Below are 71,293 nucleotides of genomic sequence, written 5' to 3' on the forward strand. Positions count from 1 at the left end.
AGTACTATAGTTTTGCTGTTTCACACGATCCATCGATACAAACCCGATTAAACAGGAAAGGGCGGGATTTTTCCCGCGCGGTAGATGATACTGGCCATACATTTCAAAGGCAATTTTAATGTATGCAAACTGAATAATTATAAGTAACAATATGATATCTAGTAAAACTAAAAACACATATGATTTATTGTGTTAGAGTGTAGTAGTAGTGCTGTATTGCATAGTTGTTAGATGTAACATGCGAGAACGTGTAGAGATGTAGTTTTGGAGGGCCTACAGAGAGAAAAGCGTAATACGGTCACCGAACTTCAGAATAAGCTGATTACGGTCACTATATACGTTTTGCGGTGATTATACGGTCACTTGCTCACAGTTCAGCATCGGATTGCACTCTGTTGACCGGCCAAATAGTCTGCGTGGAGCCATGTTGACTAGTTAAATTGACCACGTTCCTTGTGGGTCCCACCTGTCAGTTCGCATAGGCAAAAGGTCAGATAAACACAAATTTACGCAGGCGCGACAAGGCTCCAACCCGTGCGCGGGAATCACCTGGTTGTGTATGTGTCTATCAGGGCCTGATGTGTGCGCATGCACGTGTAGGTTGAGCACTTGAGCGTGAGAGTGTGTGTTGGTCGTGTGGTGTACTGGTGTGTGCATGCATGCGTGCGTGTGTGCGTGTGAGTGTTGGATGCGTGCGTGTGAGTGTTGCGTGCGTGCGTGGCTGCGTGTGTATGTGTGAGTGTTGCGTGCGTGCGTGGGTGCATGTGTTTGTGTGAGTGTTGCATGGATGTAGTTCGTGTGCATGCGTGCGTGTGTGTATAATCACCACACCAGCTCCTGTGTGTTAAAACAGACGGCTCAGCATACCAATACAAGGCCACCTTGTCCGCTGTGCCCGCGGTCATGACTTCGAACCACCGTCCAAATATTTTTTTGTCGTTTGTTTTCATTCTTACTAGCAAGATGCCCGTGCGTTGCACGTAACATCAAGATGCATTTGTATGACTTGTTTATCTTGTGAGAGAAAAGGATGAACGAGGGAAGGCCTTATTTGCAAATGTGGAGAGGTGTGTGGGTACCTTTTTGCAAAATTGCCATAGTTTCTTTCCTATCCGTCAGATATAAATCGGACGGCCTATATTGCAGGATGGCAGGCACACCATCATCACCAACTCTGTTTTTTATAAGAGTGTATTTTATGTATTTTATAAGAGTGTAGATGTAGAGTAGATACAAGTCGACAGGTGGGCACGATGGTAGTGAGATAATGTGATGCAACACTAGAGGTACCACGTGGAGCGTTTAACTGGTCAACTAGTCATGTCATGCGCAAATACAGAGTTGTACGGTGAGCCCGTGACTGTATAATAACCACTAAACGTAAATGGTGACCGTAATGAGTGGATTCTGAAGTCCAATGTATGTATCGTGCTTTCGCTTCAAATACAATGATCATCATTGCATATATCGCGAGAGAAAGATGAAACATGCGTGAATTTTCTGGGGGCTTACTTTTAGAGGACCTGGAGATAGTTTTGTGTGCATACGTGAAAGGGGCGTACAGGGGGGTATGCGATGGAGAGAGAGATGCTCTTCGTTTCTCTTTATTATGACTAACTTTGTATATAGTATAAAAATATACAAATTCACAGTGCGGAATAAATATCATTGTGGGCACCATGCAATGCAAAATAGCGTTCGTACTCCTCCATATAACTTTGTAACGTTGTATATATGTAGAAACTCTAAAATAATTTTTTGGCCACACTTTATTCAAAAGGAATGTTGTATGCGAAATAAACGTGAAGAGAGGGCTTTTTAGATCAATGGGGTGCGTGATGTAACATGTGTGAATGTGTAGTTGATGCATTTGGCGGGGCCTAGAGAGGTATGTGTGTGTATTACGTATTCGAGAGAGGCATGGATAGAGGGGCCGACGGGGGGGCGTGGGAGAGATAGCACGAGAAATGAGAGTGGTCTAGAGAGAGAGAGAGAGAGACGAATATGACGTCACGACAAGAGATTCCATTCCCTTGAGTGTGTATATGCAAGGGGGGAGGGAATAGAGGCACCAGGAGAAATTTTCTGTGTGTGTGGTGTTTGTGTTGGTATGTGTGGGTGTGAGAAGATAATGAGACGTGGGGGCAGAGGGTGTGTCACCGCGTGAGGTCCGGTGGGTCGAGGTGAGGCCCTTCGTTCGGTTCCAACCTGCGCCACATTGGTCGGCCCGTGACGCATTTAGGAAGACCCATGGATGACTAGTCGTACAAGACAAAGATAGCAGAATTGTGAAGGACTCTATGTCCACTGACAAAGCCGGCTAGGATTTGTAACCCTAGGTTCTCGGACTAAGGTAACCCCTTTATCTCTGATATTACTATTCATCCAACCTAACTTTAAGGGGCATCCTACAGAATGCTCTGCTAGAATCATACTCGTCGATTAGGAAGAGAGGTGTGAGACAATGCGTGAGAGATAGGCGTAAAGATAATGTGCGTACATGAGACACGTAGGCAGGTCCATGTATATAGAAAGGGTCGATGAGGATTGTGCGTGTGTATGTTTGCGAGAGGAAGAGTGCTTGTGATAAAGGTTAGTGAAAACAGTTGTAAATGGTTACGAGAGGGAGGGAGGGTTATATCTAGAGCATGTGTGCGAGAAAGACACCTCGGGAGAGAGTGTGTGAGCATGTGTGAGAGACCACCGATGGAGAGTGAAACTACACGTAAAAGACTGCTCTACACATTGATTAAAGATATAAATTGTATCCAAATATTAGGATGGGATCATGATATTTGCAATTCGCGTAAGGAGCGGTCATTGATCCATCAGACATCTAGATTCTATCGAATTTGAGCATGTCTATGTTATTATTCGACACAATTGATCCACATAGTTAGTATTTTGACCTCCAGACAATGCATCGCTTTAGCAATCGAATATAAACGTGAGTATAGTTCATGTTGTGTGTGTAAAGCACATTATACATACGAAAGTTACACAATGGACATTATAAATAGCTACCTATGAACTAGCATACATTTGAATTCAACTTAAGGTGGTTTAAAAAAATCGAATTCAACATGAAGTCCATTCAATTATTTGAATTTGATATCGGCATTTGTAAACCATACCTAAATTATGGGGGCACCAATCTTTGCTCTGATTTTGTACATAATAGCATATGTAGTCGTGTACAAAATAGATTCAAATTTAGCTCCTCCATTCCAAAATAATCATAGTTATAGGATTTTTAAGTGTCAAAATTTCAAAAAGAAGCGGATAATTTAATGAGGTTTGCAAACATACAAGGTCAAATATAACGTTGTCTATATAGGTCAATCCTCATAGTTCAAGAGTACTCTAAACGTGAATGCTTGTGTTTCAAAATTTTGAACGAAGCGCCAAAAGAGCCTCTACTCGCCCGAAACCGCGTGAGACCAATGTTTGGTAGTACAAGGAAATTACTTTTCTAATAACTCCGACCCGTGAAACCTACCGGCCCGACGTCCAAAGGTCTAAACCTGGGTAGGTTTGTAGCTTCATCTAGACGCCACGCAACCGCATCCGAAAAACATTCATACACAATGGCCGCCTAAGCACACATGCGCGCGGCCGAAATCGCTCCCGCACACTATTTGGGACACCTGGGATTACCATCCTACCCCCGACCCGCAGTAGGTCCGAAATTTAAGAGGGGGGCTAAGTTTGTACTTTCCCCAAATTTTAAACAAGCACGTCCCATCTTCTGTTCAAAAAAGCCAAAAACAAGCGCGTCCCAGACCGAAACATGGTCCCCCCCCCACCCGTCCGATTCCCCATTCGTACTCCGTGGGTGCCAAAACTACCTCTCCACTAGCCGCGAAACCCCGGCGTCCTCCGTCCGCCACCCCATCCCACCCATCAACCGCCGCCCTCCTCCATCACGCCGGAGCCGATACCCCGACGTCGTCGTCCACCGCAACCTCAACCGCAACGCCCTCCACGGCTAGTAGTTGAAGCCGAGGCCGAGCCGTCCTTACCCAAGCCAGTTCAACCACGCCGTCCTGCGCCTCACCGCTGCCGCTCCAACTTCGCCACCCTCCACCGCACCGGAGTTGTTCCTGCTACGCCGTCCTTCGCCGCCTCGGATCTGCTTCCCCTCCGCCGACATACTGCCACGGCAACACAGTCAACAATTTGGCCATGGGTTCGTCCAAGCCTGCACCCTCCAGAACATCGGTTTCCCCGGTAAAAATAAGAAGATCAGCACGACATGTGGAGGTGACCACACCGGCAAGCGAAAAAGGTACTCCCCTTCCCTTATTCGTGCAAATCTTACGTCTCTGCTTGCACGGTATTCATCCCACAAAAGACACTAGTTGACCGCTTCTTCTTGATACTAGATGTTCCTAGTAACTCGCGATGCACAAGGTTTCTCCTCATATACTATTTCACCTTAGCTAGAGGTCCGTCGCCCCCCTGAATTTCAATTTCTGGCCAGTTGATTCCCAATTAACGGAAGCATTCCCCAGCGTAACAGGCGCTAGTACGCCTATTACGCCGGGGAAGCAGCGCCTTGGTGTTTATCTTAGGGGCGTGTGCGGCCTAGAGCTACTGGCGCCCGATCTGGAGGTCGGCCGGGATTAAAGGGATGGCCTGGGGGCGCTGCCAAGCACGGGGGTGGTGTGAGGTCGATGGGAGGGCGGGGCGGCGGAGGCAGGGGTCTGGGCCAGTGGTCACTGGCGGTTCGAGAAAGATCGTCAACAGTGACTAGCGGGAGGTAGACGAAGGCCATCTGCCCGTTCCTTATAGATCGGACGGTTCATTAAAAAAATCGACTGACCTATTTATTTTCAGTCGACTGTTATCTTAGATATGACCACATGTGGTGGTGTGCTGGAGGAGTACCTGCATTTCCTGTGCTCATATATTACAAAATCATACGGAGTAGAATCTAATTTTGTTTGCCATGCAATGTTGTAGAGCTATCATATGTCTCCTGTCATTTATTTTTCAGCCACCTGCTATCTGCTACTTTTACAGTGCACTAGTTCTGCACACACTTCACCCTTACTCTCACTATTGTGTTTTTATGCAAGGGTATTTCAGACTCTGCTGCCATGAGAGAAGCCAAAAAGAAAAGAGAGAAGTCGCTCCAGCTTTGTGTGCGGTTAGGCAAGACACGTTACAGCGCTATAAAGGGTGCAGTGTCAGCAGATGGAGACGGTAAACGTAGCTCTGGAGTTGATGACCTCGCTCGCAATGAACCACCATCCCATGTGCTTGCTTTAACTTTGTGATGTCATATGTGGTTGCATGTTCCATATGGTGTCTAGCTTGTATTCGAAAGGCCGAAGTCGGTAAGGTAAGGAAAGATATACTTTTTACATGAACCACCATCCCGTGAGCACCAGAAGACAAATAGCTAGTCAGGGCACTGGCCGAGCCAGTGACAAGCCCAGCAAAGATAGGCATCACCTGGAAGCCAACTAAAAAGCTGCGATGGTGGCGAAGCAGCCCGCCTCCCACCAGGCTCTCAGGTCCTAGATGATCATGCTCACCACTCCAGCCGGATGTCTAGCTTGTATTGCTTCCAATTTGGTTAAATTGCATCTGCTTAGCTTACACATTATACCTTTGAATATGACATGCCTTTCTGTTTTTGGTACATACTAGTACATCTGTGTATTAACCATGTTCTTACATCAAACTAATGTCCTTGTGTATCCCTCATCAATCACTTATGACGAGGCAGGCAGGCAAGGGGACTACTCCTCATTTAAAGAATGCAGCGTCAGCCTCCCGACATGATTCTCAAGAAACAGAAATGCTAGATGAAGATAGTGAACGTAGCTCTGTAGTTGATTACAGCATTTCCCCTACACTAGCATCGCAGGTGCTTGCTCTAACTTGGCAGCGTGATATGTGGTTGCATGTTGCATATGGTGTCTCGATTGTAATTCTTCCAATCTGGTTAAACTGCATGTGCTAGTCTGCTTAGCTTATACATTATACCTGTTAATGTGACATGCCTTCCTGTATTTAGTACATAGTACATCTGTCTATTAAGCATGTCCTTACATAAACTATTGTTTTTTTGTATCCCACATCAATCAACATGACGAGACACCTTTAGTATATGCAGTGTGATATTAGTTGCATCTTTCATATGATTTATAGCATCCACTGCCTCTAATTTGTTGAAATTCCATTTATGATGGGACGCTTTTAACTTGGCGGAGTCATATTGGTTGCATCTTTCATGTGGTGTCTAGCTTGCATTGCTTCTTATTTGCTGGAATGGTTTCTGCTTAGTTTACACAAACAGTTGTGAACATGCCATGTCGTCCTATTTTTCGTACATATTCCATCCTGGTATCATGTGTTTGCCTTACATCAAAGTAGTGATTGTCAGTATCATGCATGAATGAGTTCTGAAGAGAGAATTTTATTGCTTTTTCTTGTCGGTTTTACTTGACAATTCAAAATCAATAAAGCGGAAGGAAGTTAGCAAGGCAGCGGATAAAGGTGCTCCTTCCGAACGGAGGGCCTCTACAGTTTCTACTCCTCCACACCCCCAAGATGATTTCCAAGACAACACATGCATAGACACTCAACAAAGTTGTGTTTATGATGAGCACGTCTCCCCTAGTGCAGCATCACCGGTGCTCCCTCTAACTTGGCACTGTTATATGTGGTTGCATGTTATGTGTGATGTCTAGCTTGTATTGCTTCTAATTTTGTTGAATTCCATCTGCTTACTTTACACATTATACTTGAATAAGACACGTGTTCCTGTTTCTAGAACATACAATATATGTCTATCACACCATGTTCTTACATTAAATTACTACTGTTGTGTAACCTGCAACAATCACTTATCATAAGACACGTTTGACTTCGTAGTGTGATATAGGTTACATCTCACATTCTTTTCTAGCTTGTACTACTAATTTGTTGAAATGGAACTTATGACGAGACAGTTTTAACTTGGTAGAGTGATATTCGTTGCATCTTTCATATGGTGTCTAGCTTTCATTGCTTCTAATTTGTTGAAATGCCTTCTCCTTAGTTTACACATCATAAGCTGTGAATATGCAATGCTGTGAATATGCAATGGCACTAATGACGAGAGACCTCTAACATGGTAGTGTGATGTTGTTTGCATCTTGCATATGATTTATTTCTTGTACTGCTTCACATTTGTTTAAACGCCATTTATGATGAGACACTGTTAACTTGGCAGAGCGATATTTGTAGCATCTTTCATATGGTGTCTACCTTCCATTGCATTGCTTCTAATTTGGTGAAATGTCTTCTTCTTAGTTTACACATCATAGTTTTGGTTATCTCTTCCGTCCTGTTTTTCATACATATTACATCCTCCTATCATGTGGTTGTCTAACATCAAAGTTCAGTTCGTCTGCATCACGCATCAATTTGTTCTGAAGAACTAAATTGTTATTCGTTTTTCTTGTCGGCTTGACTTAACATGGCACGGAGAAAGAGGAAGAAACACAGAATGGCAGGGAATGAGAAGCGGATGAATCCTGCAGATTCTGTTGGTACTGATGGTGCAATAGAAGGTCAAAGTCCAGTGGAAAATTCTACAAACACGGCATCCCATGCTACACGAGTTGCAAAAAAAGCCAAACAGAAACAAATAGCTGCCACCAAACAAGCAGAGACAGCCCTAGTTCTTGCAACACCTACCACAGTACTACCAGCTGCACGACTTACTCGTGCGTCAACTGAGCTAGCAGCACGTTCCCAAGCTCCCTTGCCACCTGACACTACTTCCCAAGAACTCTTGACACAAGACGAGTTGGCAATATCAGATGAACCTTGTGAGCTTCAACAGCAAGAAGGTAGTTGCTGGAGTCAAGTTACAGTTGCATGCTTCTTTATATGTAGTCTCACAGTTTGATGTACACTAACACTTCCTATGTTCGTTGTTGGACTAGCACCTAGGCGCAAGAGGAAACAAACATCAGGGATAATGCTCGATAGGTTAACTAAATCTAGAGGAAGAATGGAGATCCGTTTTGAGGCAGGTTTAAAAAGGCCACCTAATGCTACAGAGTCAGCCAAGTTAGTATCAGAGGCAGCGGTTGCTGTTAGGTGTCATGTACGTATCCTCCAAACATGGATTCAGTACAGGAATGACAAAGATGAAACCCAGTTCAACACCTTCCTCGACCATTTATCTGTAAGTATGGTTATGTATGGAAACTAGTAATATCGTCTTGCTCTGTCCCATACTTTCTAGGTTGCTGATAATGAGACTCCCATAATTTTCAACAGATGAGGTTCAAGTTGGATAGCCAAGATGATGCAACCAGACGAGCTTGCACCCATGTTTTCAAGTCTGCTCTACGACAGTATCGGTATAACTTGAGGAAAACTCACTTTGAAGGCAAGGCTAACAGTGAACTTTCCCAAACATCTCCAGTGGAAAATATATCGGATGAAGACTGGAGGGGCCTTGTTAAACACTGGTTTGATCCGAAGTATCAGGTACATTATATATATGTGTGATCAAATCACATGTTGAAGTCCTATTTACCCATGTGCCACACAAATCTATCTTCTTGTAGGTGAACTGTTCAAAGAACAAGGCCAACCGTACGAAAGTGAAATTCCAACAGACGACAGGATCTCGTAGCTATATTGCACACTGCGAGGCTCTTGTAATTAGCTGTTGTTTCACTCTTTTCGCTGTACCATATTATCAGATCTATATTGACTTGTTCAAAATGCAGAGGAAAGCCCGCAAGGACCAAAAAGTACCTGAACCAAATGTTGTGGAAATCTTCAAGGACTGTCACACCAGCAAGAAGAAGGGCATGACTACACCAGTCAAAGCCGCTGTTGTAAGTCCTTAATCCTCATGCCTTTTAACTACTACTTACTCTGACTTGTGCCTTGAACTGCATGGTTTGCAGCCAATGTCTATTACTCTTTTCAATTTTATACAAAATTGTCTTAGCGTATCATTGCACCTTACAAGGTTTAAAAGAGAGGAGTGATGTTCCTTTGATCTTGACCCGTAATCTAGTTCCGTGATGGACTTGCCCACACAACGTTACAATTGCCTGTTTGTCTGTTCTCAGTTGTTTTGTGATATGAATGATGTCATACTATGCTTACCGTATTATAAACTTCGTCTCTTTATCCTTAGCCCTCAATACAATGTGAAGAAATAGACAATAGACAATACATTAGCGATGGTACATGGTCATATGTTTGGAACCTGGTTTTATTATGTACTTTGTAATAAAATACAACTAATATTTTACATGGGTTCACCAGAATAAGTTCTGTATATAGACCAAAGCTATTTTGTTTGGTTTTGCTGCCTCCTTAATATCTTCTGTTCTGGTACTACTAATGTAAAACCTCAACTTTTCAGCAAGCTATGGAAAAAATGGTGGAACCGCCACCTTCTGAAGGTGGCGAGGCAACTATAACCGCAATGTCAGCTCTTGCTGCAGTGGGTCAGTACCTGTCCACTAACAGTGCCAAAAGCGCGTTCCTGCGTAATACTGGGTTGGTTATTAAGGCAATATCGTCCAAACTGCCTCATGATCAAGATATGCAAGCTCAAAGCAATGTTGTATCTACGCTCCAGACACAAGTCCATTCCCTAACAGAGACCCTTTGTGAAACAAGGAGAAACATTGCTCAATGTCGTCAAGATATGCATGGTTTTGAAACCAGACTATCAGACATTTGCTATGTTGTTCAGGAGCCTAGGGGAAATGAAGGCGAGGGTTATGGTGCTCCATCGGACAATACAGCATGAAAACGTAACAGTCAGGTCAAATGAACTGAGCTTCTGAACTTCTGGTGGTGCATTTATCTGCTAGACTGTTAAGTTTTATGCCAACCTTCCTTTTGTTATATAGTTGTAATTTGTTTTGGTGCGATACAAAATTTATTCTTAACGTGCAGCCACCGGCTGAAGAAAACAACAAGCCATTTTGTATAGTGTAGGGTGTTCCCTATATTTGCACTGGTGGCGATCTTTGATGCCGAGTGGATGTAATCTGTGCAATCGCCTTAATAGCCTAGCGTTAGTTTTGGCCTTATTTATTTCCTAGTCTTCTTTTTCCCTGGTTTGCTAGTGGCCGCAACTACCATGGGCCATATACGGGTCGTAGGATCCATGGGTCTCCTATGGGCCGTCGATAAATGGGCCTGTAATCGGTGGGCCTCGGGCCGTCGGATAAATGGGTCTACATGGGCCGTAATCGGGCGTAATTGGTATCGGCCCAGCACGGTAACAGGTCGTTAGCAGGCCGTAGGACAGCAAAGGCTTAATTCTGTCACAGGCATAACGGGTCATTAATGGGCCAGAATATAGGACGGGCTGGAAACGGCGAACGGGTTAATAGGCCAGAAACGGGCTGACTCTTGCCATGGGCCGAATTTGGCCCATTAGGGTAACAGGCCAGTAACGGGCCGACTCTTGCCATGGGCCGAATTTGGCCCATTAGGGGAACAGGCCAGTAACGGGCCGACTCTTGCCATGGGCCGAATTTGGCCCATTAGGGGAACAGGCCAGTAACGGGCCGGAAGTAATCGAGGGTCGTAAAGGAGCCCAAGAACGTATGGGCCGTCAATAGGCCGAAAGCTAACATGGGCTGGAAACGGCCCATGTGAATCACGGGCCGTTAACGGGTATAAAGAAAATTACTGTTCATTATGGGCTAGAGTCACCGTGGGCCTGTAAAGGGCCGAAAGATACGAAGGCCTCATATGGGCCGAAAGACGTCGTGGGCCATACATGGGCCGAAAGTGAAATGGGCTGGTGTTATATTCGACGGCCCACATGACGTTGTTGGGCCGATTTCCTTTAGGGCCTAACGGGCCGTGAGTTAACGGGCCGTAAAATGGGCTATTTGCGAAGATACCGTTAATAGGCTTTTCATGGGCCAGCCCGTTAACTTTTGACCAAGTCAAACGGGCCGGCTTTGTAAGCTAAATGGACTAGTGGTGGGCCGTGGCACGTGTCGACATATCATAGGCGCCTATCTGACCCACTGACGAGCTGACACGTGTTTCGTCCGGCCAATAAGAATTTTACACGTGGAAATTTCCCATTGGTCGGGGCTGTTAACGGGTTATCGGATCCAAAACCCGACCCGATAGCTTAACGGCGTTCCGTTACGGTGGATGCCACGTGTCGGTCACCCTTGAAGAAAGCACTTTTGTGACGCGCGATTTATCATCATGGAAGTGGACACTTCCGTGATGATAATTTTGGTAATGTCATGGAACACTTCTACGACAGCACGGGTATGACTATCTTGATTCTATCATAAAATCGTCATGGATGTACATGCATGACAAAAAACGCGACCGACTGTGACAAACACGTATCATCACGAAAGTGTGTTTTTTTGTAGTGATGACAGGTGGGCCAGGAGGTGGCTTAGTCAATAGGTCACTTGTTGATTGTTGACTGGTCAAACAAGGGTCAAGGGACCCACCTGCCATTGGCTGGGTCATCCCAGTCAGCAGGTTGACCAGTCAACTGGGTCCAGTGGGACCCAGCAGTCATTGACACAAATAAATAACCAATGTTTAATTAAACCATTTAGTTAAATAGTGGGGGTGGGGCCTACTGTAAGTGGCTAGACTAATTAATAGTGTTTAATCTAACTGGGGGGTTATTTAGGGGATGTGCCCCATGTGTTAGTGGCTACTTGGATTAGTTTATCTGGTTTGTTAATTATGCCTGCGATTAATTAGGTGTGGGTCCCATTTGTCGGTGACTCGGAGCATAATTAGGAGCTGGGTTAAAGGCGCCATGACAGCACCACCGGAGAAATCCATCGGCGACCAAAACAGAGGCGGAGGGGCTCGGGACCTCGTCGGAAATCCGCCACAGGCGTCGGCTTGACACGCAGCTAGGTGTATTCGGACGCCCGCGACAGCATGCGTCGAACGATGGTCGTGGCAGCAGCGGGGGTGGCCGAAGATGGCCGGAAAAGCAACGGCAGCGGCAGCCGGAGTAAGGCAACGACAGCGATGCGGTAAGGCTCAAATCTGAGGGCGAACATGAGGGGTTTGTCGTAGTAGCTCACCGCGAGCTTGCTGCGGGGGTCGAAGTAGTTGAAGGGCGTCGATGGCGAGCGGCTCGACGGGGATCGGAGAGACGGCCAAGGTTGAAGAAGAGACGACGGCGACGACTTGGTGAAGTTCCTGCTCGCTGGCGTTGGCGTGAAGGTCGAGGAGGTCGAGGGCAGCCCCTCGAAGCATCGGCCTGCTTAGGGAGGCCGGTGGCCATGGGGTTCACGGTGACGCGGCGTCGAGCGCGGTCGGGCGGTTGCGGGGAGAGGGAGCGGCGCGAGGTAGGAGAGAAGGAGGAGGCTAGGGCGGCCTCGGCTCGCAGCAGAGCAGTGGGGAGGCGAGGCCATGGGGATCGGGCGCTGGCCTGCCTGCCCTGGCGCTGGGGGTGTTGGGTGTGTGGCGGCGCTGGGAGGGAGACGAGGGAGACGTGGGGGGAAGTGGGGATAGTGGGATGGGGTTAGGTCACGGTGGGGGTTTGTAGGAGGGGAGATGGGCCGGCCTGGTGGGAGGCCAGCTGGGCTGATAGGCCCAATGAGGGGGGGTGGCATTTGTCTTTTTTTTAATTATTATTCTTATCTTTTTTTTATTTATTTTACTTATTTAACAGTTTATAGTTTTACAAAAAGTAAAACCCATTCCTAAATTAGAGTTGTAAATTCAACTGTTGTCACAAAAAGTTTGGGACAAAAATAAAGTGCCTTGTATTCTTTATTAATTAAAAAGCATTTACGTTATTGTTTCAGTCGCAGTTTTATTTATTTTAGGGCATTCAAATACTTTTAAAAATGTTGGTTTCTCCACCATTATTACTTAGGACTTATTTGCCACAGCTTGTACTTTTTAGTTTTGACTTTGAAAACTTTAAATGTTTACTTTGATTTAAATTTGAATTTGAACCGGCTTTGACTCGAGTGAGATTAGCAACAGTAATGATGGTGACATGGCAGCATTAGCAGGGGATTACTGTAGCTTAATTATTCGGGCGTCACAGCCATCTTCATCGAAAAGCACGTGCCCACATATTCCTTTCGACAATGTTCCTATTGAGAAATTCAAGACCACCGGGGTCAAGTTTCTTGTGTCTGAGCAATGCATTGAACAATGTGGCAAACCGCTTGTTGGAGAAAGCGAGACAACAATCTTGAAGATCATCGGCCAACTCCTTGATACCACATGCCCTGTAGAAGTTTGCACAAAAGTGCCTCATGCACCATCGATGGTGCAACTTTGTATGTCCGGGAATGTCAACCACCACCGCATTTAGAATTCCTGGATGGCGATCCGATATGACACAAATTTCCCTTTCAACCGGTAATATCCTTCTTCTCAATTGACGCAAGAACCTCTCCCAGTTATCATTGTTCTCCACCTCAACCAAAGCGAAAGCCAAAGGCAACACCCGGTTATTGGCATCACTTGCTATTGCAACCAATAAAGTGCCCTTGTATTGTCCGGTCAAGAACGTGGCATCAATGGCGATGACGGGCCGACAATGCTCAAAAGCCCTCACACATTGCTCAAAGGCCCAAAATGCACGGCCAAATACTCGGACGGTCCTCCCGTTGTGAATCAATGTTTGGTGCCCATGAGGCTCAACCACGTGAACCATGCCTGGGTTTGTGGCGGCCGTAGCTAACAACAACCTAGGGATTCAGTTGTATGCTTCCTCCCAATTGCCATACAACATCTTGAATGCGGCTTGCTTCGCCTTCCATGCCTTGTCGTACTTCACCTTGTAATGAAAGATGGCTTTCACAAGGTCAATGACACTCTTGATGCTCCTTATTGGAAGTGTGGATATTTGGTTGGATAACCTGTAAGCAATGAACTCGGACGTGAGTTGTATGTGTTGTTGGTACACAAGCTCGCCATCCGCATTCTTGTGTCGGCACATGTGACTTGATGTACAACTCACTATGCGCCAAGTGGGACCTCCTTTCCATGGCCTTGCACGCACAATCCATGGACATCTTGGCACTTCACATTTAACCGTGTAACGCACATTGACGTCCGAGTTGGCCACTTTATGTGGACGATAATGCGTAACCGAGTAGTTGTCGAGCCACATCTTCAATTCCAAGAAGGATTGAAACTCACAACCAGGATATATCCCGTTCTTGCCGTCCTCCAAATCATGGTGAGAACTTGGCCTAGCTCCAAGAGATATGCATTTGCCACCATCCACAACGGCTTCATCAGCGAGACTAAGATCCTTGAACAATGGTGTCTTGTGATCCCGCCTGAATACCTTCTTGAATGCTTGGGCCTCCTTCGGCGTGAACCCTCAACTTCTTCATCGGGACCATCGTCATCCGAGTCCGATGCATATGCACGGGAAAAAGGGATGGATTGGTCCATTGTCTCTTGCACATGATATTGGTCGAGATCACCCACATTGTTATCATGGAGATCAACTTCGTTGTCATCCTCCTCGTACTCATCATTCTCCTCTTCAAAAGCTTCATTTTGGTTGTTTGGAGTCGGGCTCAATGTTGGCCAATCTTGTTGCGTGAAATGAGGTTCACTCATTTGATCTTGGTTCATGGGTGGGGGAGTGCTAGCAACCAACGGGGAGGGGTTCCGGTTCAAGTCCAAATGCAAAGTAGACTCAACCTTCTTGGAGGCAAATAAGTCAAGAGCCTTGTCTAGAGATTCGGCAACCGTCTCCTTGTATGCAACCCAACGTTGCTCGGAGTTCACACGCATTGTCTTCCAACGGATGTGCATTCCAAAACCAACATTATACCTTCCCTCGAACTCAACAATGTCACTTGGGTCCATCCAATTCAAATCCTTCCTCACTTGTTCCAAGAGCTCCGCATAGCTAGGACTACTCTCAAACACCATGTCAAGCTCATCCGGGTCCGGCTCAACATTGCCTTTCAAAAAGGCCTCTTTATCCACATGATGAACATAAACACATGTTCTTCCCATCCCTACAATAATAAAAAACACACATATATCAAGTAAGTACTTCACAAAATATTTGCACAAAATACATAAGCCCTAACATATATATGAAACAATAACCCTAACCCCCACTTAACAATAACCACAACCCTAACCATACCATAACCCTAACACCAACATAAAACACACATAACCCTAACCCTAGCATAGTATGAAGCCTAACCATACCAAATTAGCAAAGAAACATAACATGATTCAACACAAATTTCCAAATCCAAGCCAAAACTAGGGTTTCCCCAAACTAGCAAGATTTGAGCAAATGTGACAATTCCTATGGATGAAAACGAGGGGATCGGAGGAGATTACCTTAAGGGAGGGGTTGGCTTCGAAATCCACGGTCAAATACTCCGGATTTGCAAGATTTGAGAAGGATTTGAGAGGGGGAGAGGGGAAGAGAGGAGGGCCGCAAGGCTAAGGGTTTGGGTGGGGTGGGGGTGTGTGGGGTGGGGGTAGGAGGGGAGAGAGGGTGGGGCCAGCCTAAGTGATACACAGACTGTGCAGCGCCTAAGAAATGGGTGCTGCACATTACAACTGTGACGCCTAAGCGCTAGGCGCTGCACATAACAAGTGTGGCGCTTATGCGTTGGGCGCTGCACGGCTGGCTGTGGGGCCGCCCCTGGCCCCGGGCTGCCACGCTGGCCGGGAATGCGACGCCTAAGGCAACGGCGCTGCATTGCACTATGCAGCGCCCGGGTGTCGGGGCCACACGAAACGGTCTGTTTTATTTTTAGAAAAGGAGGATGACCCCCGGCCTCTACATCTGGGAGATGCATGCGGCCACTTTATTGATTATTCTCGAGGACCTTACAAAGTATTACAACAATATGCCTGAATCCGCCATCTTAGCAACATATGCCACTACTCCTATCCATATGATGAAGGGATGCTAACTGGGCCAAATATCCAGACCACTCACCTAAACCTATCATCAAAATCCGGAAGCCCCAGCCGAGCCACATACCGGGTCTGGGGCACAAACCGGTCTGACCCACTCATATATGTCGTCGCCACCATCTTTCACAGGTCCGTCTTCACAGCAGATATTGAGGCTTCTACCTTGTGAGGCCACTCAGCCATCGACGCCACCATGACGCCAGACAGCCACCTCCTCCTGCGTGAGTCCATCTACACGCATCGGGCGCCGAGTCTCCGCCGCTCCACGCCACCGAGATATGCCGTCTTCGATGCGGAGGAGGAAACACCGCTCCACCTCTGGGCGCATCGCCGGCCACCTGCCGCGATGTCGTGCAAGTCCAGCTCCGGGAAAGCACGCAGGGAATCACAATCTTCAAGACGACGCCCTCAGGAGGGGAAGCGACGTATCACGCCATCGTCTGGTCCTGCACCGCAGGTCCTGGGCTTTCACCCGAAGAAAGTGACCTGAAAGCGGAGAGGTCGGAGAGCTCCACAACGGCCCCCAGGAGGAGAGCGACATCCGCAGACACCGCGCCGTCGGCTTTCGCCTGGAGCAACCCTACCTCCGCACCCTCACGCTGCCGGACGAGGATGGGGGAATCCCAGTGCCGCCAGCATGCGAACCCACTAGCCCAAGCACCTCCTGCGCGGGGGCGGCGCCATCACCACGCACGACCACCAACCTCACCGCCGGCCGAAGCTAACGGGCCAGATCGGCCGAGCCCGCCATGGCCAGATCTGAAACCTCGGGACGCCGTCGCGTCGAGGCAGCCACGAGCAGCCGGCAGCCCATCACCTGCGAGAGGACGAGGACGCCGCGCCGGGCAGCCGCCACGCGGGCCGAAGACGCCGAGGACGAGTCTCCCACCACCATGGGCTCACGCCGGCAACCGAGGTCGCCGAGCGCGCGGAGATCCCTGCCGCCACCGTCCTCCGGCGCGGGCTTCGCCCGGCGGACTCATCCGGCGGCGGCTGGAGGGGGGACGTGCTGTAGAGGGGGGCGGCGGCAGCGTACCTAGGGTTCCCCCGAGCCGCCCTGGGGACGACGCGGGATCAGGGGAATCTGGTCACACGAAACGGTCTATTTTGTGAATTTTTTTCGAGATCAGGTCAGATCGTGATTTGATTTCGTCCTCGGGACAAATATGTGATTTCTGCCGATAGCCTGATACATAAGGAAACGGACAGATGAGGTCAATTCAGCTTGATGCAATAGGTATACGTCAACATCCAGTCTCGATTCAGCTACAGTGTATGCATGTATGGTCATTCGTCATCCTATTGGCCAAGCTTGCCGTCCACTCGAGGCAGTGAAGTAGCGACAGGTTTATCTTTCGGGTCAATCTCATCGTTCGATGTTAAAATAATTCAGTAAAATTTATCCCATCAAATTGATACTACAAACTGCATAAAACTAACCCCGATCCCTGCCTGCACACAGCCAAAACAAAAGGAGTACATCAAGTAAAAGGTCTCCTCTCAAAAAGAGAGGAGATTTTCAGGACACACCGCGCCGCCATCCCTCCTCTGCCAGCTCTGCCTGTCTGGGAGTGCCGGGAGGTCTTGATTTGCTGGATGAAGCTCTAGTTTTTACCCGCTTTAGGACTTTAGTTACTCTTATTGTTTTGGCTGTAGAAGGTGGAGAGGCTACATCAACTCTTATGGCCTCTCCACCTTCGTCGGATTAATTATTTGTCAGATTGGCGTCAACAAGAGTTGTTGTAGCGTCTTCACCTTCTGACTGTGTGTACTCTCTAGGTTTTCTTTGGTGACGCCACTCTGACGAATAATTTTTCTCGAAGCTCTCCACCGCAATGTTCAGCGCTACGGCAGCATCGATGGCTCGTTGTGGTAGATTTCTGCCAGTATTTTGGGCTAGTGAAGTTAGAGTATGCAGGGTAGTTAGTACGGTGGCAGCGACGACTTCTCTTTGCAGTTTGGTCCTCCGGCCTACTATCCGCCACGTTGGTACGAAATCTGGTGCCGCCGTGTGGCATGTGAGGTCTTTTGGTCGTCGGGACATTGTACCTGTGGATCTTTTGGCGGCGAAGCTTTCACAGTTTCTTGTCCAGAGCGCTGGTCTGGTAGGACCATAGCCTTGATGACTTCTCATTCACGATCAACAATGATTGGTGGGTCATGTGATGGAGAGGCAGTGGTGGCAGCGTGTCATTGGCCTGTTCGGAAGGAAGAGGACGATTGGCCTCCCAAAATCGTGATGTATTTTCTTTATTTCTCAAGGGTGTCAGTATAATAAATAGATCTGAGGCCTTTTTGTGAAAAAAATAAGAAAGAAAATCATAGCTTTATCATTAGTGTGTGGATCTAGCTGAGTTGGGGAGCCACATGAATCAAACCCCCAATGCGATAGGATTTACAAAAGTGAAGGATCATAGTAATACAAGTTTAATTGTTGTGGGTTATCTAGTTTCCCTAGTTTCTCTTATTTATCACGAAGACAAGACTTGACTTAATTAGTGGGCTTTGTTGGGTTATGCCGGGATAGGGACCAACAAAAGTGAATAGAAGTATGTTTTTTTAGGCCTTATAAATTTTTCTTCCGCCCGCAAAAAGGAAAATGTTTTGAAATTTGTTATTGTTTATGGGATAAGTGTGGTTCTTCCAGTTTTTGCTATGGCAGTCTTTAATATTCCAAAAAAGATATGTAAGCAAATTACAGATGAAATGTCTGCTTTTTGGTGGGGAGACAAGGAAGAACAAAAAAGAATGCATTGGTGGGCTTGATGGAAGATGTGTATTCCAAAGAATGGAGGAATGGGGTTCAGGGAGAGTGTTTGACAAAAAAACTACCACAATTGAGGCTCGCGTCCCACAGAACTACCACTTTTTAAAAAGTGACTGATAACTACCAAAAAATTGGAATCTCGTGACTAAAAACTACCACTTTCGAAAAATGACCAATTTAGAAGATTTAAATGTGTTTATGACATGCGGGGCCCGTCTGTCAGGGCTGACGTGGCGGGAAAGTCAACTCCGTTTATTTCGACCGTTAAGCTGACTGTTATGACAGGTGGGCCCCGCATCAACCTTCTTCTTCCTCATCCTTTCTTTCTTTTTGGCATTTCCTTGAACACCTTCCATGCATGGGAGAAAACCGTGACTTACGCTACATTTATTATCTCAAAAACAAACTGAATCCTCAAAACAAAAAGTGAATCCTTTTCGTGGGCTCACCTCGTCACGCAATTAATTGGGCTTCGATCCAAATGATGATTCTAAGACGATGCGGGCCGTGAATACACCTGGCCCCAAAAAAAACTCCGATTCCGAGTACCCCATAGGACCCAACGGTAAATGGATGCCGACCAAAGCAGCCCCACCGACCCTGTTGGTCTCGCACCATTAGGATCCCCTTCCCCGACCCAAATCGGCCGCCGCCGAGCCCTCGACCTTCGCCGGAGCCACCGAGCCAACCACCGAAGCTCCTCGAACTCCTCATCCTCCTCCGGATCGGCGCGGATCGGAGACTCCCGCGAAGCGATTCCTCCTGTCAGGCAGTGTAAGCCCTAGCTTCCCTGCGTCGCCATCGCTTTCAATCTAGATTAATCTGGTGTCGTCTGCTGCGAGTAATCGCTTACAAACCTTTGCCCTGCAAACCATCGGGACGTCGGATGTAATTTCGCTTCGAATTTGTTTGGTCTTTGATGTTTGCAGCGAGATGTCGGAGTACAAGAACGTCGTTGGGGGGAAGCTCAAGCTGAAGGGGAAACCGCTGGATGTCAAGGAGGGCGGAGTCAAGAAGAAGAATAAAAAGAAGCACCGCCGCGAGGAGTCGTCTCAAGGCGAGCACGGCGAGCTCCGCGAAGGTACTGCTCGTTTCTACACTGAAGCTGCCCCTTCTAAACACATCCGTTCAGATTGCCGACGTGATTTTATTTTTGAGTGAACATTATAGTGTCCTTTAGTGTAAGTCTAAACGGTTGATACACATCTGCTGCTTAGGTCGTTGATTGATTACCTTGTCTAAACGATGTTTTGCTTGTTTATGTATGCCTGCGACATGGGATATATTGCTAAAACAAGTGTGTGTCGATGAGCATTAGTGTGTGGTTGGGCTGGTACTGTGAGATTTTTGTTGCATCTCTGAACAACGATATGATTTTGACCCGTCTGATGGTTGGTTAATTGATAGATGGCCATTGTCTAAATGCTCTTTGTTTGTTCTGTATGTCCATGCCATTGAATATATTATGAATGATCATAACACAAATATTTACTACTCCCTCCGTAAAGAAATATAAGAGTGTTTAGATCACTAAAGTAGTGATCTAAACACTCTCATATTTCTTTACAGAGGGAGTACTTGTTTAATATGCATCTTTGCTTCCCTATGTATATTTGGCGTCAGTTGGGGTATTTTTTTTGGATACTTAGTAGTTTGTGCTTTGTAGCTGGTTGCACTGTTTTGCTGCCATGATTTCTTCTTTGATTTGGTAATAAAGTAGGAATAAACAAAACGTTGTAGTGCTGTTACTTGAGGGACTACTAATGTTATAGCTGGTAAGTGGGATTAGAGGTTGTATCTATGTGAACGGAAGCTACTTCCTAACTAAGAAGAAACATGTCTTGTGTCTTTCGTTGATGATGGTACTTGTTAGATTCAGTATTCTACAGTGAAATGTCTTTGGACCCTTGGACTAAAGGTAGTCAGATTTCCATGTCAATGCTATGACAGATTTACCGGATAGAAGATGCTAACATCTTTATCGAACTATTGGCTTCTGGACTAGCCTTTATGAAAATAGTCTCCCAAGTTTGGGCAGTCAGGCTAAATTGGGTAAAGCCGAGCCTGTCAAATAGGAACTTGTCACTTTGCAATGGCACGGTGCTGATGCTGATTTGCTGAGTGGTTGAACCTCGAGAGAAGTTGCTCTATATACTTGATTATTATGTGTATTCAAGCTTGGCATGCCTTGTCCATTTGCCCAACAACTTGACTGTCTGTATTTTTACATCTTTTATGTGTCTGTCTTTGTGTGCTACATAAGTCTTTACAATCTACAACTGCTTTCTGCCGGATATACATCACATCTAACTCGATGGTTATTCTTCAGGTGGAAGCTCTGAATTGCCAGGTGACCCTGACAATGAGTTCAGTGAAGCTGACAAGCTGGGAGAGGAAGGGAGTGCGCAAGCTGATTATGACCACCTCACCCCAGCCGAGAGGCGTTACATTGAACAGAAGCAGAAGATCGACGTACACAAGCTGGCCAAGGTGGCTGACAAGTCGCACAGGGACCGCATCCAGGACTTCAACCAGTACCTGGCAAATCTTAGTGAGCACTATGATATCCCAAAGGTCGGCCCTGGTTAATTAAGGTTAGCACGAGTGTTCCAGTGTGCTGGACCTATGCATGCAGCTCGTCAATTTCGCGTGGGTGCGCTCTGAAACAATGGATTGTGTTGTCTTTAGAGAAAAATTGAGTACCTCTGCACTTGTAAACTGATTGCACTTTATCTCTGTTCGAGGACCATGTTTAATACTTGCAAGTGTTCTGAGTACTTACTTGTAAATTGATACTTGGGTACTTCCTCCGCTCCAGTTTATAAGTCATGCTTCTCGAGTACAAGTTTGGCCAACGAAATATATGGGACATGTGCCACATGTTATACCATTGAATTCGTATTTAAAAAACCCAGTGGTATTATTTTAAGTACCCTTGTTAGATCATCCCCAACAGAAGATGTAAAATAGCTGCTGTGCCCAAAAACGGCCATTTGGGGCACTTTGGAGAGGAAAAACCGTCTCGAGCAGATGTCTTATATCTATGTGATGCCCCCTAAAGAAATTACGTCAAGCCCTAAAATTTGCTACAAGTGTTGCAATACCTCTAGCGGATGTCGCAAAACAGAAAGGGCTGCTGCGGCAGGTCTGCCAGAAAAACTCAGGCTAGCCAAATCGGCTCGCTCAGAAAAATCTTGAAACCACAGGCAACGAGGTGAGTTCACCGAGGAACCAAACGGTTGGCTTCTTTGCTGGGCTGGGCGAGGCGAGCGCTTGCTCCAAAACCAAACGTTCCCTCAATCGCCCTGGCTGAAATTTCCTAGCCGAAAAATGGAAAGGCTGGCGTGCGAACCCAATCGCACTGGCTGAAATTTCACCGTCGCCACCCCCCGGCCAATTCTCGTCACTGTGACTCCGTCAGCCACCCTCGCCGCCTGTTCCCGCTGGTCGATATGTCTGCCGCAACTCCCGAGACCGCCGCCACTCGATTCCAGTTGTTTCCCATCGTCGCCTGATACGGTCGCTGCAGCACCACCACAATTGATTTCTGTTGACTGCTTTCCCCGGCTCCCCTCCGGCCATAGAAGATCCCGGCGCGATTACGAACTATACCGACCGGAATTGAGCTCACCGCCCATTAGGGGTGACGAAATTCCTACAAGTTTCTTCTCTTTTCTTTTTTTGGTGCGACATAGGAGTTGTTTGTGATGAACTGTGTTGTGTAGATGAGCTCGCTTGAATCCTCTTCGTGGAATGGTTCCTCCTCTGAAGAGAGATGAGGACATTGTGGTGCTCACGGTTCTTCACATAGAGAAGAACAAACGGCCGAAGCAAGATGAACACCCTTTGTTGACCCTGGGTGATTCGTAGAAGAAAGCTAGATGGAGATGCTCATGAAAATCTTCAACGAGATCTCGCCGAGGAGTGGTGAACATGGAATGAGCAACAAGACAACTAGTTCTACCTCTATTTCATGTCATGTGTCATGAACACCCTTTTTTTAGGAAACGCTAACTTTATTTTCATCTACGTACCTGAAGGATTATCCAATCACGAGTTTTTTTAATTCCTCTTGTATATCGTCGTCACGCCCTTAATGATAGGTAACCCTCACCCTACTAGCTAGCCCATGAATCACAAGATCATGTGTGATGAACATTGTGTTATGATTAACTATGTAATAAACAATTTGTGTTTAATATGATGTTGTAGATTGATTAACTATGTAATAATCATGTACTATTTGTGTTTATTTGTTTTGGTAGATGAAGGAGGCCAAAATTTAAGGCACAGTTGTAGGGGAAAAGCAAAAACTTTTCTATGCCCCAAAACCTAATCAGCTATGAATAATGCACTGGGGAATCATTTACCAGCGTATACCAGAAATTGATTTACATGCAGTTCGTCTCAGATCAAACATAAAAGGTTAACTTTTTGAAATCCAGCTGTTCTGCTTAGTCACAGCACACATAAAGATCAATATCTTTCAATACGAAATGGTTCATTTACATTGCACCAAAGTAATACAACTGTACTAAAAGAATTCATACACCAGGTCACAGTAATACAACAATAATTTTATGTATGTCATTGCTAAGCATCCTGCTCAGTGTCTTGACCATCACAAGATCTTCCTAACACCTGGGAATTAGACATTCGAAACCAAGTACAATGGCAGCATTATAGCAAGCTTGTCAGCATGATGAACACACAAAATAAACCCTTCTGTCAACCTTCCACAGAACCTAGGCAAACTTCTTCAAAATTACGGGTTAGTTGCATCAGAGAAATAATTGCCATTTTTTAACCTGTGATAACTGATAATCTCCGAATCAATTAGTTATGCAAAGCAACAAAAAGCAAAGGAAAAGAGTGCATACTTTCCCTTTTGCAAAGATAAAAGAAGAAAAACCATGAGATATGATACTATTTGTTTTGCTACAAATTCAAATCAAAGCTCAGCATTTTGCTTGAAAAGGCTAGTGCAGCAAAAACTTATTACAAAGAGCACAATTCATGAGAAACAATCAGAGAACTTTGAAGACCATGTATGGTTGTATCAACATTAGATACTTCAGATTATATGACCTCCTCATTTTGTTTCTGAATGGCATAAAACAATTCTTTCATCCAGGAATCATCATACAACACAAAAAAATTGCCACAAAAAAGAAACAAATACCAACATGTGTAGGTACAAGCTACAATAAACAATCAGAGAACTTTGAAGACCATGTATGGTTGTATCAACAGCAGATACTTTCAGATCATATAATCTCCTCATTTTGCTTTTCAACTACATAAAACACTGAAACTTCAACTCAAACATCACCATCACACACTGAGAAGATATAGCAACCAACAAAGGAAGAAAATAATAACAAGAGAACTTTGAAGACCATGTATGGATATCATTTTGCTTCATAACAACTTTAACATGCATTTCCTTCCTCAGGTTACATCAAGAATGAAGAAAAGAGTTATGAGAAACAATCAGAGAACTATGAAGACCATGTATGGTTGTATCCACATTAGATACTTCAGATCATATAATCTCCTCACTTTGCTTTTCAACCACATAAAACACTGTAACTTGGACTCAAGCATTACCATCGAACAATGGAAAGCTATAGACACCAACAAAGGACATAGACATCAGTAAGATGTAAACACAAAATAAGTCAAGCAATCAGAGAACTTTGAAGATCATGTATGGATGTATGGAGCATTTCATTTGTGCACCATGTTTAACATCACATGATCATAATAACAGAACTACTCTACATACGATTTTTTTTGTTACGATTTATGTACGATAGTCAATCTAATGGTTCTGCTGCACTTTGATTTATTCATGAATGGTGTGATCAGTACTGTCATATGAAAATCCTGCCAACTAACAAGAAAGCAGAAATGTACAAAGTAAAGGTGCAGTAATGCACAAGGGAACACCAACAAATAAAGCATATATATATATATATATATATATATATATATATATATATATATATTATTAATTTTTTTGAAACAACAAGCATTTTGACACAAAATGCACAGCTATCTTGACAAGCATATTAGAGCAAACATGTCTATCATTGCAGGCAAGAAATGTGGGATAGATTTAGTAGACAAACAGCATGTTGGCCATTCATCTGTGGATCTATCTCTACGGTTGTCTGGCCGCTGCTGCTCCAAGGAGCAGCTTTTCCTTTCTGCACCAGTGTTATATCCTACTAGCATGACAAGTAGGACAATACAACACACAGGTGCAACATAGACACTGCATACTGGATATTTGTGCAACGCTTAATTATCCTATGACACTAAAATATAGGAAAATAACAACCAGAAATGTGAGATAGAATTAGTAGACAAGCAGCAGATTAGCCATTCATCTGTGGATCTATCTCTACGGTTGTCTGGCCGCTGAAGCTCCAAGGAGCAGCTTTTCCTTTCTGCACCAGTGTTATATCCTACTAGCACGGCAAGTAAGTAGGACAATACAACCCACAAGTGCAACATAGACACTACATACTGGATATTTGTGCAATGCTAAATTACCCTATGTCTCTAAAATACAGGAAAATAACCATTAGAAATGTGAGATAGAATTAGTAGACAAGCAGCAGATTAGCCATTCATCTGTGGATCTATCTCTACGGTTGTCTGGCCGCTGCTGCTCCGAGGAACAGCTTTTCCTTTGTGCACCAGTGTTATATCCTACTAGCACAGCTAGAAAGTAGGATAATACAATACACAGGTGCAACATAGATACATACTGGATATTTGTTCAATGATAAACTGGCCTATGACACTAAAATACAGGAAAATACTCATCAGAAATGTGAGATAGAATTAGTAGACAAGCAGCAGATTAGCCATTCATCTGTGGATCTATCTCTACGGTTGTCTGGCCGCTGCTGCTTCAAGGAACAGCTTTTCATTTTGCACCAATGTAAATACCCCACAAACACGGTCAGAGAGGAGGGTAAAAGAAACAGAGGTGCAACAATTCTCACTTCTGATCATATCTCCTCATTTTGCTTCACAGTAGCTTAAAACATGCATTTTCCTCCGCCAACATCAAGATTCAAGAAAGAGTGTAAACATATTGCAAAGAAGAAAAGAAAAATGTAAATCTACTTATTACCATCTGGATAAGTGGGCTGGCTGTAAGCACAAGTAATCAAAAAACTTGAAACATGATTTTTTTTTTTCTCGGGCAACATCCAAATCCAAGAAAGAGTGTACACATATTGCAAGAAAAATACCAAGGTAAATCTAGATCGGCGCCAATTGGATAAAGGGTATCCACAGTAGTACATTTTTCAGATGTGTTGACTGCCTTGCCATTACCTCTAACAGAAATCTGGTCAAATAACACAGCTAACTACACATGAGAGATTTGAGCATGAAGCGATCAGAGAACTTTGAAGACCATGTAGGTAATATCCACAGTATAAATTCAGATGATTTCGCCTCCTCATTTCGCTTCTAAACAACTGTAACATCATCATGTGCTCGATAAAATGACCTAAACAGACTAAACGAATCCAAACTATAGAACACCAAGGTGAATGTGGACAGAAAAATTGATTCCGAGGAAAATCGCTGGCTTCCACAGAAGTAACATAGCTCCGGTCCAACTGGATTGATGTTGCACCCATAGATACCCTTTTCCCGCAGTTTTCCCTGCTCCGAAGCTCAACAGCGCAGGGGGCTAATGGTGCGAGTTAACCATAACAAAACCATCAAATCCAAGAAACGATAGAAAGAAGAGCATGTGCTCTAGCAATTAGCACTCAAAAGTGGCCAAGATGCAACCAAACGCGATGAACAAACGAAAAATAAGCAAAAGCTGGAGATCTGAGAGACGTTCCGCTAAGCTGTCGCTGGCGGCGGCTAGGGTTACAAGGGTTCGAGGAGACGAGGGTTTGTCTCTGCGGTACATATCGGCAGGATGGGGAGGGAACGAGTCGTCCAAGATATAGATGGGCTGGGCTTACGACTTTAGACTTAACTGGGCCAGCTCTCCATCCGCTCGACTTAACTGGGCCAGCTCGCCATCCGCTCTGGTCCATATGGTTGGGCTCGTAGGAAGGCGATACATGAGCAACAATTCCAGCCACTCAAAAAAAAAAGAGCAACAATTCCAGCCACTCAAAAAAAAAAGAGCAACAATTCCAAAGCCCGCTCTCTACATTCTCTTCCTTGCTGATCTTCAATTGCTACCAGCTGAGAAGGCCATTCAACCTGGTAACCCTCGCCGGCCAGCTCGTAGTGGGTGGCAGGCTCCAGCTATCGGGGACACGGATCCTTTGACGTGGCTAACTCTGCCTTACCCTGCCTTTGGGTAGCTGGCAAGTGGGCCCCATGCTTTGGCGGGACCCATGTGTCAGTGTCTCAATGGCAGGTTAGTCAACGTCAGGGATCCTCGTCCCAGCTATCGGATGTGCCAAGATTTATGTAGATGGTGGAGTCGACAGAGGAGTAGAAAGGGGCGGTCAGTGCGGTTTGCCGCGACGCGAACGGAGTATATTTGGGAGCATCTTCGGTGGTGTTTGAAGGCCTCACACATCCAACAACACTGGAGGCAATAGCATGCAGCGAAGCAATGTCCCTTGCTTTTGATCTAAACCTTACGAGGGTGCAAATAGCCACTGATTGTCTCCAAGCGGTCCGCAATGTCAAAGAGGTCAATCTTTGCAGCTATGGAGTGATCATCAAGGAAATTTTAATGAAGAAGGTGATGTTTTCAGAGGTTTCAGTTAGCCATGAATATAGAGCTTGCAATGTAGAAGCACACAGTCTTGTGAAAGCTGCTACTTCTTTGGAGAGTGGGCGTCATATTTGGCTCCCCTCACCCCCACCCATAGCTTGTATCCCTATAAACATTGTTTAAATAAAGCTATATGGTAATCTAAAAAAACCTGTGAGATAACTCCCCCCCTAAAAAAAATGTGAGATATTCTTTCCAAAAAAGAAAAACCAGTGATATTCTTTCGGAAAAAAAGGAGAAAAGAGCTCATTTTGCATAGAAATTAGAATGGATTCTGCTTTAGTGATTTTGTTATGCATCATCACACAAGATGGCATGGTAGTGAGCAGCTCAGCCCCACTTCACAAAAAACTCGCTCGTCTGATTCACATGTGCATATATACAAGAACCAGAGGTTCACAAATTCACAGTGATGGAAATGAAACGAGCAATTAAACACCGTAAGTATACAACATGCTTCTGTTTTAATGGATCACCAGCAGTACGTGTGACAAGGAGTCTCTAAATCTCCACGGACATATAGGTCGCCGAGTAATCGGGCATCCTGTGCAGCCGCGTGAGGATGCCCTCGGCGGCCTGCTTGACGCCGGCGTCGCCCTTGTGGAAGGCGCTCACCAGCGCCGCCGGCAGCACCCTGTCCCCGGTCACCTCCCTCACGCACCGGTCGTCGCCGTGCGCCAGGAACTTGTCCACCATGCAGAAGCACTTCTGCCACAGCACGTTCTCCCTGTGCTGCCTCAGCGCCCCGAGCACGCGCCGAGGGGCGTCCAGCTCCGCGAGGACGGCCACGCTCCTCTCCACGTCCACCCGGTCGTCGACGAGCGTGCACAGCGCTCCCAGCGCGGCCTCCACGACCCGGGGGCTGTCGCTCTCGAGACTGCCAAGGAGGCCCTCGACGGTGCCGGCCTCGAGGAGGCAGAAGGACGTCACCGTGGAGCAGACTCCCCGGTGCACCGGGCAGACGGGTTGTTGGTGTTGGAGGGTCTTGTTGCCTTGCGCCCTTGTGGTCATTAGGCGCTTCAGCATTGTTTTCTTCTTTGGCCGTGGGCCCTCCTCCGGCAGCATCTGCGACAGCTTGATGGACTGGTAGCTGAGGTTTTCTAGCCCCACGGCGGCGAGCCGCTGCACCTCAGCGCTTCCGGCAGCTCCGGCGAGGAGTTCAGTCAGCACTGAGGCCAAGCTGTGGTCCATCACTTCCTTCAGAACGGTCGGGTTGTACAGCGTCGCGGTGAGCCGCACCAGCGAGCCCACCAGACCCTCCATGTACTGTACCGCGTACCTGCTCCTTCTCTTTGCGCTGCTCTGCATCTCTTCTATCCCGCTCAGTAGAACCGCCACGGCGCCCTCCTGCACCAGTGCAAGGTTGAGCGAGATGTTTCGGTGTGGTAGCCTTGAGAGGAGTGTCACCGAAGCAGCATGCCGCTCGGTGATTTGCCTGGCGTGGCTGATGCTTCTGACTAGCCTGCCCGGCTGCCCCTGCGTCTTGCAGAGCCTCTCGGCGATGGTGTGGCCAATGTGCGCAGACAGAGTAATGAGCAGCCTCGTCGCAGCAATGCTAAGCGCCTCCATTGGGGAGCTCATGAGCTCCACAATGGCATGGCCGCGGTGGTTCTCCCTGACGACTGAGACCATGACATCCAGGGGCTTGGCGAATGCGGTGAGCGCGAGTAGTAGGCGGATGATGCTGAGGTTGAAGTCGTCGGGTACGAAGCACTTGAGCATGCACACAAAGTTATAGATGCAATACTTGGACGTGAGGACGTGGCCTTCCTTGTTCACCACGGTGGTGTCTGGATCAATGCCGGACTCAACAATGTTGGCTAGGGCGGTGGCAGCCTTGGCCTTGTAGCTCTCGGGTTCGTCATCTATCTTCCTTATGAAAAGCTCCTCGACCATGACCAGGACAGCACCTGCCTCAACGAGCACCTTGCTGTTGGGGTGGTGCGAGGAAAGCTGGACCAGCACATCGAGTGCTGCCTTATGGACCACCGTGTTGCAACTGCGCACCATCTTGATGAGGACGCCCGACGTGCTCTCGGTGATTTCAATGGTGACTTCCTGGTATAGGACCAACTCGCTTAGGTAGCTGATCATCTCCATCTGCACCTCTTCTGGACCTGTTTTGGAATCTTCATGTCAGCTTAAAGTTCAATTAATTATAGGAGCAAGAGGCCCTGAGTCTCAAAACCCTTATTTGGGATGTTATAAGTTGAGGCAATCCTAACATGTGCAGCTGTAGTGGAACAACTATTAAATGACAAGAGGGTTTATACTTTTTGAAAATCTAGGTGGTTCAAATACAATCAGACTTGCAAGAAAACAATAGCAAATATGCTCTCTCACTGTGCTTAACTAGCATAACACACTTCAATGAACCAAAACAAGTTATGAAATTTCTTCAGAGGCATACCTTCAACAAGATGACTCCAAAGGGGTCCTAGGTAGCCACTTTCGGCCATGTACTTGATGTTCTTTGGACACTTTTCCAGGTTCTTGAGGACTGCTCCAGATTTCTCAGCAGCAACTGGATCATCAGAATCATTAATCTTCATTGCGGTGAGAATCAGAATACTTCCAGCAGTTGACCCAATATTCTCCAGCAATAACTGAGACTCTGAAAGCTCTAGCAAGAAAGAGACAGCCGCGTGCCTTTCATCAATAGTACTACTTGACAGTAGCTTAACTGTCCTGGCAATGGCCTTGGTTTTTCCAACGATTTCCTGTAATATGCAGCAATTGTTAAAATTCCATTATAATATGCAGCACAAACTTGGTGCCAAGCAGCCGATCAGTTAAGTACTTGCGTATGCTATTCTAAATTGCAGATGAGTTTACGTAGGGACACAAAGTTCCTTCTTACCCTTCCTTCTTCATCCTTAACTAACAAGGACAAAAGCTCCAATGTGTCAAGCCGAATCTGTTCATTGTGGTTGTCCAACAAACGTGATAGGACCTTGGTGACACCAATTTTATGCATCAGCTCCTTGTTCTTCCCCCTCAGCTTGGCCAGCGATTTCAGCTCATGTATGGCCTCGAGCACCATAGCCTCACTAGTCGACAAAGAGAGCGCAGTTCGCGCAACTCTAATCCGCATTGCCTCATTCCTCATTTCCCATTCTGCAATCACACTCTTCAGGGAAGCATTACTCATCACTGCCTTACTCTGCAATGGAGCTTTTGTGACAGGGCAGCAGACAGGTTCCAAACTGTCTGCAGACCTCTCAAAATGCTCCTCTATGGCTCTCCTGTCATATGTCACACCGCCCTCTGTCATCACAGGATCAGTCATCACCTCTTTTGTCAGTGGACAGAAGAATCCATCATATACAGGCTCAACATATTCCGTGACCTCTGGGAGAGAGTTAAACGTCTGCCCGCCAAATTCATGTGATTCATGGTACATTCCCTGCAGAAAGTCCACCAGCCTCGGCATGTCACTCTCGTAGACAGACCTCCTATTGGGTATGTCGGTCACTGCATTCATGGACATAGCAACATCAGTGTAGCCCCTCCTTGAATTTGACTTCATTGCCACGTCAGTGTAAGCATTGTTGCCAAGTGCTGATGCTGGTATCCTGCCAAGATGATCACATATGTTCTGAATGACACTCTCCAGGTCATGAGCTATGCTTTGCATCTCATCATCTGTGAGTTGCAGCGCTCTTCCTCTGCACCTTACAGTGAGGTCTTTAGCAAGGTTGACACTGGCAAATAGAGATTCCAGTATCTGTGTCATATTGGTTGGGGCCCTGCGAGCTGTTTGACGCTCCATTATGGCCTTGCTAGACGCCATGGAGTCCTCTTGGCTAACATCAGCAGTGGGTACTATCAACATGACTGCATATCCAAACAGAAGCAGACAACAACAATGCAAATTGTCGTTCAGATATGAGAGATAATTATATGCTATAAAAAAAACAGTGTGACATATTGGAGCAGATGCATAGAACCTGAAGATCGAAGATTTTACAGAACAACCAAAATCATTGTAAGGGCATAAGTAGAAGGCTTAAGCGACTCAACGATTACTCAGAGTAGACCTGTATTTGTTTTTGGCATTACCATCTGGTGCTCCTCTAGTCCTCTTATAGCGTGACTATTTTTCTAACTGCCTAAACTAGAGATGTAAAGGCAACAGCCTTTTCTGCCTGAAGTATATCGATCACAAAAGACGCCTAAAAACCATGAAATTGTAATCCTTAGGGAGGCAAAGCATAATTTGATTACTCCGAGAACAGAAATCTTCTTGACAAAAGGATAATATGTTCTCCCCAGGAGCACTTATTGCCATGTCCCTCCACAAAGCCTCCAAACGAATAATCTCTCCAAACAAACGAATGAAGACTACAGCTATAATAAAGAACCTTACCTGTATCCATAACACCCAAGAGATTTGAGCACTGCGACTCTGTGTGGACTGTAGAGGAGTTATAGAATGAGCGGCTTTGCCTCCTTTTTCGCCAGAACAGCACCCGCTGTATCTCCTCTGAAGCACATTCTACGACAGAAGAATGCACATATAGAAGACCCAGCAAAATGGGTGAACTATGTGACCCCTTTTAATACTGGACTTATTTATCACAGGAAAGGACTGTTGATGATGCTATCCACATAAAAGAAGAACACAATCAATGAGTGACAGTCTTGGTGATGGAATGAAATATTTCTGCAAGCAAGAAGTATGAAGTTCTTAATAGGAACAAAGTTAGGTGATAGGTAGGTTTGGCAAGCTAACCCGAAAGAACCTAATGACAATGCCATCCTTATCGCTGAAAACTATATAGCATAGATTAATGGGAAATTGGGATTGGTAAGCATGCCCCTCCAAAGTCTGCTGTTATGAAGTATGCCATTGGATGTTGCAGTGGAATGTCATACTCAGGTACAGCAATTCAAAAGTGATAGCTTTGCTGTTGCATGGTTCCATTTTCCCCTAGATTAATAGAGGATAGCAGTCGATACCATCAGCAGCCAAAAAGTCATAACGCCTGATTGCCACAACTCAGTATGAAGTAATGGATGTTTAAAATAAACAAATAAATAAAAAGATGCAGATTATAGTCACAGGTGATAGCGACAGCAATCTTCTTTGAACAATTTAGACTGGGCTAAAACGTAAGCACTTGAAAAATGGCACCACAACTAACCCGTCATCATAATATAAAACATCTAGGCAGGTTTGAACTAATGTCTTCAGAATTCTCTAGGACTAAATCCACTGAAGTCAGCACAAGTTCAACTGCATAAGCTACTTCTCACAAATTTAAGCTTGTGAAACAAAGGGATATATAGAGATTATTCCATAGTCCCACAAATGAAACTGAGGGACGGACTCGTACCAAACCTTTACTGGCTACTGCTATTTATGATAATATGCTCAGATGTAGACTTGGAGCGGATGCAACAAAGTCAGGTTATAGCTATGAAAACAGCATCACAGACACAATGAATGTTGATCGTTGAACAACCATAGAATAAGGGTGGCGGCATGACAAAAGGGCAGATTCTTTTTGTAAGCATCTATCAAAATGCTGAAGTCACAGCTTTGCACGCATCAACCAAATTGCTGAAGTCAATAGCGTGCACCAGTCTAAGACAAAACTAGTCAACTACCGTGTACCAAATCCAAATGCATCGCGCGGCCATGATATTCTACGACTGTGCGGCGGATACCGGAGGGAGGTACCGGAGGCTGCGGACGGAGGTGCTCCCGGGGCCCAAAGCCCGGCAGGGCGGCGCGGCGGAGCTCATCCGGCTCCGGCTTGGGCTCTAGGTTTCTCGTCATTTCGAGCTAAGAGTTGAAACTGGCTCCACACACGCGCGGAAGCGCGCGCCACGGGGCCGCCGTGGCGTACGCCTGCTTTTCGCGGACGGACGGCGGAGACCGACCCCTCCTTCGCCGCCGCCGCTGTGTGACCCCTCGGCGCGGCGAGGCGGAGTCCCGGGCGGATCGGGAGATTTTGCCCAGTCCGAAACCAGGCCTGACCAAGCCCAGCGATCCACACGGCCCATGTCTTCTTAAGATGTAGAGCCCAACACAAATAACCATCCACTGCAACACACTTTCTCTCAAAAAATAGAATATCCACTGCAGCGCACACTTAATCTGAATGAAAAGACTCGAAAAAAAAACCTAATCTGAATGAAAAAACACTGCAGCACACACAATAGAATACCGTCTTTAGTGCTGTAAAAAAAACTTTAAGCTCAAACTTGCCTTCCGACACTTAAAAAGAAACTTCTTTCGGACGTACTTCAAAAAGAAAATTTGAGTTTTGACAGCGTGGGCACTCACGGAAAGTCACATTTGCCAGGCCAAACCCACTAGAACAGGATCCGACCTGACCAAAACATAACTACAATTGAAGGGTATTGGTGGCGCACACATATTGTCATTGGTGGGTATCGGTTATGTTACGGTGACGACGGTGCAGGAATAGGGCGAAGTGGGCGTCCCCCCCCTCCTTGTGTTTTTTCGCCGCCATGTAGGTGAAAAAAATGGGAAGGCTGGATCAGTGTACAGCCCTATAGGACCTGTCCTTTCACGGGTTTGGAAGCCAACATGCAAGCTCATCACCAGATCTTCTACCACTATACATTGACCTCCACCGTTGGAACAACATATCAAAGAAGTAATTGGTTCAATTGAGCTTTTTTTATCTCCATGGTGAGGCTCTCTTCCCCTTGCTCGATGCTGGCAAGTTTTTGGCCAGAAATGGTGGCTAGAGCACCTCTAGTGAGGTTGTAAGATGCAGTAGGACCATGTTGCAATCTAGGTTTTTATCTTTATGGTTCTATTTGTTGGAAATATGCCCTAGAGGCAATAATAAATTGGTTATTATTATATTTCCTTGTTCATGATAATCGTTTATTATCCATGCTAGAATTGTATTGATAGGAAACTCATATGCATGTGTGGATACATAGACAACACCATGTCCCTAGTAAGCCTCTAGTTGACTAGCTCGTTGATCAATAGATGGTTACGGTTTCCTGACCATGGACATTGGATGTCGTTGATAACGGGATCACATCATTAGGAGAATGATGTGATGGACAAGACCCAATCCTAAGCCTAGCACAAGATCGTGTAGTTCGTTTGCTCATAGCTTTTCTAATGTCAAGTATCATTTCCTTAGACCATGAGATTGTGCAACTCCCGGATACCGTAGGAATGCTTTGGGTGTACCAAACGTCACAACGTAACTGGGTGGCTATAAAGGTACACTACAGGTATCTCCGAAAGTGGGATTTGTCACTCCGTGTAAACGGAGAGGTATCTCTAGGCCCACTCGGTAGGACATCATCATAATGTGCACAATGTGACCAAGGAGTTGATCACGGGATGATGTGAGTTACAACGAGTAAAGAGACTTGCCGGTAACGAGATTGAACAAGGTATCGAGATACCAACGATCGAATCTCGGGCAAGTAGCATACCGATAGACAAAGGGAATTGTATACGGGATTGATTGAATCCCCGACATCATGGTTCATCCGATGAGATCATCGTGGAACATGTGGGAGCCAACCTGGGTATCCAGATCCCGCTGTTGGTTATTGACCGGAGAACGTCTCGGTCATGTCTGCATGGTTCCCGAACCTGTAGGGTCTACACACTTAAGGTTCGATGACGCTAGGGTTATAGGGAAAGTATGTACGCGGTTACCGAATGTTGTTCGGAGTCCCGGACGTCACGAGGAGTTATGGAATGGTCCGGAGGTAAAGATTGATATATAGGAAGTGAGGATTTGGCCACCGGAAGTGTTCCGGGCATCACCGGTAATGTACCGGGACCACCGGAAGGGTCCGGGGGTCCACCGGGAGGGGCCACCAGCCCCAGAGGCTTGCGTGGGCCAATAGTGGGAAGGGACCAGCCCCTAGGTGGGCTGGGGCGTCTCCCACCAAGGCCCAAGGCGCCTCAAGAGAAGAGGGGGGCAAACCCTAGGGCAGATGGGCCCTAAGGCCCACCCCAGGTGCGCCTCCCCCTCTCCCCCTTCTGGCCGCCACCCTAGATGGGTTCTAGGCTGCCGCACCCTTTGGGGTGGGAACCCTAGAGGGGGCGCAGCCCCCTCCCCTCCCCCTATATATAGTTGAGGTCTAGGGGCTGCACATACACGAGTTATTCTCTCCCAGTCGCAGCCCTACCCCTCTCCCTCCTCGTCTCTCGTAGTGCTTGGCGAAGCCCTGCTGGAGTACCGCGCTCCTCCACATCACCACGCTGTCGTGCTGTTGCTGGACGGAGTCTTCCCCAACCTCTCCCTCTCTCCTTGCTGGATCAAGGCGTGGGAGACGTCACCGGGCTGCACGTGTGTTGAACGCGGAGGCACCGTTCTTCGGTGCTTAGATCGGAATCAACCGCGATCTGAATCGCTACGAGTACGACTCCTTCATCCGCGTTCTTGCAACGCTTCCGCATCGCGATCTACAATGGTATGTAGATGCACTCCCCTTCCCTTCGTTGCTAGATTACTCCATAGATTGATCTTGGTGATGCGTAGAAAATTTTGAATTTATGCTACGTTCCCCAACAGTGGCATCATGAGCTAGGTCTATGCGTAGTTTCTATGCACGAGTAGAACACAAAGTAGTTGTGGGCGTCGATTTTGTCAATTTACTTGCCGTTACTAGTCTTATCTTGATTCGGCGGCATCGTGGGATGAAGCGGCCCGGACCGACCTTACACGTACACTTACGTGAGACAGGTTCCACCGATTGACATGCACTAGTTGCATAAGGTGGCTAACGGGTGTCTGTCTCTCCCACTTTAGTCGGATCGGATTCGATGAAAAGGGTCCTTATGAAGGGTAAATAGAAATTGGCATATCACGTTGTGGCTTTTGCGTAGGTAAGAAACGTTCTTGCTAGAATACCATAGCAGCCACGTAAAACATGCAACAACAATTAGAGGACGTCTAACTTGTTGTTGCAGGGTATGCTATGTGATGTGATATGGCCAAAAGGATGTGATGAATGATATATGTGATGTATGAGATTGATCATGTTCTTGTAATAGGAATCACGACTTGCATGTCGATGAGTATGACAACCGGCAGGAGCCATAGGAGTTGTCTTAATTTATTGTATGACCTGCGTGTCAATGAAAACGCCATGTAATTACTTTACTTTATTGCTAACCGTTAGCCATAGTAGTAGAAGTAATAGTTGGCGAGACAACTTCATGAAGACACGATGATGGAGATCATGATGATGGAGATCATGGTGTCATGCCGGTGACAAAGGTGATCATGCCGCGCCTCGAAGATGGATATCAAAAGGCGCAAGATGATATTGGCCATATCATGTCACTTTATGATTTGCATGTGATGTTTGTCATGTTTACATCTTATTTGCTTAGAACGACGGTAGCATAAATAAGATGATCCCTCACTAAAATTTCAAGAGACGTGTTCCCCCTAACTGTCCACCGTTGCGAAGGTTCGTTGTTTCGAAGCACCACGTGATGATCGGGTGTGATAGATTCTAACGTTCGAATACAACGGGTGTTGACGAGCCTAGCATGTACAGACATGGCCTCGGAACACATGCGAAACACTTAGGTTGACTTGACGAGCCTATCATGTACAGACATGGCCTCGGAACACAAGAGACCGAAAGGTCGAACATGAGTCGTATAGTAGATACGATCAACATGGAGATGTTCACCGATGATGACTAGTCCGTCTCACGTGATGATCGGACACGGCCTAGTTTGACTCGGATCATGTATCACTTAGATGACTAGAGGGATATCTATCTGAGTGGGAGTTCATTAAATAATCAGATGAACTTCATTATCATGAACATAGTCAAAAGGTCTTTGCAAATAATGTCGTAGCTTACGCTTTAGTTCTACTAAGATATGTTCCTAGAGAAAATTTAGTTGAAAGTTGATAGTAGCAATTATGCGGACTGGGTCCGTAAACTGAGGATTGTCCTCATTGCTGCACAGAAGGCTTATGTGCTTAATGCACCGCTCGGTGTGCTGAACCTCAGCGTCGTCTGTAGATGTTGCGAAACATCTGACATACACGTTTTGATGACATAGTTCAGTGCGTAATGCTAACGGTTTAGAATTGTGGCACCAAAGACGTTTTTGAAACGTCGCAGAACATATGAGATGTTTCGAAGACTGAAATTGGGATTTCAGACTAGTGCCCACGTCAAGAGGTATGAGACCTCTGACAAGTTTCTTAAGCCTGCAAACTAAGGGAGAAAAGCTCAATCGTTGAGCATGTGCTCAGATTGTCTGAGTACTACAATCACTTGAATCGAGTGGGAGTTAATCTTCCAGATGAGATAGTGATGGTTCTCCATAGTCACTGCCACCAAGCTATTAGAGCTTCGTGATGAACTATAACATATCAGGGATAGATATGATGATCCTTGAGAAACTTGCGATGTTTGACACCGCAAAAGTAGAAATCAAGAAGGAGCATCAATTGTTGATGGTTAGTAAAACCACTAGTTTCTAGAAGGGCAAGGGCAAAAAGGATACTTCATGAAACAGCAAATCATTTGCTGCTCTAGTGAAGAATCCCAAGGTTGAACCCAAACCCGAGACTAAGTGCTTCTGTAATGAGGGGAATGGTCACTGAAGCAGAGCTACCCTAGATACTTGGTAGATGAGAAGGCAGGCAAGGTCGACAGAAGTATATTGGATATACATTATATGAATGTGTACTGTACTAGTACTCCTAGCAGCACCAGGGTATTAGATACCGGTTTGGTTGCTAAGTGTTAATAACTCGAAATAAAATATGCGGAATAAACGGAGAGTAGCTAAAGGTGAGATGACGATATGTGTTGGAAGTGTTTCCAAAGGTTGATGTGATCAAGCATCGCATGCTCCCTCTACCATCGAGATTGGTGTTAAACCTAAATAATTGTTATTTGGTGTTTGCGTTGAGCATAAACATGATTGGATTATGTTTATCGCAATACGGTTATTCATTTAAGGAGAATAATGGTTACTCTGTTTATTTGAATAATACCTTCAATGGTCTTGCACCTAAAATGAATCTCGATCATAGTGATACACATGTTCGTGCCAAAAGATATAAAATAGTAATGATAGTACCACATACTTGTGGAACTGCTACTTGAGTCATATTGGTATAGAACGCATGAGGAAGCCCCATGTAGATGGATCTTTGGACTCACTCATTTTTGAAAAGATTGAGACGTGCGAACCATGTCTATTGGTATATATGCATGAAGAAACTCCATGCAGATGGATCGTTTGGACTCACTTGATTTTGAATCACTTGAGACATGCAAATCATACCACATGGGCAAGATGACTGAAAGGCCTCGTTTTCAGTAAGATGGAACAAGAGAGCAACTTATTGGAAGTAATACATTTTGATGTATGCAGTCCAATGAGTGCTGAGGCATGCAGTGGATATCGTTATTTTCTTACTTCACAGATGATTTGAGTAGATGCTGAGTGTATTTACTTGATGAAACACAAGTCTGAATTATTGAAAGGTTCAAGTAATTTCAGAGTGAAGTTGAAGATCGTCGTGACAAGAGGATAAAATGTCTATGATATGATCATAGAGATGAGTATCTGAGTTACGAGTTTGGCACACAATTAAGGCATTGTGGAAAGTGTTTCACAATTAATACCGCTTGGAACACCACAGTGTGATGGTGTGTCCGAACATCATAACTGCACCCTATTGGATATGGTGCATGCCATGATGTCTCTTATCGAATTACCACTATTGTTTATGGGTTAGGCATTAGAGATAACCGCATTCACTTTAAAAGGGGCACCACGCAATTCCGTTGAAACGACACCGTATGAACTATGGTTTAGAGAAACCTAAGCTGTCATTTCTTAAAAGTTTGGGGCTGCGATGCTTATGTGAAAAAGTTTCAGGCTGATAAGCTGGAACCCAAAGCGGATAAATGCATCTTCATAAGAATACCCAAAACAGTTGGGTATACCTCCTATTTCAGATCTGGAAGCAAAAGTAATTGCTTCTAGAAACGAGTCCTTTCGCGAGGAAAAGTTTCTCTCGAAAGAATTGAGTGGCAGGATGGTGGAGACTTGATAAGGTTATTGAACCGTCACTTCAACTAGTGTGTAGCAGGGCACAGGAAGTTGTTCCTGTGGCACCTACACCAATTGAAGTGGAAGCTTATGATAATGATCATGAAACTTCGGGTCAAATCACTACCAAACCTCGTAGGTCGACAAGGATATGTACTACTCCTAAGTGGTACGGTAATCCTCTTAGATATCATGTTGTTAGACAATACTGAACCTACGAGCTATGGAGAAGCGATGGTGGGCCCATATTCCGACAAATGGTTAGAAGCCATGAAATCCGAGATAGGATCCATGTATCAGAACAAAGCATGGACTTTGGTGAACTTGCCCGATGATCGGCAAGCCATTAAGATAAATGGATCTTTAAGAAGAAGACGGACGTGGACGGTAATGTTACCGTCTATGAAGCTCGACTTGTGGCAAAGAGTATTTTCACAAGTTCAAGGAGTTGACTACGATGAGATTTTCTCATCCGTAGCGATGCTTAAGTCCGTCGGAATCATGTTAGCATTAGCTGCATTTATGAAATCTGGCAGATGGATGTCAAAACAAGTTTCCTTACCAGTTTTCGTAAGGAAAGGTTGTATGTGATACAATCAGAAAGGTTTTGTCGATCCTAAGGATGGTAAAAGGTATGCTAGCTCCAGCGATCCTTCCATGGACTAGAGCAAGCATCTCGGAGTCAGAATATACGCTTTGATGGAGTGATCAAAGTTTTTGGGTTTATACAAAGTTTATTAGAAACTTGTGTTTACAATAAAGTGAGTGGGAGCGCTACAACATTTCTGATAAGTATATGTGAATGACATATTGTTGATCCGAAATGATGAATTTCTGGAAAGCATAAAGGGTTGTTTGAAAGGAGTTTTCCAAAGGAAGACCTGGATAAAGCTGCTTACATATTGGGCATCAAGATCTATAGAGATAGATCAAGACGCCTGATGATACTTTCAAAGAACGCACACCTTGACATGATTTTGAAAGAGTTCAAAATAGATCAGCAAAGAAGGAGTTCTTGGCTGTGTTACAAGGTGTGAGTATTGAGTAAGACTCAAGACCTGACCACAGCAGAAGAGAGAGAAAGGATGAAGGTCGTCCCCTATGCTTTAGACGTAGGCTCTACAGTATGCTATGCGGTGTACCGCACATGAAGTGTGCCTTGCCATGAGTTGGTCAAGGGGTACAATAGTGATCCGAGAATGGATCACATGACAACGGTCGAACTTATCCTTAGTATCTAGTGGACTAAGGAATTTTCTCGATTATGGAGGTGAAAAGGAGTTTGTCGTAAAGGGTTACGTCGATGCGAACTTTGACACTAATCTGGATGACTCTGAGTAGTAAACCGGATTCGTATAGTAGAGCAGTTATTTGAAATGGCTCCAAGTAGCGCGTGGTAGCATCCACAAGATGACATAGATATTCGTAAAGCACACACGGATCTGAAAGGTTCAGACCCGTTGACTAATAACCTCTCTCACAAGCATAACATGATCAAACCAGAACTCATTGAGTGTTAATCACATAGTGATGTGAACTAGATTGTTGACTCTAGTAAACTCTTTGGATGTTGGTCACATGGTGATGTGACCTGTGAGTGTTAATCACATGGTGATGTGAACTAGATTATTGACTCTAGTGCAAGTGGGAGACTGTTGGAAATATGCCCTAGAGGCAATAATAAATTGGTTATTATTATATTTCCTTGTTCATGATAATCATTTATTATCCATGCTAGAATTGTATTGATAGGAAACTCAGATACATGTGTGGATACATAGACAACACCATGTCCCTAGTAAGCCTCTAGTTGACTAGCTCGTTGATCAATAGATGGTTACGGTTTCCTGACCATGGACATTGGATGTCGTTGATAACGGGATCACATCATTAGGAGAATGATGTGATGGACAAGACCCAATCCTAAGCCTAGCACAAGATCGTGTAGTTCGTTTGCTCATAGCTTTTCTAATGTCAAGTATCATTTCCTTAGACCATGAGATTGTGCAACTCCCGGATACCGTAGGAATGCTTTGGGTGTACCAAACGTCACAACGTAACTGGGTGGCTATAAAGGTACACTACAGGTATCTCCGAAAGTGTCTGTTGGGTTGGCACGAATCGAGACTGGGATTTGTCACTCCGTGTAAACGGAGAGGTATCTCTGGGCCCACTTGGTAGGACATCATCATAATGTGCACAATGTGACCAAGGAGTTGATCACGGGATGATGTGAGTTACGGAACGAGTAAAGAGACTTGCCGGTAACGAGATTGAACAAGGTATCGGGATACCAACGATCGAATCTCGGGCAAGTAGCATACCGATAGACAAAGGGAATTGTATACGGGATTGATTGAATCCCCGACATCGTGGTTCATCCGATGAGATCATCGTGGAACATGTGGGAGCCAACATGGGTATCCAGATCCCGCTGTTGGTTATTGACCGGAGAACGTCTCGGTCATGTCTGCATTGTTCCCGAACCCGTAGGGTCTACACACTTAAGGTTCGATGACGCTAGGGTTATAGGGAAAGTATGTACGCGGTTACCGAATGTTGTTCGGAGTCCCGGACGTCACGAGGAGTTATGGAATGGTCCGGAGGTAAAGATTGATATATAGGAAGTGAGGATTTGGCCACCGGAAGTGTTCCGGGCATCACCGGTAATGTACCGGGACCACCGGAAGGGTCCGGGGGTCCACCGGGAGGGGCCACCAGCCCCAGAGGCTTGCGTGGGCCAATAGTGGGAAGGGACCAGCCCCTAGGTGGGCTGGGGCGTCTCCCACCAAGGCCCAAGGCGCCTCAAGAGAAGAGGGGGGCAAACCCTAGGGCAGATGGGCCCTAAGGCCCACCCCAGGTGCGCCTCCCCCTCTCCCCCTTCTGGCCGCCACCCTAGATGGGTTCTAGGCTGCCGCACCCTTTGGGGTGGGAACCCTAGAGGGGGCGCAGCCCCCTCCCCTCGCCCTATATATAGTTGAGGTCTAGGGGCTGCACATACACGAGTTATTCTCTCCCAGTCGCAGCCCTACCCCTCTCCCTCCTCGTCTCTCGTAGTGCTTGGCGAAGCCCTGCTGGAGTACCGCGCTCCTCCACATCACCACGCCGTTGTGCTGCTGCTGGACGGAGTCTTCCCCAACCTCTCCCTCTCTCCTTGCTGGATCAAGGCGTGGGAGACGTCACCGGGCTGCACGTGTGTTGAACACGGAGGCACCGTTCTTCGGTGCTTAGATCGGAATCAACCGCGATCTGAATCGCTACGAGTACGACTCCTTCATCCGCGTTCTTGCAACGCTTCCGCATCGCGATCTACAATGGTATGTAGATGCACTCCCCTTCCCTTCGTTGCTAGATTACTCCATAGATTGATCTTGGTGATGCGTAGAAAATTTTGAATTTATGCTACGTTCCCCAACAGTGGCATCATGAGCTAGGTCTATGCGTAGTTTCTATGCACGAGTAGAACACAAAGTAGTTGTGGGCGTCGATTTTGTCAATTTACTTGCCGTTACTAGTCTTATCTTGATTCGGCGGCATCGTGGGATGAAGCGGCCCGGACCGACCTTACACGTACACTTACGTGAGACAGGTTCCACCGATTGACATGCACTAGTTGCATAAGTTGGCTAACGGGTGTCTGTCTCTCCCACTTTAGTCGGATCGGATTCGATGAAAAGGGTCCTTATGAAGGGTAAATAGAAATTGGCATATCACGTTGTGGCTTTTGCGTAGGTAAGAAACGTTCTTGCTAGAATACCATAGCAGACACGTAAAACATGCAACAACAATTAGAGGACGTCTAACTTGTTTTTGCAGGGTATGCTATGTGATGTGATATGGCCAAAAGGATGTGACGAATGATATATGTGATGTATGAGATTGATCATGTTCTTGTAATAGGAATCACGACTTGCATGTCGATGAGTATGACAACCGGCAGGAGCCATAGGAGTTGTCTTAATTTATCGTATGACCTGCGTGTCAATGAAAACGCCATGTAATTACTTTACTTTATTGCTAACCGTTAGCCATAGTAGTAGAAGTAATAGTTGGCGAGACAACTTCATGAAGACACGATGATGGAGATCATGATGATGGAGATCATGGTGTCATGCCGGTGACAAAGGTGATCATGCCGCGCCTCGAAGATGGATATCAAAAGGCGCAAGATGATATTGGCCATATCATGTCACTTTATGATTTGCATGTGATGTTTGTCATGTTTACATCTTATTTGCTTAGAACGACGGTAGCATAAATAAGATGATCCCTCACTAAAATTTCAAGAGACGTGTTCCCCCTAACTGTCCACCGTTGCGAAGGTTCGTTGTTTCGAAGCACCACGTGATGATCGGGTGTGATAGATTCTAACGTTCGAATACAACGGGTGTTGACGAGCCTAGCATGTACAGACATGGCCTCGGAACACATGCGAAACACTTAGGTTGACTTGACGAGCCTAGCATGTACAGACATGGCCTCGGAACACAAGAGACCGAAAGGTCGAACATGAGTCGTATAGTAGATACGATCAACATGGAGATGTTCACCGATGATGACTAGTCCGTCTCACGTGATGATCGGACACGACCTAGTTTGACTCGGATCATGTATCACTTAGATGACTAGAGGGATATCTATCTGAGTGGGAGTTCATTAAATAATTAGATGAACTTCATTATCATGAACATAGTCAAAAGGTCTTTGCAAATAATGTCGTAGTTTACGCTTTAGTTCTACTAAGATATGTTCCTAGAGAAAATTTAGTTGAAAGTTGATAGTAGCAATTATGCGGACTGGGTCCATAAACTGAGGATTGTCCTCATTGTTGCACAGAAGGCTTATGTCCTTAATGCACCGCTCGATGTGCTGAACCTCAGCGTCGTCTGTAGATGTTGCGAAACATCTGACATACACGTTTTGATGACTACGTGATAGTTCAGTGCGTAATGCTAACGGTTTAGAACTGTGGCACCAAAGACGTTTTTGAAACGTCGCAGAACATCGCGATCTACAATGGTATGTAGATGCACTCCCCTTCCCTTCATTGCTAGATTACTCCATAGATTGATCTTGGTGATGCGTAGAAAATTTTGAATTTATGCTACGTTCCCCTACACTATTTGCAAAAAGGAAGGACATGCACGTAACTGCCATTTTTTCAGATATCTTTTTTAATATTTGTGACAATCTTGATACTATAAGACCCTCCACTATGTTACCAGTGCCAAATTATTGAAAAATGCGCCACCACCGATCCCAAATGAAATTTTTATGGCACATGCTTCACAACGAAGGGCACCGCTCGATCAAAGAAGGCGACCCCATGCAAAAAAAACATCATTGACCTACTGTCAGGTGCCTTGGCTGAGTTCTTCCTCTTCCCCCAAAAAAAATCCCCTTTGTCTATCCAAACCAAATCAGAAACTTGCTTCTTATCTCTTTCCAAATCCACACGGTACTGCTTATCCATGTCCATCACCCCCTCCTCAACACCAAGCTTGGGTGGCCAGAAACGAGCGGAGCGAGTGGAGTTCACGAGTAGGATGACCTTGAGGAGGAGATCAGACGGTTCGGAGCGGGTTGACCTCGGGCGAAGGTTCCCGGTGTCGGGCTATGCGTTGGTGATGTGTGGGCTGGCCATGCTCGTGTCCAAGGGCCTAGGTCACGGCCAGAGGGTTGCGGTCACGGACAGGGCGAGCTCGCGGCCGGAGTTGTTGGTGTCAGGCCACGCAGAGTTGGTGTGCAAGATGGTCGAGCTTGAAGGAAATATGCCCTAGAGGCAATAATAAAGTTATTATTTATTTCATTATATCATGATAAATGTTTATTATTCATGCTAGAATTGTATCAACCGGAATCATGATACATGTGTGAATACATAGACAAACAGAGTGTCACTAGTATGCCTCTACTTGACTAGCTCGTTAGTCAAAGATGGTTATGTTTCCTAGCCATAGACATGAGTTGTCATTTGATTAATGGGATCACATCATTAGGAGAATGATGTGATTGACTTGACCCATTCCGTTAGCTTAGCACTCGATCGTTTAGTATGTTGCTATTGCTTTCTTCATGACTTATACATGTTCCTATGACTATGAGATTATGCAACTCCCGTTTACCGGAGGAACACTTTATGTGCTACCAAACGTCACAACGTAACTGGGTGATTATAAAGGTACTCTACAGGTGTCTCCGAAGGTACTTGTTGGGTTGGCGTATTTCGAGATTAGGATTTGTCACTTCGATTGTCGGAGAGGTATCTCTGGGCCCTCTCGGTAATGCACATCACTTAAGCCTTGCAAGCATTGCAACTAATGAGTTTGTTGCGAGATGATGTATTACGGAACGAGTAAAGAGACTTCCCGGTAACGAGATTGAACTAGGTATTAAGATACCGACGGTCGAATCTCGGGCAAGTAACATACCGATGACAAAGGGAACAACGTATGTTGTTATGCGGTCTGACCGATAAAGATCTTCGTAGAATATGTGGGAGCCAATATGGGCATCCAGGTCCCGCTATTGGTTATTGACCGGAGACGTGTCTCGGTCATGTCTACATAGTTCTCGAACCCGTAGGGTCCGCACGCTTAACGTTACGATGACAGTTATATTATGAGTTTATATGTTTTGATGTACCGAAGGTTGTTCGGAGTCCCGGATGTGATCACGGACATGACGAGCAGTCTCGAAATGGTCGAGACATAAAGATTGATATATTGGAAGCCTATGTTTGGACATCAGAAGTGTTCCGGGTGAAATCGGGATTTTTCCGGAGTACCGGGAGGTTACCGGAACCCCCCGGTAACTTAATGGGCCTTAGTGGGCCTAGGTGGAAGAGAGGAGAGGAGGCTAGGGCAGGGCCGCGCCCCCTTCCCCCCCAGTCCGAATAGGACAAGGAGAGGGGGGGCGGCGCCCCCCTTCCTTCCTCCCCTCCACCTCTTCCCCTCTTCCACTCCTAGTCCAACAAGGAAAGGGGGGAGTCCTACTCCCGGTAGGAGTAGGACTCCTCCTGGCGCGCCACACCTCCTAGGTCGGCGGCCTCCCCCTTGCTCCTTTATATACGGGGGCAGGGGGGCACCTCTAGACACACAATTGATCAACGATCTTTTAGCCGTGTGCGGTGCCCCCCTCCACCATATTACACCTCGATAATATCGTAGCGGAGCTTAGGCGAAGCCCTGCGTCGGTAGAACATCATCACCGTCACCACGCCGTCGTGCTGACGAAACTCTCCCTCAACACTCGGCTGGATCGGAGTTCGAGGGACGTCATCGAGCTGAACGTGTGCTGAACTCGGAGGTGTCGTGCGTTCGGTACTTGATCAGTCGGATCGTGAAGACGTACGACTACATCAACCGCGTTGTGTTAACGCTTCCGCTATCGGTCTACGAGGGTACGTGGACAACACTCTCCCCTCTCGTTGCTATGCATCACCATGATCTTGCGTGTGCGTAAGAATTTTTTTGAAATTACTACGTTCCCCAACAGTGGTATCAGAGCCTGGTTTTATGCGTTGATGTTATGCACGAGTAGAACACAAGTGAGTTGTGGGCGATATAAGTCATACTGCTTACCAGCATGTCATGCTTTGGTTCGGCGGTATTGTGAGATGAAGCGGCCCGGACCGACATTACGCGTACGCTTACGCGAGACTGGTTTCACCGTTGCGAGCACTCGTTGCTTAAAGGTGACCGGCGGGTGTCTGTCTCTCTCACTTTAGTTGAACCGAGTGTGGCTACGCCCGGTCCTTGCGAAGGTTAAAACAACACCAACTTGACAAACTATCGTTGTAGTTTTGATGCGTAGGTAAGAACGGTTCTTGCTAAAGCCCGTAGCAGCCACGTAAAACTTGCAACAACAAAGTAGAGGACGTCTAACTTGTTTTTGCAGGGCATGTTGTGATGTGATATGGTCAAGACATGATACTGAATTTTATTGTATGAGATGATCATGTTTTGTAACTGAGTTATCGGCAACTGGCAGGAGCCATATGGTTGTCGCTTTATTGTATGCAATGCAATCGCCATGTAATTGTTTTACTTTATCACTAAGCGGTAGCGATAGTCGTAGAAACAATAGTTGGCGAGACGACAACGATGCTTCGATGGAGATCAAGGTGTCACGCCGATGACGATGGTGATCATGACGGTGCTTCAGAGATGGAGATCACAAGCACAAGATGATGATGGCCATATCATATCACTTATATTGATTGCATGTGATGTTTATCTTTTATGCATCTTATCTTGCTTTGATTGATGGTAGCATTATAAGATGATCCTTCACTAAATTATCAAAGTATAAGTGTTCTCCCTGAGTATGCACTGTTGCGAAAGTTCTTCGTGCTGAGACACCACGTGATGATCGGGTGTGATAGGCTCTACGTTCAAATACAACGGGTGCAAAACAGTTGCACACGCAGAATACTCAGGTTAAACTTGACGAGCCTAGCATATAACAGATATGGTCTCGGAACACGGAGACCGAAAGGTCGAGCGTGAATCATATAGTAGATATGATCAACATAGTGATGTTCACCATTGAAACTACTCCATCTCACGTGATGATCGGACATGGTTTAGTTGATATGGATCACGTGATCACTTAGAGGATTAGAGGGATGTCTATCTGAGTGGGAGTTCTTAAGTAATATGATTAATTGAACTTGAATTTATCATGAACTTAGTACCTGATAGTATTTTGCTTGTCTATGTTAATTATAGATAGATGGCCCATGCTGTTGTTCCGTTGAATTTTAATGCGTTTCTTGAGAAAGCAAAGTTGAAAGATGATGGTAGCAATTACACGAACTGGGTCCGTAACTTGAGGATTATCCTCATTGCTACACAGAAGAATTATGTCCTGGAAGCACCGTTGGGTGCCAGGCCTGCTGTAGGAGCAACACCAGATGTTATGAACGTCTGGCAGAGCAAAGCTGATGACTACTCGATAGTTCAGTGTGCCATGCTTTACGGCTTAGAACCGGGTCTTCAACGACGTTTTGAACGTCATGGAGCATATGAGATGTTCCAGGAGTTGAAGTTAATATTTCAAGCAAATGCCCGGATTGAGAGATATGAAGTCTCCAATAAGTTCTGCAGCTGCAAGATGGAAGAGAATAGTTCTGTCAGTGAGCATATACTCAAAATGTCTGGGTATAACAATCACTTGATTCAACTGGGAGTTAATCTTCCGGATGATAGCGTCATTGACAGAATTCTTCAATCACTGCCACCAAGTTACAAGAGCTTCGTGATGAACTATAATATGCAAGGGATGAGTAACTCAATTCCCGAGCTCTTCGCAATGCTAAAGGCTGCGGACGTAGAAATCAAAAAGGAGCATCAAGTGTTGATGGTCAATAAGACCACTAGTTTCAAGAAAAAGGGTAAAGGGAAGAAGAAGGGGAACTTCAAGAAGAACAGCAAACAAGTTGCTGCTCAGGAGAAGAAACCCAAGTCTGGACCTAAGCCTGAAACTAAGTGCTTCTACTGCAAGCAGACTGGTCACTGGAAGCGGAACTGCCCCAAGTATTTGGCGGATAAGAAGGATGGCAAGGTGAACAAAGGTATATGTGATATACATGTTATTGATGTGTACCTTACTAATGCTCGCAGTAGCACCTGGGTATTTGATACTGGTTCTGTTGCTAATATTTGCAACTCGAAACAGGGGCTACGGATTAAGCGAAGATTGGCTAAGGACGAGGTGACGATGCGCGTGGGAAATGGTTCCAAAGTCGATGTAATCGCGGTCGGCACGCTACCTCTACATCTACCTTTGGGATTAGTTTTAGACCTAAATAATTGTTATTTGGTGCCAGCGTTAAGCATGAACATTATATCTAGATCTTGTTTGATGCGAGACGGTTATTCATTTAAATCAGAGAATAATGGTTGTTCTATTTATATGAGTAATATCTTTTATGGTCATGCACCCTTGAAGAGTGGTCTATTTTTGTTGAATCTCGATAGTAGTGATACACATATTCATAATATTAAAACCAAAAGATGCAGAGTTGATAATGACAGTGCAACTTATTTGTGGCACTGCCGTTTAGGTCATATCGGTGTAAAGCGCATGAAGAAACTCCATACTGATGGACTTTTGGAATCACTTGATTATGAATCACCTGGTACTTGCGAACCGTGCCTCATGGGAAAGATGACTAAAACACCGTTCTCCGGAACTATGGAGAGAGCAACAGATTTGTTGGAAATCATACATACAGATGTATGTGGTCCGATGAATATTGAGGCTCGTGGTGGATATCGTTATTTTCTCACCTTCACAGATGATTTGAGCAGATATGGGTATATCTACTTAATGAAACATAAGTCTGAAACATTTGAAAAGTTCAAAGAATTTCAGAGTGAAGTTGAAAATCATCGTAACAAGAAAATAAAATTTCTACGATCTGACGTGGAGGAGAATATTTGAGTTATGAGTTTGGTCTTCATTTGAAACAATGCGGAATAGTTTCGCAACTCACGCCACCCGGAACACCACAGCGTAATGGTGTGTCCGAACGTCGTAATCGTACTTTACTAGATATGGTGCGATCTATGATATCTCTTACTGATTTACCGCTATCGTTTTGGGGTTATGCTTTAGAGACGGCTGCATTCACGTTAAATAGGGCACCATCAAAATCCGTTGAGACGACGCCTTATGAATTGTGGTTTGGCAAGAAACCAAAGTTGTCGTTTCTTAAAGTTTGGGGTTGCGATGCTTATGTGAAAAACCTTCAACCTGATAAGCTCGAACCCAAATCGGAGAAATGTGTCTTCATAGGATACCCAAAGGAGACTATTGGGTACACCTTCTATAACAGATCCGAAGGCAAAACTTTTGTTGCTAAATTCAGAAATTTTCTAGAGAAGGAGTTTCTCTCAAAAGAAGTGAGTGGGAGGAAAGTAGAACTTGATGAGGTAACTGTACCTGCTCCCTTATTGGAAAGTAGTTCATCACAGAAACCAGTTTCTGCGACACCTACGCCAATTAGTGAGGAAGTTAATGATGATGATCATGAAACTTCAGATCAAGTTATTACTGAACCTCGTAGATCAACCAGAGTAAGATCCGCACCAGAGTGGTACGGTAATCCTGTTCTGGAGGTTATGTTACTAGACCATGACGAACCTACGAACTATGAAGAAGCGATGGTGAGCCTAGATTCCGCAAAATGGCTTGAGGCCATGAAATCCGAGATGGGATCCATGTATGAGAACAAAGTATGGACTTTGGTTGACTTGCCCGATGATCGGCAAGCCATTGAAAATAAATGGATCTTCAAGAAGAAGACTGACGCTAACGGTAATGTTACTGTCTATAAAGCTCGACTTGTTGCGAAAGGTTTTCGACAAGTTCAAGGGATTGACTACGATGAGACCTTCTCACCCGTAGCGATGCTTAAGTCTGTCCGAATCATGTTAGCAATTGCCACATTTTATGATTATGAAATTTGGCAAATGGATGTCAAAACTGCATTCCTGAATGGATTTCTGGAAGAAGAGTTGTATATGATGCAACCAGAAGGTTTTGTCGATCCAAAGGGAGCTAACAAAGTGTGCAAGCTCCAGCGATCCATTTATGGACTGGTGCAAGCCTCTCGGAGTTGGAATAAACGCTTTGATAGTGTGACCAAAGCATTTGGTTTTATACAGACTTTTGGAGAAGCCTGTTTTTACAAGAAAGTGAGTGGGAGCTCTGTAGCATTTCTGATATTATATGTGGATGACATATTGCTGATTGGAAATGATATAGAATTTCTGGATAGCATAAAGGGATACTTGAATAAGAGTTTTTCAATGAAAGACCTCGGTGAAGCTGCATATATATTGGGCATCAAGATTTATAGAGATAGATCAAGACGCTTAATTGGACTTTCACAAAGCACATACCTTGACAAAGTTTTGAAAAAGTTCAAAATGGATCAAGCAAAGAAAGGGTTCTTGCCTGTGTTACAAGGTGTGAAATTGAGTAAGACTCAATGCCCGACCACTGCAGAAGATAGAGAGAAGATGAAAGATGTTCCCTATGCTTCAGCCATAGGCTCTATCATGTATGCGATGCTGTGTACCAGACCTGATGTATGCCTTGCTATAAGTCTAGCAGGAAGGTACCAAAGTAATCCAGGAGTGGATCACTGGACAGCGGTCAAGAACATCCTGAAATACCTGAAAAGGACTAAGGATATGTTTCTCGTATATGGAGGTGACAAAGAGCTCATCGTAAATGGTTACGTTGATGCAAGCTTTGACACTGATCCGGACGATTCTAAATCGCAAACCGGATACGTGTTTACATTGAACAGTGGAGCTGTCAGTTGGTGCAGTTCTAAACAAAGCTTCGTGGCGGGATCTACATGTGAAGCGGAGTACATAGCTGCTTCGGAAGCAGCAAATGAAGGAGTCTGGATGAAGGAGTTCATATCCGATCTAGGTGTCATACCTAGTGCATCGGGTCCAATGAAAATCTTTTGTGACAATACTGGTGCAATTGCCTTGGCAAAGGAATCCAGATTTCACAAGAGAACCAAGCACATCAAAAGACGCTTCAATTCCATACGGGATTTAGTCCAGGTGGGACACATAGAAATTTGCAAGATACATACGGATCTGAATGTTGCAGACCCATTGACTAAGCCTCTTCCACGAGCAAAACATGATCAGCACCAAGGCTCCATGGGCGTAAGAATCATTACTGTGTAATCTAGATTATTGACTCTAGTGCAAGTGGGAGACTGAAGGAAATATGCCCTAGAGGCAATAATAAAGTTATTATTTATTTCCTTATATCATGATAAATGTTTATTATTCATGCTAGAATTGTATCAACCGGAAACATGATACATGTGTGAATACATAGACAAACAGAGTGTCACTAGTATGCCTCTACTTGACTAGCTCGTTAGTCAAAGATGGTTATGTTTCCTAGCCATAGACATGAGTTGTCATTTGATTAATGGGATCACATCATTAGGAGAATGATGTGATTGACTTGACCCATTCCGTTAGCTTAGCACTCGATCGTTTAGTATGTTGCTATTGCTTTCTTCATGACTTATACATGTTCCTATGACTATGAGATTATGCAACTCCCGTTTACCGGAGGAACAATTTGTGTGCTACCAAACGTCACAACATAACTGGGTGATTATAAAGGTACTCTACAGGTGTTTCCGAAGGTACTTGTTGGGTTGGCGTATTTCGAGATTAGGATTTGTCACTCCGATTGTCGGAGAGGTATCTCTGGGCCCTCTCGGTAATGCACATCACTTAAGCCTTGCAAGCATTGCAACTAATGAGTTTGTTGCGAGATGATGTATTACGGAACGAGTAAAGAGACTTCCCGGTAACGAGATTGAACTAGGTATTAAGATACCAACGATCGAATCTCGGGCAAGTAACATACCGATGACAAAGGGAACAACGTATGTTGTTATGCGGTCTTACCGATAAAGATCTTCGTAGAATATGTGGGAGCCAATATGGGCATCCAGGTCCCGCTATTGGTTATTGACCGGAGACGTGTCTCGGTCATGTCTACATAGTTCTCGAACCCGTAGGGTCCGCACGCTTAACGTTACGATGACAGTTATATTATGAGTTTATATGTTTTGATGTACCGAAGGTTGTTCGGAGTCCCGGATGTGATCACGGACATGACGAGGAGTCTCAAAATGGTCGAGACATAAAGATTGATATATTGGAAGCCTATGTTTGGACATCGAAAGTGTTCCGGGTGAAATCGGGATTTTTCCGGAGTACCGGGAGGTTACCGGAACCCCCCGGTAACTTAATGGGCCTTAGTGGGCCTAGGTGGAAGAGAGGAGAGGAGGCTAGGGCAGGGCCGCGCCCCCCTTCCCGCCAGTCCGAATAGGACAAGGAGAGGGGGGCGGCGCCCCCCTTCCTTCCTCCCCTCCACCTCTTCCCCTCTTCCACTCCTAGTCCAACAAGGAAAGGGGGGGAGTCCTACTCCCGGTAGGAGTAGGACTCCTCCTGGCGCGCCACACCTCCTAGGCCGGTGGCCTCCCCATTGCTCCTTTATATACGGGGGCAGGGGGGCACCTCTAGACACACAATTTATCAACGATCTTTTAGCCGTGTGCGGTGCCCCCCTCCACCATATTACACCTCGATAATATCGTAGCGGAGCTTAGGCGAAGCCCTGCTTCGATAGAACATCATCACCGTCACCACGCTGTCGTGCTGACGAAACTCCCCTCAACACTCGGCTGGATCGGAGTTCGAGGGACGTCATCGAACTGAACATGTGCTGAACTCGGAGGTGCCGTGCGTTCGGTACTTGATCGGTCGGATCGTGAAGACGTACGACTACATCAACCACGTTGTGTTAACGCTTCCGCTATCGGTCTACGAGGGTACGTGGACAACACTCTCCCCTCTCCTTGCTATGCATCACCATGATCTTGCGTGTGCGTAGGAATTTTTTTGAAATTACTACGTTCCCCAACAGAGCTCGTGTGCAAGGGTGAAGGTCATGGCCAAGATGGTGGTCGAGGGATGTTGGTCAAGATGGGAATGGGCCGACCCGGACCTGGCCTTGGACCTAGCCCCATGGTCCCAAGGTCAATATGTGAGGCCATGGGTCGGACCATCAAAAAATTGTGGCCTCACTGACCCGTTGGATACATGAGGCCGACCCAAAATCTAGGGAATTCGCTCTTACAGCTCTGTTTGCACAGTCAGTGAAATGACAAGATCTAATCTTTCCACGTATCTAATTTCGTGTGCTCGCTAATTATTTCTGATCCATCGATTTTGTTTTTTGATCCATCGACTCTGTTAATGTAAAGGAAAAAGTCTAAGCGAAAATGCCACACCTTGGGCCGATCTGCTCGTTTGAGATAGTATACAGGTATCACGTACATATGATCAGTGAGCTATTACGCACTCTTTAAAGGGTGGCTGCTTCTAGGCAAACCTCCTGGCTGTCTTTGCACCCCCACCTCCTTTATCACTGAGCGGTCATTTAGGGGCCTTAGCTGGTGATCCGGGCAGTTTCCCTCTCGACGATGAAGCTTATCCCCCATCGTCTCACTGGCCGACCATGTGCACGGCAAGGAAAAAAAATCTAACCTAAACAAATGTCGTATGCCAAAACGGCTGGAGATTAGCTCTAGGAGATTGTCTACCAAATATACAGGAGATCCTATCAAATACTATAGACATAATTTAATACGTGGATTTTTGGGACATGGTGCCACGCAAGGATGTTATCCTGACCAACGATTGTTGCTATGTGATTCATACTTAATATAGTGATTAATTGAATACTTCGGCAATGTGTAGGAATAGGCAAGCAATACACAATCTATACATAATACCAGTTTGTCCTCTTGCTGAAATGCATGTCAGAACTATTGATACATAAATGCAAGAGGGAGTTATCTAATAAACGTCGCAGATAAAGTATGCAGTCTGTTTAAATGAGCAGCTGGGTTGGCATGTAACATCTTAATGGTTCACTCAATGCGCATGTGGACTCATGTGATTATGATCACATTTGATTTTTGTTTGCTTAGCTCCACCATTGTTAGTGCATGTTTAGCTAGACTAGGTTTCATATCAGCAAAATAAAGTAATTATATACATCAAGATTATGGGCACCCAGTTGTATGCTCACGCGAGTGCGACTTAAACATTAACACATGTTGGTCTAACGCAATAACAAAAACCAGCATTAGATTTATTTTTTCCATGGAGTACAGTAAATAGATTTATTTTTTCCATGGAGTACAGTAAATATGTAGTGGGGCAGGAGGCATTAAGACAAGAGGGCAGTGCGGTGCATTAATCCTAGTAAATGAGATGGTCAGGTCTGTTGCAATTTGTCACTTTTTTCAAGGATGCGTCAAAAGCTTGACGCATCAGAAGCATAGATAGAAAGTGCCAAGAATGGCAAACAAGTCTTTACAACTCCACGACTTACAAAGCCAAAAGGATGATCCACATGCGGATCACTCGCCGCTATCCAACCTCACTACTCTACGTGGCAAGGAGCCGTGCTCACGGAGCAAACCCGCGGCCCTCCAGTCCTGCCCCCCTCGTCAATCCTCCTAAGCACTACCTCTGCCGAGCGGGAAGCATCATTGAACACTATGTCATTCCGGTGTCTCCAGATCGTCCATGCCACAAGGGTGACCACCGTCCAAATCTCTTTCCTTAGCTGCCTCTGCGGAGTGAGGGCGGTCCACCATTGCACCAAGGTAGCATCTGCCGTAGGCATCCAAGAAGGCTTACCCCACGCATTGGTAATACAGGACCAAACTTGCCTAGCAAACACACACCCCAACAGCAAGTGGTCAATGGTCTCCTGGGCTTGGTCACAAAAAGGACATGCAGAGGGGTGAGGCAAGTGACGTCTTTGGAGTCTATCTGTTGTCCAACATCTGTTCCGTGCCGCAAGCCATGCAAAGACCTTGCAAGTGGCCGGCGCCCTGGATCTCCAAATCTGAGTAGCGCCGTTCGCCTCAATCCTACCCGCAAAACATGCCATGTAAGCGGATTTAGCCGAGAACTGCCCAGTGCTGTCCCAAGCCCAATGGATCCTATCCTCCGTCCCTGGCGTGAGATCCACATCCTGCATTCTGTCCACCAGAGCAATGAACTCGAGCAGAGCACGCGTTGTCATGTCCGGGGAAATATCTTGCCACCATCCTTCCACCATGGCCTGCCTGACCGTCTTCAGCCGCGCTGGCTTTCTCACAAAAGCATACAGGTTAGGCATTAGCTCCTCAATCCGGCCATCCCAGAGGCACCAATTAGTCCAGAAGCGCGCTGATTCGCCGTCGCCAAGCACGCAACGTGTTGCCGCTCTGTAGATCCCCAAGGACTCGCACGAAACTTGCAGATTGAACTCGTTCCAAGGTCTGTGGGGGTCAGTTCTCTCGAGCCATGGCCATCTTGCCCGCAGCGCCGCGTTCAATAGTCTCAAATTGGGAATCCCCAGGCCGCCGAGATCCTTGGGCGTGCAAACCTGATCCCAAGCCACCAGGCAGTGGCCTCCCTGCATGTCTCGACGCCCCTTCCACAGAAATCCATAGCAGATCTTGTTGGCTGCTGTAATAGTCTTGACAGGCAGATCGATCGCCATCATGGCATGAATAGGCATGGAGGCAAGCGTAGTACGAATGAGCTCCAGCCTGCCCGCGCGGAAGAGAAGCCTGGCCTGCCAGGCAGGCAATCGGTCAGCCATCTTGTCGATCAGCTACCGTAACTGCGCGGCCGAAATCTTCCGTAAACCCAAGGGCAGCCCAAGGTACTGACAGGGCCAACCCAGCACCTGACACTCCATCTCGGTGGCGATCTGAAGCACCTGCTCCTCCGTACATCTGATTGGGTGGGCGGAACTCTTGATTAGATTCGTGTGTAGGCCCGACGCCGCGCCAAAGTCGTGAAGCAACACCGTGCATGCCCTGAGACTCTGCAGATCTGGCTTGATGAAAGTAACCACGTCGTCAGCATATATGGACGTGGTACTCCGAAGGCCATTGGGCGTGAGAGGCCGCAGCACCCCAGCCACCGAGGCCGAGCGTAGGAGGTGGTGAAGAGCTTCCATCACCAGGACGAACAGAAGTGGCGAGGCTGGGTCCCCCTGCCGCAGGCCCTGTCTGTTGTAGATGATCTCGCCGGGAATGCCATTGAGTAGCACCCTAGTGGAAGAAGATGCAAGTAAACCGGCAATCCACGACGTCCACTTGGCTCCAAATCCCATGTGCCGTAACACATCCATCAAGAAGGCCCAGTTCACCGTGTCGAAGGCCTTCGTAATATCTAGCTTGAGCATCACCGCATCCTTCTTAGTGGCATGTAGCTTCCTAGCCAGCCCTTGCACCATCATATAATTGTCATGGAGCCATCTCCCCTTGATGAACGCGCTCTGGTGCGCCCCGACCAAGTCCGACATCTCCTCGGCCAACCGAATAGCCAACACCTTCGCCACAAGCTTCGGGAAACTATGTATCAAGCTAATGGGTCGGAACTCCCGGATCTCCATCGCGGCTGCCGTCTTGGGTAGCAAAGTGATGAAGGCCTGATTAATGGACGTGAGACCACGGAAATCCAGTCTCTGTAGGGAACCGAACGCCTCCATCACGTCGTCCTTAATGACCGACCAACAAGCCACATAAAACCTGGGCGGGAACCCGTCGGGCCCCGGCGCCTTATCCAAGCCTTGCGCGCACACCGCGGCCAAAACTTCCTCCTCAGTGAAATCACGGTCCAAATGATCTAGAACCTTACGTGGCATACCAATTTCCTCCAAGTTGAGCGTGAAATCCCTCTTAGCAGACTCCCCAAGCAAATGGGAGAAGAAGGAGCCCACGGCCTCGGCCATAACCTCGTGGTCAGCAGTCAGAACTCCGTCCACCCGAAGCTTGGGGATGTAGTTTTTTCGACGACGGTGACTAGCGTGGGCATGAAAATATTGCGTGCACGCATCCCCCTCCCGCAGCCTCAGAACCCTAGACCGCTGCCTAGCGATCGTGCGCTCAAGCGAAGCCAAACCCAACAGCTTATGCTTGAGCAGCCTCCTGAGCTCCATTTCCTCCACCGTAAGGACACGACTCTCCATGGCGACATCGAGTCGCAAGATGACCTCATTGGCGATGCGGATTTGCTGCTTGATACTTCCGACGTACTTGTTGCTCCAACTGGCCAAGCACTTGGCCGTAGCCTTTAGCTTGGCCGCAAGTTTCTTGAAAGGATTCCGCACCCACGGCTGACTGCTCCACGCCGACTGAACCACGTCCTGGAAACCATCTATCTTCGTCCAAAAGGACTCGAAGTGAAATCGCCGACCTCTCCGCAAGTTGGCCTCAAGCACCAGGTGCAACGGACAGTGGTCGGAAACACCCGTGCTGAGCGCAGAGAGAAACGATGCTGGGTATAGGGCCTCCCACTCCACAGACACAAGCACTCTGTCCAACTTCTCCAACGTGGGCGCTGTGCGCTCGTTCGACCAGGTGTACCTCCTGCCGTTAAGGTAGACCTCATGCATGTCCAAGTCCGAGATGCATCTCCTAAACCGCCCCATCATCTGCCTATTTATTCTGTCGTTGCTCTTGTCGGACGGGTCCGCAATCAGGTTGAAATCACCGGAGAGCATCCAGGGACCTGCATGTAAACCCCGGATCTCCCTAAGCTCCTGCATGAAAACGATCTTCTCCACGTCCTCCTGGGGCCCGTACACCCCGGTGAACCACCAACCAACCGACTCTAGACATTGCACCCATGCCGTGACCGAATTGTCCGTGACATGGGGGTTTGAAAGCTGCACACCACTCGACTTGGCTGCAAACAGAACGCCACCGCGCGTCCCCACCGCAGGCGCGTAGAAGAACCGATCGAATGCCGGACCAAGGCATTGCCGCACAAGTGCAGGGGTCATGTCCTGGATTTTTGTTTCCTGAAGGCAGACAACACTCGCTCCCGAGCCCGAAATGACGTTATTTATAGCATTGCGTTTCGCCGGGTTGTTCATCCCGCGTACATTCCACACCACCACAACCTGGCTCGGATCAGCCATAGAGAAGGCCTACGAGCAACCAAGGGGGCAGCACCTAAAGTGCTACCTCCCCCACATCCCTCCCGAGAGGCAAAACATCGGCTTGCCAACCAAAAAGGCCAACAATGGCCCCGATATGCGCCTGCTGTAGCGGCCTAGAGAAGAGCTCAATATACGCCTGCATGGCCGCGTCGCCAATCACCTCACCCTCACGCCACTTACATGGTCTGCTACGCCTGTTCTTTACGTCGTCTCTGCTGGTTGGTGTATTATCATGTGTGTGCATGGTATATGTGATTAGAGTTCTCATAATTATCAATCGCTCTGTTACGACTTCCATAATCCTGCTGCATTCACACAAAGACCAGCCGGTTGTCTGCGTTCTAGGTGAGCAAGCATGACGTACTACCAGATACATGCAGTACTACCGAATGTTTAAGAAGGTCGACAGTAGTGTGGTGCAGCTAGCCGTGGGGACTGACATGTTAATCAAAGCGCGTACGCTTCAATGAGTGAGGCTGCCTTTGTGGGCCATCTCCTGACAAGGTCAGAGGTAATACATGATCTATACTAATTGTATACCGTGGATAGAATTCATTATATAGACTCGATGTATTAGAGATGCACGAATCACGTGGGAACGGTCGGTCATGATACCGACCTTGCATGGCTGCATGTCCACTCATGATTTATCGACTCTGTAGAGTATATACTTCCTGTATCAGACTGGGTCGGCCCGTCTGACCCATCGGATCGCACGGGGCCGGCTCTGTTGACCCGTATATCGTTTAAAGCCAACCCATTTGGCCCATTGCCCTCGACTTGGGTCGGGTCAGTAACCCAGCGGGCCGACCCGACCCATTCCCATCTTGAGTTGTTGGAGTCAAGTGTTGGAGGCAGGCAACGGTGAGCTCATTGGAGGTGGTGGATGAAGCGGAGGTAGTCACTGTAGTTGGTTCGCGCGAGAAGAACGAGAGATATGGATTATGGATTTTTTAATTGCCTCGGTGAATTTGGCATCCGAGCAACTACTTGCTTCGGTTCCCGAAATATTTTTATGCCACCGATTGGGTAATGGAGGGCACCCGTGTCAAATGAAGTAAAAGTCAATTTAGCACCGGTTTTGGCCTACATAGTGGACTAGTGGTGGGTCTAATATAGCATCTGTTGAGACCTTCCGGACCTTTCCTCTCTGTTAAAAAAAATGAGGATGCCAAAATGTACTTAAACAATCACAAGTAGCCACATTTGGACCATTCAGCTATAAAAAATCACAACTAGCGACCATCCAAAGAAAATACGTAGAACCTACCACCAAGAACAATACTCACGCTCACACATAGTCTGCCAACAATTGCATCAAGCTAGCTAGCCGGCCAATTATTTAAAAGCCGGCCAAAAAATATATAAAAAAGTTATGCATTGGTTCCGATCAAAAGTCAAATGTTCTCTGAAATAGAAGATGCTTTTCTTCACCACTAATTTCAGCATAAAGTGCTGCAGATGATGAACTGATCGGCATATGCAAGTCAAGCAAAGCTATAGCTCGAGATGGCAGCGGAGCCTCTCTCCAATGGCGCCGCCCACCAGTCAGTGCCTGGACGCTACATACTCCCCGTGCACAAGAGGCCGTCTTATTCCGCCAATGGCAAGGTGGCGCCGCCGATGCTGCCTGTAGTTGATCTCGGCGGAGACGACGACGGCAGGATCGCCGAGGAGATCATCCGCGCGGGGCGGGAGTTCGGTTTCTTCCAGGTGGTCAACCACGGCGTGCCGGAGGAGGTAATGGGCGCCATGATGCGCGCGGCCGAGGAGTTCTTTGGACTGCCGGCGAATGAGAAGATGGCATACTACTCGACCGACGGCAAGCAGCTCCCGCGGTTCCACACGAGCGTCCGGAACGGCGCCGGCGAGGAGTTCCTGTACTGGCGGGACTGCCTCAAGCTCGGCTGCCACCCGCCGGAGTGGCCGGACAACCCGCGCGGGCTCGGGGCGGCGCTGGAGCCGTACACGGCCGCCGTGATGGCGGCGGCGCGGCGCGTTCTGCGCCTCGCCGCCGTCGGGCTGGGGCTCGGCGAGGAGCACTTCGAGGGGTCGCTCAGCGGCGGCGCGATGATGAACGTGAACCACTACCCGCCGTGCCCGGACCCGAGCGTCACCCTCGGCATCGCGCCGCACTGCGACCCCGGCCTCGTCACCGTGCTCATGGAGAACGTCGGCGGCGGCCTGCAGATGCTGGTCCACGACGACGGCGACGCAGGCGGCGGAGGAACGATGTGGGTGGACGTGGACGCCGCGCCGGGGGCGCTGGTCCTCAATTTTGGGCATCAGATGGAGGTGGTCAGCAACGGGCGCCTGCGCAGCGGCGAGCACCGCGTCGTCACCGGCGCACGCGTCGCGCGGACCTCGCTGGCCTCGTTCGTGTGGCCCGAGCTTTGGTGCACCGTCGCGCCGGCGCAGGAGCTGGTGCTGGACGCAGGCGAGGGCCCTCTGTACAGGCCCTACTCCTACGGCGAATTTCTCGGTGTGTACGTCGCCGAGGCTGGGGACAGGGACGCCGTCATGGCGCATTTCAAGCACTGATCACTTGTCGGCTTAATTTTCTGTACATGCATGTTTTTTGGATAATAATTCTTCTTGTATTACGGACAGAATTTTAAGGTTTACAATCTCGTCTTCCAATGTGTATGACGCCCGCTAGACTAGAAACAAAAACAAGCCACACCGCGGTCTGGCATTGGGTTCTACCGCAGTTCGCCATAGATTAACGACTAGGTCTCAACATCTTACAAGGTCTCAATGTAGTTTTTGTATTACTCAGATTGGTCGTACTGCTAATTATGCTAGTCAATATAGTATACGGCAAACTTTGATAGAACCCAATGTCAGGCTGCAGTGTGGCTTGGTTCTGGACCAGTGAGCGTCACAGACATCGTAAGATGAGATTCTAACACTTAAACTTCCTAAGTAATACAAGAATTATTAGAGCAAATTTACTTCAAGAAAGTTTCTTTTCATGGTGTCACCAAAGTCTTTCTAAGTTGTTATGAATGGGTCATGACTTAGATGGTTAGATTCCTTATGGTGTAGCAAAGCGAATGTTGTTCGTGCAAGGTGAGACTTAGGGCATCTTTAGTGTGAACCCTCAAAACGCCTACAAATGTCTGAACTGAGGTGTATGGACTTTGCAAGCCATCCAACATAGTACCCCGTCGGTCCGCAGACGCCCCCGCCTGTCCGAAATCCCGCAAACCGGACGCGAACCAGGGGAGGTTTGCGGGAGTTCGGACGTCCGCCACGTACGCGCCTGAACGCTACATCCCAACCAAAACCCAATCTGCACGAAGTGGTTGCCGCACATTCATGCTGGTCAAGCAGCTCTAGAGCCGACGTGACTCCACGACATTGTTGCCGGTCAAAGCGACGAGACTGGAAGAGCGGGCGGCGCCGCTTCAGTGCCAACGCGGCGACCGAGAAGCCTACTCCGGCCGGTGTGCCGCATTGAAGTCGGCTGCCCGTTCGTTTGCCTGGCTGCGGCTATTTAAGTACAACTCTGGCGCTATCCACACCACACATCTCTTGGGGATCGTAGCAGAAATTTAAAATTTTCTACGCATCACCAAGATCAATCTATGGAGTCATCTAGCAACGAGAGAGGAGAGTGCATCTACATACCCTTGTAGATCGCGAGCGGAAGCGTTCAAGAGAACGGGGTTGATGGAGTCGTACTCGTCGTGATCCAAATCACCGATGACCGAGCGCCGAACGGACGACACCTCCGCGTTCAACACACGTACGGTTGGGGAAGACGTCTCCTCCTTCTTGATCCAGCAAGGGGAGGAAGAGGTTGATGGAGATCCAGCAGCACGACGGCGTGGTGGTGGAAGCAACGGGGATCTCGGCAGGGCTTCGCCAAGCTCAGCGAGAGGGAGAGGTGTCACGGGAGGGAGAGGGAGGCGCCAGGGGCTTTTGTGCGCAGCCCTCCCTCCCCGCTCTTTATATAGGGGTCCAGGGGGGCGCCGGCCCCTAGAGATCCCATCTCAAGGGGGGGGGGGGGGGCGGCGGCCAAGGGGGGGAACTTGCCCCCCAAGTCAAGTGGGGCGCCCCCCACCCCCAGGGTTTCCAACCCTAGGCGCAGGGGAGGCCCAAGGGGGGCGCACCAGCCCACCAGGGGCTGGTTCCCTTCCCCACTTCATCCCATGGGGCCCTCCGGGATAGGTGGCCCCACCCGATGGACCCCCGGGACCCTTCTGGTGGTCCTGGTACAATACCGGTGACCCCCGAAACTTTCCCGGTGGCCGAAACTGGACTTTCTATATATAATTCTTCACCTCCGGACCATTCCGGAACTCCTCGTGACGTCCGGGATCTCATCCGGGACTCCGAACAACTTTCGGGTTACCGCATACTAGTATCTCTACAACCCTAGCGTCACCGAACCTTAAGTGTGTAGACCCTACGGGTTCGGGAGACATGCAGACATGACCGTGACGACTCTCCGGTCAATAACCAACAGCGGGATCTGGATACCCATGTTGGCTCCCACATTTTCCACGATGATCTCATCGGATGAACCACGATGTCGAGGATTCAATCAATCCCGTATACAATTCCCTTTGTCAATCGGTACGTTACTTGCCCGAGATTCGATCGTCGGTATCCCAATACCTTGTTCAATCTCGTTACCGGCAAGTCACTTTACTCGTACCGTAATGCATGATCCCGTGACCAAACACTTGGTCACATTGAGCTCGTTATGATGATGCATTACCGAGTGGGCCCAGAGATACCTCTCCGTCATACGGAGTGACAAATCCCAGTCTCGATTCGTGCCAACCCAACAGACACTTTCGGAGATACCCGTAGTGCACCTTTATAGCCACCCAGTTACGTTGTGACGTTTGGCACACCCAAAGCACTCCTATGGTATCCGGGAGTTGCACAATCTCATGGTCTAAGGAAATGATACTTGACATTTGGAAAAGCTCTAGCAAATGAACTACACGATCTTGTGCTATGCTTAGGATTGGGTCTTGTCCATCACATCATTCTCCTAATGATGTGATCCCGTTATCAATGACATCCAATGTCCATAGTCAGGAAACCATGACTATCTGTTGATCAACGAGCTAGTCAACTAGAGGCACACTAGGGACATGTTGTGGTCTATGTATTCACACATATATTACGATTTCCGGATAACACAATTATAGCATGAACAATAGACAATTATCATGAACAAGGAAATATAATAATAACCATTTTATTATTGCCTCTAGGGCATATTTCCAACAGTCTCCCACTTGCACTAGAGTCAATAATCTAGTTACATTGTGATGAATCGAACACCCATAGAGTTCTGGTGTTGATCATGTTTTGCTCTAGGGAGAGGTTTAGTTAACGGATCTGCTACATTCAGGTCCGTATGTACTTTACAAATATCTATGTCTCCATTTTGAACATTTTCACGAATGGAGTTGAAGCGACGCTTGATATGCCTGGTCTTCCTGTGAAACCTGGGCTCCTTGGCAAGGGCAATAGCTCCAGTGTTGTCACAGAAGAGAGACATCGGGCCCGACGCATTGGGAATAACTCCTAGGTCGGTAATGAACTCCTTCACCCAGATTGCTTCTTGTGCTGCCTCTGAGGCCGCCATGTATTCCGCTTCACATGTAGATCCCGCCACAATGCTTTGCTTGCAACTGCACCAGCTTACTGCCCCACCATTCAAAATATACACGTATCCGGTTTGTGACTTAGAGTCATCCAGATCTGTCTCGAAACTAGCATCGACGTAACCCTTTACGACGAGCTCTTCGTCACCTCCATAAATGAGAAACATATCCTTAGTCCTCTTCAGGTACTTCAGGGTATTCTTGACCGCTGTCCAGTGTTTCATGCCGGGATTACTTTGGTACCTTTCTACCAAACTTACGGCAAGGTTTACATCAGGTCTGGTACACAGCATGGCATACATAATAGACCCTATGGCCGAGGCATAGGGGACGACACTCATCTTTTCTCTATCTTCTGCCGTGGTCGGGCATTGAGCCGTGCTCAATTGCACACCTTGCAATACAGGCAAGAACCCCTTCTTGGACTGATCCATATTGAACTTCTTCAATATCTTGTCAAGGTACGTACTTTGTGAAAGACCAATGAGGCGTCTTGATCTATCTCTATAGATCTTGATGCCTAATATATAAGCAACTTCTCCAAGGTCCTTCATTGAAAAACACTTGTTCAAGTAGGCCTTTATGCTTCCCAAGAATTCTATATCATTTCCCATCAACAGTATGTCATCCACATATAATATGAGAAATGCTACAGAGCTCCCACTCACTTTCTTGTAAACACAGGCTTCTCCATAAGTCTGTGTAAACCCAAACGCTTTGATCATCTCATTAAATCGAATGTTCCAACTCCGAGATGCTTGCACCAGCCCATAGATGGAGCGCTGGAGCTTGCATACCTTGTTAGCATTCTTAGGATCGACAAAACCTTCCGGCTGCATCATATACAATTCTTCCTTAAGAAAGCCGTTAAGGAATGCCATTTTGACGTCCATTTGACATATCTCATAATCATAGAATGCGGCAATTGCTAACATGATTCGGACGGACTTCAGCTTCGCTACGGGTGAGAAAGTCTCATCGTGGTCAACCCCTTGAACTTGTCGATAACCCTTAGCGACAAGTCGAGCCTTATAGATGGTCACATTACCATCCGCGTCTGTCTTCTTCTTAAAGATCCATTTATTTTCTATGGCTCGCCGATCATCGGGCAAGTCAGTCAAAGTCCATACTTCGTTTTCATACATGGATCCTATCTCGGATTTCATGGCTTCTAGCCATTTGTCGGAATCTGGGCCCGCCATTGCTTCTTCATAGTTCGAAGGTTCACCGTTGTCTAACAACATGATTTCCATGACAGGGTTGCCGTACCACTCTGGCGCGGAACGTGTCCTTGTGGACCTACGAAGTTCAGTAGGAGCTTGATCTAAGGCTTCATGATCATCATCATTAACTTCCTCCCCAGTCGGTGCAGGCACCACAGGAACATCTTCCTGCGCTGCGCTACTTTCCGGTTCGGAAGGGGTGACTATCACCTCATCAAGTTCCACTTTCCTCCCACTCACTTCTTTCGAGAGAAACTCCTTCTCCAGAAAGCATCCATTCTTGGCAACAAAGACCTTGCCTTCGGATCTGAGGTAGAAGGTATACCCAATAGTTTCCTTAGGGTATCCTATGAAGACGCATTTTTCCGATTTGGGTTCGAGCTTTTTAGGTTGAAATTTCTTGACATAAGCATCGCATCCCCAAACTTTTAGAAACGACAGCTTAGGTTTCTTCCCAAACCATAATTCATACGGTGTCGTCTCAACGGATTTCGACGGAGCCCTATTTAAAGTGAATGCGGCAGTCTCTAAAGCATAGCCCCAAAATGAGAGCGGTAGATCGGTAAGAGACATCATAGATCGCACCATATCCAATAGAGTGCGATTACGACGTTCGGACACACCATTTCGCTGAGGTGTTCCAGGCGGCGTGAGTTGTGAAACTATTCCACATTTCCTTAAGTGTGTGCCAAATTCGTGACTCAAATATTCCCCTCCACGATCTGATCGTAAGAACTTTATTTTTCTGTCACGTTGATTCTCAACCTCACTCTGAAATTCCTTGAACTTTTCAAAGGTCTCAGACTTGTGTTTCATTAGGTAGACATACCCATATCTACTCAAGTCATCAGTGAGAGTGAGAACATAACGATAGCCACCGCGAGCCTCAACACTCATTGGACCGCACACATCAGTATGTATGATTTCCAATAAGTTGGTTGCTCGCTCCATTGTTCCGAAGAACGGAGTCTTGGTCATCTTACCCATGAGGCATGGTTCGCACGTGTCAAATGATTCGTAATCAAGAGACTCCAAAAGTCCATCTGCATGGAGCTTCTTCATGCGTTTGACACCAATGTGACCAAGACGGCAGTGCCACAAGTATGTGGGACTATCATTATCAACCTTACATCTTTTGGTATTCACACTATGAATATGTGTAACACTACGTTCGAGATTCATTAAGAATAAACCATTAACCAGCGGGGCATGACCATAAAGCATATCTCTCATATAAATAGAACAACCATTATTCTCGGATTTAAATGAGTAGCCATCTCGAATTAAACGAGATCCTGATACAATGTTCATGCTCAAAGCTGGCACTAAATAACAATTATTGAGGTTTAAAACTAATCCCGTAGGTAAATGTAGAGGTAGCGTGCCGACGGCGATCACATCGACCTTGGAACCATTCCCGACGCGCATCGTCACCTCGTCCTTTGCCAGTCTCCGTTTATTCCACAGCTCCATCTTTGAGTTACAGATATGAGCAACCGCACCGGTATCAAATACCCAGGAGCTACTACGAGTGCTGGTAAGGTACACATCAATAACATGTATATCACATATACCTTTGGTGTTGCCGGCCTTCTTGTCCGCTAAGTACTTGGGGCAGTTCCGCTTCCAGTGACCACTTCCCTTGCAATAAAAGCACTCAGTCTCAGGCTTGGGTCCATTCTTTGGCTTCTTCCCGGCAACTGGCTTACCGGGCGCGGCAACTCCCTTGCCGTCCTTCTTGAAGTTCTTCTTACCCTTGCCTTTCTTGAACTTAGTGGTTTTATTCACCATCAACACTTGATGTTCCTTTTTGATCTCCATCTCCGCTGATTTCAGCATTGAATATACCTCAGGAGTGGTCTTTTCCATCCCCTGCATATTGAAGTTCATCACAAAGCTCTTGTAGCTCGGTGGAAGCGACTGAAGGATTCTGTCAATGACCGCGTCATCCGGGAGATTAACTCCCAGCTGAGTCAAGCGGTTGTGTAACCCAGACATTTTGAGTATGTGCTCACTGACAGAACTATTTTCCTCCATCTTACAACTGAAGAACTTGTCAGAGACTTCATATCTCTCGACCCGGGCATGAGCTTGGAAAACCATTTTCAGCTCTTCGAACATCTCATATGCTCCGTGTTGCTCAAAACGCTTTTGGAGCCCCGGTTCTAAGCTGTAAAGCATGCCGCACTAAACGAGGAAGTAATCATCAGCACGCTGCTGCCAAGCGTTCATAACGTCTTGGTTCTCTGGGATGGGTGCGTCACCTAGCGGTGCTTCTAGGACATAATCTTTCTTGGCAGCTATGAGGATGATTCTCAGGTTCCGGACCCAGTCCGTATAGTTACTGCCATCATCTTTCAGCTTGGTTTTCTCTAGGAACGCGTTGAAGTTGAGGGCAACATTAGCGTGGGCCATTTGATCTACAAGACATATTGTAAAGATTTTAGACTAAGTTCATGATAATTAAGTTCATCTAATCAAATTATTCAATGAACTCCCACTCAGATAGACATCCCTCTAGTCATCTAAGTGAAACATGATCCGAGTCAACTAGGCCATGTCCGATCATCACGTGAGACGGACTAGTCAACATCGGTGAACATCTTCATGTTGATCGTATCTTCTATACGACTCATGCTCGACATTTCGGTCTTCCGTGTTCCGAGGCCATGTCTGTACATGCTAGGCTCGTCAAGTCAACCTAAGTGTATTGCGTGTGTAAATCTGGCTTACACCCGTTGTATTCGTACGTTAGAATCTATCACACCCGATCATCACGTGGTGCTTTGAAACAACGAACCTTCGCAACGGTGCACAGTTAGGGGGAACACTTTCTTGAAATTATTGCGAGGGATCATCTTATTTAAGCTACCGTCGTTCTAAGCAAATAAGATGTAAAACATGATAAACATCACATGCAATCAAATAGTGACATGATATGGCCAATATCATTTTGCTCCTTTTGATCTCCATCTCCGGGGCGCCATGATCATCTTCGTCACCGGCATGACACCATGATCTCCATCATCGTGTCTTCATGAAGTTGTCACGCCAACGATTACTTCTACTTCTATGGCTAACGTGTTTAGCAATAAAGTAAAGTAATTTAAATGGCGTTATTCAATGACACGCAGGTCATACAAAAATAAAGACAACTCCTATGGCTCCTGCCAGTTGTCATACTCATCGACATGCAAGTCGTGATTCCTATTAGAAGAACATGATCAATCTCATACATCACATATATTTCATTCATCACATCCTTTTGGCCATATCACATCACAAGGCATATGCTGCAAAAACAAGTTAGACGTCCTCTAATTGTTGTTGCATGTTTTTACGTGGCTTCTATAGGTTTCTAGCAAGAACGTTTCTTACCTACGTAAAACCACAACGTGATATGCCAATTTCTATTTACCCTTCATAAGGACCCTTTTCATCGAATCCGATCCGACTAAAGTGGGACAGACAGACACCCGCTAGCCACCTTATGCAACTAGTGCATAGCACCTGTCTCACGTAAGCGTACGTGTAAGGTCGGTCCAGGTCGCTTCATCCCACGATGCCGCCGAAACAAGATAAGACTAGTAGTGGCAAGAAAATTGACAACATCTACGCCCACAAAAAGTTTGTGTTCTACTCGTGCATAGAAACTACGCATAGACCTAGCTCATGATGCCACTGTTGGGGATCGTAGCAGAAATTTAAAATTTTCTACGCATCACCAAGATCAATCTATGGAGTCATCTAGCAACGAGAGAGAGGATAGTGCATCTACATACCCTTGTAGATCGCGAGCGGAAGCGTTCAAGAGAACGGGGTTGATGGAGTCGTACTCGTCGTGATCCAAATCACCGATGACCGAGCGCCGAACGGACGGCACCTCCGCGTTCAACACACGTACGGTTGGGGAAGACGTCTCCTCCTTCTTGATCCAGCAAGGGGAGGGAGAGGTTGATGGAGATCCAGCAGCACGACGGCGTGGTGGTGGAAGCAGCGGGGATCTCGGCAGGGCTTCGCCAAGCTCAGCGAGAGGGAGAGGTGTCACGGGAGGGAGAGGGAGGCTCCAGGGGCTTTTGTGCGCAGCCCTCCCTCCCCCCTCTTTATATAGGAGTCCAGGGGGGGCGCCGGCCCCTAGAGATCCCATCTCAAGGGGGGGCGGCGGCCAAGGGGGGGAACTTGCCCCCCAAGTCAAGTGGGGCGCCCCCCCACCCCCAGGGTTTCCAACCCTAGGCGCAGGGGAGGCCCAAGGGGGGCGCACCAGCCCACCAGGGGCTGGTTCCCTTCCCCACTTCAGCCCATGGGGCCCTCCGGGATAGGTGGCCCCACCCGGTGGACCCCCAGGACCCTTCCGGTGGTCCCGGTACAATACTGGTGACCCCCGAAACTTTCCCGGTGGCCGAAACTGGACTTCCTATATATAATTCTTCACCTCCGGACCATTCCGGAACTCCTCGTGACGTCCGGGATCTCATCCGGGACTCCAAAAAACTTTTGGGTTACCGCATACTAGTATCTCTACAACCCTAGCGTCACCGAACCTTAAGTGTGTAGACCCTACGGGTTCGGGAGACATGCAGACATGACCGAGACGACTCTCCGGTCAATAACCAACAGTGGGATCTGGATACCCATGTTGGCTCCCACATTTTCCACGATGATCTCATCGGATGAACCACGATGTCGAGGATTCAATCAATCCCGTATACAATTCCCTTTGTCAATCGGTACGTTACTTGCCCGAGATTCGATCGTCGGTATCCCAATACCTTGTTCAATCTCGTTACCGGCAAGTCACTTTACTCGTACCGTAATGCATGATCCCGTGACCAAACACTTGGTCACATTGAGCTCGTTATGATGATGCATTACCGAGTGGGCCCAGAGATACCTCTCCGTCATACGGAGTGACAAATCCCAGTCTCGATTCGTGCCAACCCAACAGACACTTTCGGAGATACCCGTAGTGCACCTTTATAGCCACCCAGTTACGTTGTGACGTTTGGCACACCCAAAGCACTCCTATGGTATCCGGGAGTTGCACAATCTCATGGTCTAAGGAAATGATACTTGACATTTGGAAAAGCTCTAGCAAATGAACTACACGATCTTGTGCTATGCTTAGGATTGGGTCTTGTCCATCACATCATTCTCCTAATGATGTGATCTTGTTATCAATGACATCCAATGTCCATAGTCAGGAAACCATGACTATCCGTTGATCAACGAGCTAGTCAACTAGAGGCTCACTAGGGACATGTTGTGGTCTATGTATTCACACATGTATTACGATTTCCGGATAACACAATTATAGCATGAACA

The 71,293-nt window shown here is 46.8% G+C and overlaps 3 protein-coding genes and 8 non-coding genes across 13 annotated transcripts; 2 read left to right on the forward strand and 9 right to left on the reverse strand.

Annotated features, from left to right (window-relative positions):
* Positions 1-19,234: 19,234 nt before the first annotated feature.
* On the forward strand, positions 19,235-21,536 carry LOC109749980 (uncharacterized). Its single transcript, XM_020308921.4, has 3 exons — positions 19,235-19,465; positions 19,621-19,772; positions 21,021-21,536. Exons 2-3 carry the CDS (start codon positions 19,625-19,627, stop codon positions 21,278-21,280), a joined length of 408 nt encoding a protein of 135 aa, XP_020164510.1. The 5' UTR covers positions 19,235-19,465; positions 19,621-19,624; the 3' UTR covers positions 21,281-21,536.
* Positions 21,537-23,713: 2,177 nt separating this feature from the next.
* LOC120967599 (small nucleolar RNA R160) lies at positions 23,714-23,793 on the reverse strand. Its single transcript, XR_005761329.1, has one exon. It is a non-coding gene; the product is annotated as a small nucleolar RNA R160 (small nucleolar RNA).
* Positions 23,794-23,900: 107 nt separating this feature from the next.
* On the reverse strand, positions 23,901-23,981 carry LOC120967601 (small nucleolar RNA R160). The gene has a single exon (XR_005761331.1). It is a non-coding gene; the product is annotated as a small nucleolar RNA R160 (small nucleolar RNA).
* Positions 23,982-24,179: 198 nt separating this feature from the next.
* LOC120967600 (small nucleolar RNA R160) lies at positions 24,180-24,259 on the reverse strand. The gene has a single exon (XR_005761330.1). It is a non-coding gene; the product is annotated as a small nucleolar RNA R160 (small nucleolar RNA).
* A 538-nt stretch (positions 24,260-24,797) lies between these two features.
* Positions 24,798-24,963, reverse strand: LOC120967700 (small nucleolar RNA snoR143). Its single transcript, XR_005761425.1, has one exon. It is a non-coding gene; the product is annotated as a small nucleolar RNA snoR143 (small nucleolar RNA).
* A 77-nt stretch (positions 24,964-25,040) lies between these two features.
* Positions 25,041-25,204, reverse strand: LOC120967699 (small nucleolar RNA snoR143). Its single transcript, XR_005761424.1, has one exon. It is a non-coding gene; the product is annotated as a small nucleolar RNA snoR143 (small nucleolar RNA).
* An 83-nt stretch (positions 25,205-25,287) lies between these two features.
* LOC120967697 (small nucleolar RNA snoR143) lies at positions 25,288-25,457 on the reverse strand. Its single transcript, XR_005761422.1, has one exon. It is a non-coding gene; the product is annotated as a small nucleolar RNA snoR143 (small nucleolar RNA).
* A 74-nt stretch (positions 25,458-25,531) lies between these two features.
* Positions 25,532-25,700, reverse strand: LOC120967701 (small nucleolar RNA snoR143). Its single transcript, XR_005761426.1, has one exon. It is a non-coding gene; the product is annotated as a small nucleolar RNA snoR143 (small nucleolar RNA).
* A 406-nt stretch (positions 25,701-26,106) lies between these two features.
* LOC120967602 (small nucleolar RNA R160) lies at positions 26,107-26,184 on the reverse strand. The gene has a single exon (XR_005761332.1). It is a non-coding gene; the product is annotated as a small nucleolar RNA R160 (small nucleolar RNA).
* A 1,626-nt stretch (positions 26,185-27,810) lies between these two features.
* Positions 27,811-33,468, reverse strand: LOC109749977 (putative U-box domain-containing protein 42). 3 transcript variants are annotated; one of them, XM_020308918.4, is made up of 5 exons: positions 33,157-33,468; positions 31,840-32,073; positions 30,331-31,307; positions 29,881-30,190; positions 27,811-29,587 (listed from the first exon to the last, which is right to left on the reverse strand). In XM_020308918.4, exons 2-5 carry the CDS (start codon positions 31,847-31,849, stop codon positions 27,972-27,974), a joined length of 2,913 nt encoding a protein of 970 aa, XP_020164507.1. In that variant the 5' UTR covers positions 31,850-32,073; positions 33,157-33,468; the 3' UTR covers positions 27,811-27,971. The 3 variants fall into 3 exon arrangements, with proteins under 3 accessions (XP_020164507.1, XP_020164505.1, XP_040248695.1); XM_020308916.4 differs by having other exon boundaries at positions 31,840-32,136; positions 33,157-33,414; XM_040392761.3 differs by lacking the exon at positions 31,840-32,073 and having other exon boundaries at positions 33,157-33,359.
* A 26,344-nt stretch (positions 33,469-59,812) lies between these two features.
* Positions 59,813-61,826, forward strand: LOC109777246 (2'-deoxymugineic-acid 2'-dioxygenase-like). Its single transcript, XM_020335897.4, has one exon. The coding sequence runs from the start codon at positions 60,625-60,627 to the stop codon at positions 61,654-61,656; it is 1,032 nt and encodes a 343-aa protein (XP_020191486.1). The 5' UTR covers positions 59,813-60,624; the 3' UTR covers positions 61,657-61,826.
* Positions 61,827-71,293: the final 9,467 nt, after the last annotated feature.

Source organism: Aegilops tauschii, chromosome 6 (genome assembly GCF_002575655.3).
Source record: "Aegilops tauschii subsp. strangulata cultivar AL8/78 chromosome 6, Aet v6.0, whole genome shotgun sequence".
Lineage (NCBI taxonomy): Eukaryota > Viridiplantae > Streptophyta > Magnoliopsida > Poales > Poaceae > Aegilops > Aegilops tauschii.

Coding starts and splice junctions, on each gene's coding strand:
- LOC109749980 (XM_020308921.4), top strand. CDS start 19,625: ATGTCGGAGTACAAGAACGTCGTTGGGGGGAAGCTCAAGCTGAAGGGG. Junction 19,773..21,020: donor GCACGGCGAGCTCCGCGAAG/GTACTGCTCGTT, acceptor GTTATTCTTCAG/GTGGAAGCTCTGAATTGCCA.
- LOC109749977 (XM_020308918.4), bottom strand. Junction 30,191..30,330: donor TTAAGGATGAAGAAGGAAGG/GTAAGAAGGAAC, acceptor TGCATATTACAG/GAAATCGTTGGAAAAACCAA. Junction 29,588..29,880: donor TTGGAGTCATCTTGTTGAAG/GTATGCCTCTGA, acceptor ATTCCAAAACAG/GTCCAGAAGAGGTGCAGATG.
- LOC109777246 (XM_020335897.4), top strand. CDS start 60,625: ATGGCAGCGGAGCCTCTCTCCAATGGCGCCGCCCACCAGTCAGTGCCT.